The sequence below is a fragment of the Amblyomma americanum genome, chromosome 6 (genome assembly GCF_052857255.1).
Source record: "Amblyomma americanum isolate KBUSLIRL-KWMA chromosome 6, ASM5285725v1, whole genome shotgun sequence".
NCBI classification, from domain to species: Eukaryota; Metazoa; Arthropoda; class Arachnida; order Ixodida; family Ixodidae; genus Amblyomma; species Amblyomma americanum.
Genome location: NC_135502.1, coordinates 3,751,386 through 3,823,474, shown reverse-complemented (window position 1 = coordinate 3,823,474; position 72,089 = coordinate 3,751,386). Strand labels below are relative to the sequence as shown.

At 47.4% G+C, this 72,089-nt stretch overlaps 1 non-coding gene across 1 annotated transcript; it reads right to left on the bottom strand.

The window, feature by feature from the left end:
* Window positions 1–62,477: 62,477 nt before the first annotated feature.
* On the bottom strand, window positions 62,478–62,551 carry TRNAT-GGU (transfer RNA threonine (anticodon GGU)). The gene has a single exon. It is a non-coding gene; the product is annotated as a tRNA-Thr (tRNA).
* Window positions 62,552–72,089: the final 9,538 nt, after the last annotated feature.

Sequence of the window (72,089 nt, the reverse complement as noted above, 5' to 3'; positions counted from 1 at the left end):
GGAGGCCAGCTCGTAAAGGACGCTAATGCACTTTCTGCTGCGCCATCCGAGCGCCCTAGACATGTGTGCGGGCCACTGTCCATGTCCCTCAGAAGCTGTCAGATTTTAAGTCGATTGCAAGCTAGGAGGTGTACAAGACTATCGCAGCTTCAGGTTCCAGAATACTTTCCCCATATATTCAGAATATCATGAAGTCATATTTACTGCGTTTTCCTAAATTTTAAAATACGCTGTCTATCCAGATATCTAATTGAGAATCTTGCCCAAGCTGTGTTAAATACTGCGCATAAGTGAGTTTAATATAGTACAGAAGCAAGTATTAGTGAGCGAGATTTAACTTGCGCTATAACGCCCTTTTCTGTACCATGCCTAGTGCTTTTAGCGGCTTGTTTTCAAAAGCACCTGTCTTCTTTACCAGCTTTCAAAATCGAAATCTGGCGGCACATTGAGGCTGCTTTGAGGCCTCAAGCTCTACAAAAACTGTACTTTCTGTGAGAGCTTACCGCTGTGAACGGGGACATTTATACTCGTGTCTTCCCGCAGTGGCTTGATCTTACTTTTCTCAACGCATCTATTGAGACGCGAACGCACTTCTCTTCTCGTAGGAAAAGATGTTGGTAGCTGTGCTTCGCTATATCGCCATCTCCGGGCACTGCGTTTAGAAAGCCTGGCAAATATTTCCGGTTGCACGGTACTCATACGTTTCTTCTTATTAATAACAGCTGAAGCTCGAAAGCTAGCTAGCTTCCTGGCTTTTCTCGTTACTGAAACGCACTACTCGTGTAATGTCCGCGGGTAACGGGAGTAATGTTTGCTCAGGAGATTCGAAAGACAAGCTTGCCGTGATTACAAATCTCATAATTCACTGCTAGGAAGAGAAAATGTGCGTCCTTGCTTGAGTCAACTCTTTTAATGATGCCCGTCAGAGACAGCGTCCCCCGTACGGCCATTGCAGCAAACAGGAGTGGAGAGCCCCCGACAAAATTCTTTACTCCAGGTAGCCTTGACGTGTGGTAATAGCTCAGTAAGCGTATAATTTCATATTTGGTGTACAGCCCAAATGCGGCCACCGCGGCTGGAAATCGAAAGCCCAACGTCGTGGCCGAGTGTAAATAAGACGTCGTCCTTAATAATAATAGTAATTGGTTTTTGGGAAAAAGAAATGGCGCAGTATCTGTCTCATATAACGTTGGACACGTGAACCGCGCCGTAAGGGAAGGGATAAAGGATGGAGTGAAAGAAGAAAGGAAGAAAGAGGTGCCGTAGTGGAGGGCTCCGGAATAATTTGGATCACCTGGGGATCTTTAACGTGCACTGACATCACACGGGCGCCTTAGCGTTTTGCCTGCATAAAAACGCAGCCGTCGTGGTCGGGTTCGAACCAGCGAACTCCGGATCGGTAGCCGAGCGCCCTAACCACTGAGCCACCGCGGCGGGTACGTCGTCCTCCTCGATTCGAGATTTTGAAAGAAAAAAATGCTACACCAGGGCAGAATAGGCAGAGCACACAAAAAGCACCTAGTTGTGCTGTGTGCAAACAGTGGTTCGAACGTTCCACGTGCTCAGCGAAAAGAAACAGAATAATAAAGATTCTACTCGTGGCAAATTACTGTGTTTTCGTTATGTTCTTTTTTTTCAAAATGGCGGCTCAGTGCCGGCGAAAACTAAAGTTGAGCGCGTCTATTTCCAAGACCTAATATTAAACAGCCCCCTTATTTTATATAGCTCAACACTGTAAGTTCAAGTGACGGGCCATTTCTATCATGGTGTTTATTACTGCAACGACACCTAACCAGCAAGTGCAACCGTTGATGCCACCGGATATTCCCTGCAGACTCCTTCACTAGAACCGAGGTAATGATGAATAAGCGTTCATATCGGAGAGCATATCGGTCCCATTTTCGTACCGTATGTTCTATATTGTCCTGAAAGACTAATTTTATTAAAGGGAGATTTTCAGGAAACATAAAATGTACAATATATAGCATATATAACACATATCAAAATATAACATATGTTCGGTATAATGTCTGCGTTAAATGATGTTCAATAAAAGCTGTCATCCTATATTTTGTTCATTCCAGGGAGTCAGTTTAGCAACTGTTTTGCTGAACCGAACGCTTTCTTCAAATTTTTTCTAATCAAATAAAATAAAATCTTTATTTATGTTCTGCATGAACATGGGGAATGAAAAAAAACTGCTGTTTTAAGCAGCTGTACCAGTTCCATTTCCCGTCAAACACAAGGACAAAAGCGGAATACACAATGGAAATAACTAGACACAAAAACAGCCTTTCAATTACATGGTCACAGGTCTTGGGCCATTTACTGAAGTATGGCGTTCACATTGCTGTTTTCTCATGGTGCGCTTTATTTTTAAAGCGAAAGCTTTATTAGTTCAGCCCTCCCACTCCCCCTCCCCCCGCGTAGCTTCTGCGTCATGTGCGCCATGTGCGCGCGTTTGACCTTGAGCCGACCTTGAGCCACGTGACAACTATGACGTCACTCAGCCGCCACAGCTGCCGCCGCGTAAACCGAGCGCTCGCCTCTGTTTCTATATAGGGTACCTCGATGGCCTAGCGCCGCTTTCAGGGTGAAGACACCGCTCCCGGCGGGGTCATGTTGGGTCTCACTCTCCCGTTCAGTTGCATTGAGCGCAACGCGGCGGCGCGCCGTTTCGAAGAGAAAACTGCAGATGCCGCGAAAAATTCAGAAAATTTGGTGTTCTACCTTGACAGAGTGGTACCAGAGATAGTTTAAACAGTGAATCAGAGGTAGTTACTCTAAAGTAGACTATCTTTCGCAGATAACCTGCCGATAAAGTCGGCACCTTATGAACAGTCGGTGCACTCATGCGTGTTGGTTCTCTTCTTTAGCGCTTATTCTGCGCAGTGTTCCTTCATTGCAGCTTTATTACAACTTCCGTAGCATATTCCAGTGCAAACTTTTGACCCGAATACTCTCCATTTCAATTACATTTCCAACAATCAGGATCACTTATTTTGAGCTGCAGTTGCATATTGGCCAAAGACTGCCATTCAGGCAGCTTTTCGTTCGCCATGAAATCAATGCGAGAAGGTGCGTTTCATGGCTGCTAATTTAAATAATTATGAGGATGCAAAGATAAGTAGTGCATTATCCCTCCGTCCCAAGCAGGAATTGTTCTGGAAAACAAGCGTTTCGCGTGCCTTACCTCTCATACTTTGAGGTTTACTGTTGTTCACGCAGTCTGGTTTGACCTGCTATTTGCAATTTTTTCGGCGCGCGCTGTCACGAGCAAAGCCAAATAGCCGGTGCATTTCAATAGTGCGGGCAGAACACCCGGGAACACAACAGACCCTCATTACTTGGTCTCTGACTGCTGCATCACACGCACACTACGAGCTCACTTGAAGCAAAGGGGCGTGGCCCGTTTCCGCCTCGGTTTTGCAAGTTCTGTGCGTTCTCCGCCGCCTTTCTTCTTCCGATTAGCAGCACGTCGTCGTCGTCGTTACGCGTCGCGGCCTTTCTTCTCCCGATTACAGCCGCCTCGGTACATATCGCACGTTCTGCACCACGCTGTCAAAAGTCGCATGTTTTGACCACCAGACCACAAGCGCTTGCACTGATGACGTAGGCCAAGAAAGCTGAAAGCCGAGCGCTAAAACCTGCCAGGCCACATCAAAAGTTGCCGAGCGGCTTTGGCTTCACAACCTGATCACAAAAGCGTTTCGCAATAAGGCAGCCGTATCATTTATGCGCTCTTGCGGGTAAGCGAGTATGTGAAGCACTCGTCGCAGCTTTTTGTTCAGTTTATTATTTGTTTTATCTTAATGCCACGAATGCAGGAAGGCTCTCCTCTCCCCTTCTTCGCGCCAGCTCACTACGAATATCCTGGCGCCAAACGTATCTCCTGTGCGTCAGTAAGCAAAGAAGCCGTGGCTGCGTGACCCGAACGCAAGGCTGCTTTTTTTCTCCAGTAACGGTTTATTTTCCTTCCTTTTCGTATCACTTTTAAAGAAACCACAACTGGGGAAAAAACGGCTCTTTTCATTGCCCTCACGCAGCCGTCAGTAAAATTCGTCACGCGTGTTCCTGGGCAACCATATCCTATAGATTACTTTTTTTTGCCTTTTTTGATGACAGCAGCAGCAGGGATGGGCGAAACCAAAAGGCGTCCGTGCGCTGTGCGATGTCAGTGAATGTTAAACGTCCCCAAGTGGTCGAAATTATTGGGGAGGCCTCCGCTACGGCACCTCTTTCTCTGTTCTTTTACTCCCACCTTCCTCCCTTCGCTTACGGCAGATATGTGAGACAATTACTGCGCCATTGCCTTTCCTCAAAAACCAATTTTCAATTCTTTCCTTTGTTGCTCCGGCTCCTCTTAGTTTACCCTGGCAGGGACAATGGCATTGAAAATAAATAGTTATCAGGGGCTGATTTTGTGAGGCCTCTTTCTGAATCAGTCGCTTTTGATGATTTTTCTTCATGTTTTGAAAGGAAGCAGAAATTGTTTAGCAAAATTTGTCCTAGAATAAAGCGACTTAATCACTACGAATTAGGAAGATGTCATCGCATCACATCGTCAGTCTACGTGTAGTCAACACCATCCAAAGGGAAACGCAACCATTTGCATTGCTTTGTTGCGGTACAAGCCACTAAGGAAAGCACCAGAAAATATGACCATTTGGCTTCAGACGTGTCCTCAGCTTTCTACTCCGGAGCAGTGAGGTGACAGATTACTTGGGAGAAAAATTTGACATTGTTACGTGTAATTTTTCACATACGGTGCAGCAAAAAGACAAAGGCACTTCAGAAAATGTTGGAAAGTGGATGTTGACTACGCAAAAATATTATATTTGGAAGAACATGCATGCTCCGCGCTGCTTGTATACAAGGGAAACTTGGGGCCTTGGGAACAGTCTTTACGCTCAAAGCAACAAAGGCAGCATAATTATATGGAATTCGGTGACCCTTATATAGTCCATATTATCTTATCAAGGAAAACCAAATAACTTCTGTCCTTTTAAAGTGCAGCCGTTGACTTAAGAACACAGCAGTCCATAACTTTTCGTTTGTCGTGTAGTCAGAGCAAATGCATCATGCATAAAATACACTCAAAACCGCAAAAACACTGCTACCACGACTGAAACAAATATATACTGTCTATTTCCAGATCAGTAGCATTATTAGTCGCCACGCGACCGCACAGAAACCATGCCAAACGCATAGCGCACTGCACGCAACTGACGCGTGAGACCCAACATGCCTCTGCGAGGGGGAAACGGCGGCGCGGGGCAGTACAAAGCAACGTTGGTACAAAGGGTGTCCTCACCATGAAAGCGGAGACGAGCGGGCATCCAGGCACCCTATTTCTATAGGCCGTCGGCGTTCATTGTGTTCTTTGGCGTCGGCGTTGACAACGTTCTAGGCTCTGAAGATTTTGAGGAAAAGTAGGGCTGAACTGGCTCCCTGGGTCAGTGGACGCCTCAGTCGCGCTTTGAGGTGTTGTGAGAGAGATGTGGGCTGGGCACGGCAGCATCCTAAGTATGCGACGCACTATTTTGTTCATCTACCTTGTGCAGTGCCACATATATTGTTTTTGCGTGCTCACATTTAGGCAGTCTTAATTAAATGTATTTGCCTAACAATTAGATGATTTATGGAGTACTTCACAGAAGTATGTTCATTAAATTTCATACTGGGCGATACATTTCTGCACGTCACTCCCGTGAAGCACTCTTCTACGCGTCATTCCATACAAGACGGCACACTTCAGCAGAAGAGTGGCTTACTGCCTGTAAGATGGGAGCAGAGCGCTCGGATGAGCGAGTTTTGGTGGCGTAAAGTGCACAGAATGTGTGTCGAAGACGAAAAAAAAAAAACAATGGGTACCGCTAAGATGAGTGGTTTAGCGCATTATTCTGCAACAGCTGGTTGGCATATTAGCGGTCAAGAGGTCCGGAATTGTACGAAGCCCCGGTACGGCCGCTTGCTCAGGCTCGCGGCCACTTACAGCGCTCGTGTTGCCATGTATCCTTTATTGGACGTCGGCCCTTTGCTTGGCCCAAGCGGCGATAATATTCGCGTTCAACTGCAAGCGTCTTCTCTGTGCCGATGCTCTCTCTCTCATGATCGCGACGAGCACGTGCCCCTTCCTCCTTTTCAACTGCTGCGTCTGATTCATACTAAATGATGACTCAGACTGCTGCACCGATGGTGGCGTTATACCAAAACCCCCAAAAATGCATCTCTTGATTTCTTTCTTTCTTCTTTGCGCTTTGTTGCTGTAGAGAATATACGCAGCCACTTTTTGGACCTGTAGCCAGGGGCAAGTAAGGCTTACAAAGGAAAAGGTACATGAATGTGCTTTGCTATCTTCTCCGCATGCCGTCATCGAGGAACAGAGCTCGCAGCAACGACGCAGCGCACTCCATAAAAAAGTAAGCGTTCGCAGCGCGCACGGCTGTACAGGTGAATGCTATTACGGGCTCGGTCGACGAATTCGAAGGCCTTCAGCACGAGTGCAGTCGATGACGGAGTCCAAGTCTAAGATAACGTCATGACAGCACGATGAAAGGACGATACATGCCGCCCTGAACAATTATTGTGGTCGTAAGTGCAGCAATATAGGATCGATGAGTTGTGAGTTAGCGGCACATAGCGACGTTGCCACTTTTCGTGTTTACAGCACAATTTCTCAATCAAGACGGGCGCAGCAGCGCCGGTATCAGCAAGGGAGCTATCATCGGTACCCTCCATAGAAACCTCGATCGCATTCGGCGGAGAAGGGCCAGGCCTTGAACTGGTGGTACATCGGGAAAACCGAGCGGCGACGCGGAGAAGGGGAACGGCGGTGAACAGAGGGGCGAAGATTGTAGAAGTCTTTATAATGTCTCCGGAGGTGAATTAGCAGTGAAAGTGCTGGGTAAGATGTAGGCTCCAAGGTCCGCATCGTCAGCAGGGGGCAGGCCGAAGCGGCGGCAGTGACGCATACGTGGCCTGCAATGCCGCCGGCATAGCAAGTAGTGAGGCTGCTCTGTTTCCTCCATGGGTGGAAGCGTTTGAGTCGGGCAGGAGGATAAGAGGATCGACTGCGGGAGTGGTCTAAATTGAGCAAACATTTGTTGTCGGGGCTGACTGGCGGCTGCAGCATTGCTAAGCAACGGGAGGCGGGGAGCTGCCAGAGGGCAGGGCGCAGACGCTTGCTGCCCGATCACATGCCAGGGGGTCGGAGCCAGGTTAGGTGAAGTACATTGGAGAGAGGGAAAGAGCGACAGCTGCCCAGCAACCTCAGGAACAAACTGCTTGACCTGCAGCATGAGTGCGTTGTCCTCTTTTGTCACGATGAGGCTGGTAAGCGTCTCGATCTGCTCAGAGAGTTGCCTATTGAAAACGCGCTCTTAGCGCTGCTCGTCGTAGCCCTAACAGAGACACAGCTTTTTAGATGACGTTTTCTGTATAACCGGTGAAGGCCTCACCAGTCTGTTTAGCGCGACCACGAAGACGCTACTCGGCGCGTAGTTTGCGCACGGCAGGACGGCCGAAGACGTCTGTCAAGCTGGTCTTGAAGACGTACCAGGTGGTTCTTTCTACCAGAGGCTCTCAAAACCGCATAAGTAGACGATCGCATTCGTGAGCTTCGTCCTGTCGTCCCACCAGTTTTGAGCGCCCAACCATTCTTGCGAGTACACCCAGTCATCGTCGTGGTCGTCCGTGCCGCTGAAAATGGCAGGGTCGCCTCGGCGGGCTCACCAGGGCAGGCAAGGGGCGCCAGCGAAGAGCCGACTGGCCCGGTGGTGACGTACAATCAGATGGTGGCTCTCTACCGCAAAGAAACTAGATGTATTGGCAGGAGAAGTTCGACTAATAAGGCTGGTTTGAGCAGGAAATCACAGGTCCTGGCTTGAATTGTTTGCGTTCTCGTCTCGCACTCTGCTCTGGCGCTGCGGCTATACAGGTGCTGATCATCTACACTTGCTTACTCCCAGAACTCGTGCAGAAGGCCACACCATCAGAGATAAAACTAATTCGGAGGCACGAAATGTGAGCTTGGCACAAAGGCAGGATGCCTGCCAATTTTCGCCGGTTTTCACAGACGCACATCACAGTACATGGGTCCCGCTATCAGCTCAACAAGTGTGTCTAGCCACTGCCTAAAAAAAAAGATATCGGCTCCGGTTTCCACTCACGTCCTGGAGACTTTTGTGCATCATTATGTTTTGTTTAATGGCTGGCTAGTAAACATCTAATTACACTGCCTCGTAATAGCACTGCGCCAATGCCTGCGCCATTCTACGAAACGACACAGGGTAGAACATATCGGAACATATGAGAATAATAAAGGAAGAAATCCTCACTCGTGACATCCAGGACTTTTAAGGAAGTCGCAAATAAATAATAACCTCCTTCACGGACCAACACGGCTCATGCCATATGTTGCAATGCGATCAATCAGGAAGAATTACACCAAAGTCTAGACCACACTGCTGTGTGCTTCATTGTTAATATCTACAATACGGAAATTAATGCATTCAGTATTACATATTTCAGTGCGTCTGTAGATTGGTGCGTGACCGAACTAATAGAGATCTGTTGCTAGGAATGTGCTGGTAATGATTCGCCTTTGTTCTAAAGAGAAAGTGGTTTTTGTGTGGGATGGCCCTAGAATGGTTGGAAGGTTGGACGGTCTTCTTCGTTGTGGTCCTGGTATCACCCATGTCGGAGAAGCCACGCGGAGTCCTTTGATGGTGGACACGTTGACGTGCCAGAACTCTGGGTCGGTTAGCTCCTGCCCGGATGCATCACAGGGGCTTTCTTCGCCAGGTTGCCGTCCACTTAGAGGGAAGCTGCCCGAGAGGCGACGATCGCCTGATTTCCGTAGTGACCAGAGCTCGACATGCCACGAGAACTTCAGCCAGATATTTGCTCTCTCCTCATCCAGCCAGACTCTTCTCTCTTATCTTCCATACCGGCGCCCAACATTCCCCTTCTTTGCCTGCGGAGGTGGCCGCACACCTGAGGCGTCGCTTCCCCTCGCCTTCAAAATGGCCTGCTCATCGAGGGGCTTGCCGCTGCCTGCTTCATCAGAAGTGGCCCCCACTCGGGACGCCGTTTCTTTTTCTGAGTGACCAGCGGCTGTTCGCGGACGACGGAAGGTAGCCAAAAAAATTGAGGATGGCCTAGCTCTGTTAGGCCAGGATATACGTAGCGAATGCGCGGTGACATCTGGTTCGGAAGAGTTAATACATGAAAGGCGCGCATCCACTACATGCGGCTTTATTCATGATTAAACCTTCAACCGTCGTGGCGGCGTGTTTTATTCTGTGCATTGATGCTATATTCTTCAGGGACATTTTACAACGAACAATTAAGAAGGACATTGACATCACACCCTACAGTATTCATTTTTTTTCCTGTGGAGAAAACTGTGTTATGCCATGTGACCTATTTATGTTGCTGAGACTATTTAGTCTCTGGAAGAGCCGCATGATGTTCCGCCACGCCGAATCACCACGGTCGTCACGCCGCCTAGCTGGCTCCCCTATCTGGATGCATGTGTGTGCCTCCCAGACTTGATGTTTTGGAAGGAGGGGTCATGCAGGGTTAAGGTCGCCTGGTGTTTTCTGGCGTAAGCGTGCTTAGACTTTTCTTTTCGGCACTATTTCCAGGCAATAAAGAAGAGAGCCGCCGTGGTAGAGTGGCAGCGTCTCCACTTCAAACGCCAAAGGCCTTGGTTCGATTCCCATCCTCGACGCAGGCTTTTTTTTTATTCAGTAAGTGTGCGTGGGTTTCAGTGGCTTCAGCCACCGACCACGTGGTTGCTCACATGGTCGGTCACGTGGTGCGGATCAGCTGACGGCGGTGCTGCGCAGTGGCTGGTCACGTGGTTAGTCACGTGGTTGGTCACGTGGTGCGGTCGACCACGGTGGGGATGCGAGCACGGCGAAACTGCGAGTTCGTGGCCAATGTAGCTTTCACTACGAAACATGACAAGCGCACAGGCCGTCTCCCATCAGTAACCATATGGGCCATCACGTATGCGAAAGCAGCTGATTGCGCGCTTTCAAAATGGGGCTTGTAGGCGTCCACGGCTCAACTTTTGCGTCCAGTTTAAATGAATAACTCAGGAAGGTTATTTGTGCATGCGTCGCAGTATCGGTGCAGAACTGTAAGCCCTCAACATGACACTCTCAATCATTCGCTCAAACAATGAAGATGCGCAATGAACTGCCTCCGAGAGGAAGAGGAATTGAGTTTTTTTTTTCATCAATTATCTGCGAATGTTATGAGGTTCCAATAAAATACATGAAAGTCCTGTGCAGCTGTTGAATGCGCTTGCCTGAGCTGTTCTCGAGTTTCTGCTACTTTTAATTTCTCTGGTCCTCTCAGAGAACTCGGGAGCCATTGGCCAACAACCCGGCGTTTCAAGTGTTCCCGTAGCCACGTGGCCAGAGTGCGGGGCCTTTGCGTCGTTCCGGGCACCAGTAAAGGTGAAAGAAAGGGCTTCGAAGTACAAAGCGACTGAGTGGACTGCTAATTGCTTTCTTAATGGAGCGCCGTACCTAACCTCAGCTGGCGATCAGGATGAAGTAAAGAGAAAACTTGGAGCCTAAATGGTCTTCTCGTCAGTCAGGTTAGCGGGAAGCGGTGGATTTTTCTTCTGAAACGCAATGAAAAATAATTCATTATTAAAAACGAGCTAAAAAGATCAGGTGCTGGGAGTCCATCCCGTGCTAGCAGAAGCTTGACCGAGAGCTCCCATTAGCGTTGTTGGATTTTCGGTTCCATTATGAATAAGCTTGCTGTCGAATTCCCATGCACTAGTCCTTGCCTTCAATGCATAAAGAGAAAGGGATTCTGCTTTGCGAGGTTTTCATGGTTCTCGGCATAAAATACCGTCGTTAAGTATGGCGAACATCTAGTTCTGACCGGAATTATGGCTGCCGCGAGAGAGTTTTTCAACAAAGTGCTCTTGATCCTTCCTCTCAGCTGGAAGGTGCATTAGTGCAGGTGGGTTAGTGAACACACTGTCAAAAGGTGACATAGCCGACGTTCTTTGCGTCCGTGAGCTGAAATAGCACTTGGCGCCAATGAGAATCATTACGCCAACCATGGTTAGAAGTCTATGGGTCATCATTAGAACCCCATTGTTAGGAGATGAGCAATGTCGAACCAGCTTGCCTAACAGCACGCTCTATGCGAGTCTTACCTCTATGCATACCTCTATGCAGACCTCCTTGCACAAGAGGAGAGCTCTCAAGAGTGGATAGTTTATTCATATACTCGAAATACCCCTATGATCCTTCAGACTAGGGTATTATATGGCGGGAGAGAGGCTAAAAAAGCAAAATAATAGAATTCAAAACAAAAAAATACATTGACAACAAAAAGCCACTAACAGATTACAGAGCACAATGAATAATGATAGAAAGCACAAGCAGTAAAGATGATATCAGCTATAGCTTGTATGTTCTGGTTAGGCTGGTATACTACGAGACAATTTAGGTCATGCTACATGGCGATGACGAAAATTAGGTGATGCGACACGGGGCTTGAACAAGGTTCTTAACAGGCCCGAGTCAAGTAGCCGTGTCTATTCAGTGTGTAAGGTTGAAGTTGAAGTTTATTTCTCACTCTTAGTGGTACAGGTATCACAGGGAGAGAGAGGACGCAGGAAAAAAAGCTGCTTGAATTCAGCTTGAGAGGCACCGCACGCCCACATTACTGAGGCAACGCATTGCCTCAGTTGTTCACAAGACAGCTACAGGTGAGGCAGTCGAAAAAAAAGCAACTAAAGTATCATCGTGAATGAAATATTTACAGTACCATTTCAGTGTTTAGCATCACAATCACAACAAAAAGCGATATAAATACTCAGAACAAAAACATCACAACATCCAAGTGTACAACATAAAAAGAATTCACCCGCGTTATAGTTTTATTCACAGAATCCGGACCATCTTTGTAGGGTCTTCCGTTCACGATAGTTAAAGGGTTGCTCAATTTTGTTTAAGAGCACTGAAAGGTAAAATTACACAATGCCGTCCTTGTACCTTATTCCGTCTCTGTAACAAAACCTTGACAGTTTTGCGGAGTTGTGTCTAACACTCACGTTGTGTCTAGGACATACTTGGCGCGAGTAACAATCCCTTAAAAAAATGTTTTGTAGGCAATCATTGAAGTTTCGTTGGTGAATCTCGAGAAATTGTGCTGAAATTTTGTTATAATGCGGTTGTGATTATGTCGTGGCCGTTTTGAAATTCCCGGAAAATTTGCCCACGCTTTATCATTGAAATTCTTTTGATTGTTGTTGAGTTCATATTTTGTTTCTTTATCATAAATAATTTTTTGAGAATCCGTGACAACTAATGCTGAAATATCATTGAAATGCGGCTAAGCTACTGTTGTGCTGTTGATATATTGAAAGGTCGTGTAATTGCACTTGCGCTAAAACAACTTATTACTCGCATTGCAGTAATGTTCACAGCATGCAATTTATTTCTACCAATCCAATGACTTAAATACCAACCGACGAATGCTGCCTAATGTTTTTGTGAAAAATACCTTGATGCAAACCACATTTCTGCTGAAAATAGTAGTGTCTTAAAAAAAAAAAACCAGAGGCTACCACTTCTATCTCTTCCCAGTCTTTCCAAATTAAGGAAGCCAACAGTCACCGAAAACAAAATCATAGGAACATGTTTTTTAATTTGTGTTGTTAACGAGAAATCAATAGTATAATTTATTTATGCTTCAATATAGACATGAAAAAAGGACTTCCAACAACATCATGCTATGAAAATGCTTCCACAAAATCAAAACATACGAGATATATTATACTTGAATATGTGTTGAAGGCAGGATTGCTGGATATGTTTTTTAGCACAAATGTGGTATGTATCAAGTTGTTTGTGACAGACATTAGGAAGCATTCGCGCTATGATGTTCATGTCTTTATTTTGCTAGAAATAAAAAGAGATGCTAAATACAGCTGCAATGCGAGTAATAAAACTGGTTTCAGCACAATGGCAGTTCGAAATTTCAGTATTTGTGCCGCTCAATAGCAGCTAAATAACATTTCGACGATGTTTAAAATATCAATTACAAACCTGGCACACGAAAGCACCCAGTTTGCGATCGGGGCGGTATGAACAGTTTCCAGCTGAACTAAGAAATATAGTTCAACCCCACAACGATGTGCCTCCGCTCGAAGAAACGTCAACCAGATTAAACTAAAAAATAGTCAGAGCCAGTGGGCCCAGCTTTCTGCGGGGAACAGCGTTGGCTGCAACCATTGCGAGACCTCTTCTTCGGGCAGCGGACGAGCTGTTGCCAATCTACCCCCCCCCCCCCCCCCCCCCTTTCTTTAGTGTTCCCGCCACAGCAATTAAGCCAGTCGCAAAGGCAGTGCGGGGTTTTGCTACAGTGGTGCTTCTCCGAGTGCGCGCTCCCATGCGACCACCTGAAAAGAAAAGCGGCGCCCGAGCCGACTGCTTTCTGCAGTAACGACCCTGCGACCATGCACAACCGCTAGGGAGGCGCCGCTCCACGCCTGGGAGCACGCACGGAGACGAGAGGCTGTCAGTCTTCCGCGCTTCGCTCTTTGGTCGACGGCGCGGGTTCCGCCGTTGCAGGTGTTCACCTTCGGGCGGCCCTTGAACCAAGGCACGGGACCCCTTGGCCGGCTTCCTGTAGAGCCATGTGCTCTTGATTTACCTGAAAACCAGCTGCGTGTGGTTATCGACGCGCGCACTTGTCGGCGAGGAGGTGACCTGCGGAAAGGATACATTCGGGAGAGATATCCGTGTGACTCGCTTGGGGAAGAAGATGGAGAGAGGTGCGCTGTTATTGAATAATCTACTTGGGAAAGGCAGCCAATGAGCGTCATTGACTCCATCCAAAGGTGGCGTCCAAAACAAAGTTCCTGTGATTTGACAGAAAAGGCGGGGAAACGACGGGAGAGGCTATTCAAAGCGCTCGACACGTTCATCGAGCAGCGATTCCTCTGACCCAGGGAGCCAGTTATGTGCCTTTCTTAGGCATAGTAGCAGCGCAAAAAAAAGCACACACACACACACACACAAGAGAAGAATAGACACCGAGAGACACGCACAGACGCTGCACTCACAACTGAGTGCAGCGTCTGTGCGTGTCTCTCGGTGTCTATTCTTCTCTTGTGTGTGTGTGTTTTTTTTTTTTGCTCTGCTACTATGCCTAAGACAAGAAACCAACTCGCCCAAGAGCTCGTTTTATGTGCCTTTCCTTTCCTCAAAATCATCGGCGTCTAGAACGTTGTCAACGCCAGTGCCAATGAACACAATGAACGCCGACAGATTTCACTTTGTATATCCCTGAATAGCTGAGCTAATCCACATTCATTTTCTTTAAAACTTTGCGCTATCGCCTGTCCGGATCATGAAACGCTGTTCATTTGAGAGGTCGGCATCGCTCGTTACGTGTAGTCGCTCGCTCGGCGCGTGTCATGGGCAACGACGTTTGTTCAGATATGTTTTGAAATGCTGTAGAATGAAGCATGGGACGTTTGCCAAAGTTGCAGTCATGCGGTGTTGGAGAAATGCTAATTCTGGCGCATTTATATTGTGGAATTTTTAATTTAACTTATTTTTGTATATAGGACGCTAAGAGGGTTCATTGGAGCCGTTACGAAGCAGCAAGAGTATTTTACTTTGAGCAGGTCATCTTCGAGTGAGCTCAAACATGAGGTCCTCTAGACTCCGCTAAAGCTTAAGATACAGTGGAAGTGATCATCGTTACGTGTTCATGTCCAGGGCGAATGTGCGGAACTCTGCTCGCGCAGGCAGAATTAATTAGGAACTCCCACTGGTCGAGCAGACTCGCTCCCTGCCTGTGCTCCTGCAGGCCACTCGGGATCGCGAAACTGTCGCCAACTTGCGAAACGCGCGCCGCGTGGCAGCACGTACGAGTTCTCGCACTGGGCGAGTACCGGCTAAATGAGCGAGCACGCCCACGACATGCGCCCACCGCGGAGGCGCTGCGCTGTTCGGGCCATCTGCAGCGAGCTTGCCCGCTTTGCCCCGTCTCGAGAACAACTCAAGTGCCAACGCAGGAGGGAAGAAAAGAGGTGGGAAATCGGTGAAGGACTTTGGAGGGCGTTTGCGCTCGGAGCATAAGTCAGAAGATGAAAGGCAGCGCTGCTCTGGTCGGGACGTATGTACTTGTGGTCGAAGAACTAATTTCCGACTAGCCTTATTAAAATGTGCACCGTGGCTGCTGATGACGTACACTTACTGAAAGTTTCAGGGATACATTATTTGTAAGGGGATGCACTGTATTTTGCCCTTTAGATCGGTGCTTCAATGTGTTTTTCGATTCTTCTGTAGGGAAGCAAGAAGTCGGAGTTCGTGGTAATATCATTTACTCAATTCACTGGAACAAACGGTAGGACTTTCCACGTGCTTGCATTGAGCGCGGAGCTGTAGGCGTGGTTTCCGCCGTGTAATTTATGCACTTCAAGAATGACGCTCGCAATCCGCGTCATTTATCCTCCCGAAAGCGAACGTAGCCAATGTTTACAATGTTTTCTCGTTCAAATTTTGAGCTAGCAAAACGCTATGTCATTGGTTGACGAGTGCTTGTCATTTTTGGAACTTTTATTATTCTGAATGAATCTAAAATGAGCGGTCCATTTTTGTTGTAGCTGTCAAATACCATCCAACTTGCATTTATTCCCTCCGTGGTCAATAGTAAAGGCACAGTCACAGCTGAGTGCAGGAGCTTTGTGTCGTTATTGGCGCTTTAAAATATTGACCTCCATCCTGGCATGCAGGGCTTACGTAGCCGCAACGGGACAACTAACTAGGTCTTGTGCGCCAAGCTATGGGCGTCGCCATGCTTAAAGGGCAAATTTGGTTGGGGATGTTCCTAAATCTTTCTTTCTCTCTTTCTTCCTTTCTTTCCTTCTTTCTTTCTTTCTTTATTTCTTTCTTTCTTTCTTTTTTCTTTCTTTCTTTCCTTCTTTCTTTCTTGCTTTCTTTTTCCTTATTTCTTCCTTTCTCTCTTCCTTTCTTTATCTCTTTCTTTCTTTCTCTCTCTCTTTATTCTTTTCTCTCTTCCTTTCTTTCTTTCGCGGCCTGAACGCCATCGACGCCCTTCTAAATAGCAGCAGCTCAGAGGAGCGCCACAGAGTCACATGGTTACGAGTAGAAACGCGAAATCAAGTCAAAACGCAGGCAATACCAAAGTCGCCAGCCGTGCGACGTAAACATTTAAAAAACACATTACGTGAGAATGTCATTCCTGCACCGATGACAGTCTGCAAGATTTTTCAGGGCATGAACATTATTGGGCACTCGGGCATGGTATTGGGATTAGATTGAGCGCTGTGGAGAGTGTTAAGCAAACTTGGCACTTTACTTTCGAACATATCTTATCCACAGGCGGTCCGGGATCGAGATGGGCGCCAAAATTCCGTTCTACTGTGGCCCAAAGAAACGTTTTGCTCAAGATTGGCTAAATACTTCAGAGTAGTCATATTTTCCTTAATTCGCATGTTGCATTTATGTAGAAGACTGCGGGTGTATATATTCTGTTCCTTGAATATATTATATTTTCTAAATAAGTTAGTGTGTGCTCAGTATGCGGGACATTGGCTATTAGGCGTACTACCGTTCTCTGCATAAGAAATACCTTATTCAGGTTCGGGACCGTTGTTGTGCCCCAACGAAAGTATAAACAAAGTTTATGCTCAAAATTTTGTAAGCGGTATCCTTTATGATATATTACGTATATATAGAATTGCTAGCTCTGCAGATTTATTTTTCAGCAAATCATATCGTCAACTACTTATGAGCTGAAATATAGAGCAAAAAGAGGAAATTTAGTCTAAGGTAATCTTCTCAGGGCCCTTTGAAAATATGCGTTGGAGAGAGATGGGTGTATAGTTGTTTTGGTCAAGCTTACCTTTTTTTTATGAACAGCTATTACCTATGCTACTCCGTTCTGTCAGGATAAATGCCTGCGGAAGGAGCCGAGTTGTAAGTATCGGTCAGAACTGGAGCTATTTCATGTATGAAGTATTTAACCGTAGCAATCTGCATTCCATCTGCGTCAGGACTACGTGAATTTTTCAGACTTTGGAACTCTGAACAAGCCTCAGGTGCATCCGTTGGCCGAAAAAACATCGTGTTCCGATGTAATGCAAGAGATAATTTGTATTCGCTAGAGCTTGCGTAAGCATCCCTGCAGACAAGATGCTCATTAAACGCATTTTCCAAGTCCAGCCCAGTCAATAACTCTCCACTGGAACAAATTTTCTCAAGTTAAAGGGAAGAAGTGCGCACCATCAAGTAACGAGAACAGCAGGAGAGCACACACACGCACAAGCGCAACTTTCAACTTTAATGTTTGGCTGCCACTGCGCCAGACTTGTACAAACCGACACGCTCTTCAAAATAAAGAAAACCAAAACAGTCTCGGACTTGGGCGCGATGTGCGAAACAACAAAACATGATAACGCTCATGGGAAAGCCCATGACGACCACACTAAGCAGAACAGCAGCACGTGGAACATCCCTATCGCAGGTGACAAACTGGACAAAACAAGAGGTAAAAGACGGGAAGAAAACAGGCTAAAACCTAAGCGAATCACGAGCATATCGAATAAAACTTGATGGAAGGCCGCGTTGCACAAAACAACGGAATGACGTATAAGGACTAAAAGCGCTAAAAAAGAAACATGAGAACGATGCATAGAACACCAACAGAACACGGCTAGAGTGACCTAAAAATTCACAGGATAACAGGACGCATAAAAAAAACCCCACAAAGCCGACACTAACACGGCTAAAATTTGATGACCATTTGATACGTTCATCGACACGTTCATCGAGCAGCGATTTCTTTTACCCAGGGAGCCAGTTATGCGCCTTCTTTTCCTCAAAATCATGGGCGTTTAGAACGTTGTCAACGCCAACGCCAATGAACACAATGAACGCCGACTGCTATTTTAAAATCGAGCTATTTTAAACAAGCAAAAACTGCAAACTGATACCTAAGCTCAGTTTCTGGCTAGAGACGATTCTCCGGTTGGTGCAGCGATGACGTCACAGACGTTATTTGAAAAGTACTTGTAAGGGCAGTGAACCGCTGAAATGACTCCTTGAAATGACGACTCCGTTAAATAAAAGCCCAAGACCTAGTACAGGCCTCAGAATTTGTGCTACACGTTGAGAGAGGTGTATAACTTGCGATTAATGTTTGTGGTGTACGCAAACGCAGCAGAAAGCACCTGAACAGAGGCCATGGTACAGCTAACATTGAAGTGGGTTTGGGCAGGAATGAATACCCCTAAGGCTGCCAATTTCGGTCGACGTGATTAGAATGGAGGCGAAAACCCACATCAAAAGTTGTGATTAGAATAATTGAATCTGGAAAGACCCCCGGAGTATCCCTTCAATATGCAACCGAAACATTATTTCCTGCCAAAACGACAGCGCAGTAGAAACCTTTTCCTAAAGAAAGACGGTGGTCAATAAATTTACCTGCAGAAGTTATTGAAAGGGCGATCGAATCCGGCTTTCGCTGTTTTCTTCATTTGTTTAATGCCGATTCACAACTGATTGCAGAGCAGTTTCCATAACATAACATTGTTTGGTAACCCCATATTTCCTACAGTTGTTTGCACATTGAGTGAATGTTACATGCCTGCTCACTTCTTCCTAGCAAAATATTTTTTTACGTTTCTGGCGATCGTTAACTTGATCACAAGTTCTTCAGTCATGTCTAATTTTCGGTACCATAAACCGAACACGAGTGATTAGTCGCAGATTCGCGTGCCTGCACTAATTATGAAGCCCATCGATAAAGCAATCATGGGGTGTTGTTGCGCCATCGGGCAGCACACAGCCAGTAGCCGCAACTTGACCCCCTGCCCGGTTTTCTTTGTAGCTTTTTCTCAGGTTCCTCGAGCAGCCACCCCACCTTCGCCGTTTGAATTGGTTTGTTTTAAAACAAACGTAGCAATGTCTGCCGACTGCACCATGGCTGGCTGCGCGAAGACGAGGCCTTGTAAGGTCGATTTCTAGCCGCAAAACGGAGCCGACGCGTGGACCCCTGGGATTTCCGGGAGGGTTGCGCGTAAGTTACGGCTTTCGACAACACACCGATTGACGGACCAGGTGTCCAGAGACGAGGGGAGGGAGTGCGACTAGGGCGGTTCGTATGCTGCCGACTGTGTTCGCTTCCCCTCTGTTTTCGCTGGCGTTTTTGTATGCTTTTGTCTGTGTGCCCCAACTAAACGGAAATGGGCAACGCATTCATGGAATTCACGCGGTGCTCGCGAGTCAACCAACCTGTGAGTACCGGCGTGCTACTGGCTCCTTCAGTTTTAACAAAGTTGTCCTGATTGGCTCTGGCAAACAGATTTCCTATTGGTTACAAGAAAGGTTCCCCAGAAAGCTGGGCAAAGCGAATTAAGGGCGGCTTTTCGGCGCGATCGGGAGTAGGGGGGGGTGAAGGTAAGCGGAGATCGGGCAGAGACCGGAGGAGGGACTGAGAGAGGTCGGAGAGATTGGACGCAGGTCACTGGTGATCATCCGTGCTGTAAAGAACATATAGTGTGCCGAAGAAGTGGTTCACTCTGTTCCGCAACGTGTCTCAGAATCACCGATCTATCAGAAGACATCACGATAACTCCATCGATCTTCGATCATCAAAATCGATCACCAACAATCCGTGATCAAAAGTAACTCAGCGAAGGCCTATAATGGTTAAGCATCCGCCTCGCATGCGGGAGGTGCGGGGTTCGATCCCTAGTGCCGCTGGGTACCTACCGGTGATAAAGTAGGTACAAGCTTCCCCCTGCCTGTTGCTCGGCTTCTTCAAGGTGAAATGCTTGAGGAATTGGTCTTAGACCCAACCTTGAGTATAGAAGAATACCTTGTGCCATGACGGTCTTTGGCCTCAGATGCCCTTGCGCCATAAATATTCATCATCATTCATCGTCATCAAAAGTTACTTCCGAAATTAAGAGGTGCTGGTTTCAAAGCTTGTCACTGTTTCTATTGACGCTTGACAGACTTGGTTCGGGAAAAAAGAGGAAAGAGTTTCGTGGGAAAAAAGCTCCGAAGAATTCGCAAGCATGCAGCGTCGCTATACTGTCTAAGCCCAATAGGGCATTCAATATTGGATGAGCAGAGAGCAAGCGCGAACCTGAATCCAAGAAACGCGTTCCTTCTTTTATGCGCAGTCGGTGGAGAATCAAAGGCGAGCGCTCGGCGCGAGTACTCATTTGGGCTGGCATTAAGCTTAACGAAGGATGACGAAACAGCGCGGTACAAAGAGTACAGAGATTAGAGGACAGCCAAAAAAGAAAAAGAAAGGACCAAATACCTTCTCGCGGATTTAATCCGACCCGCCAACGCTATTTCAAAGGCAGTTCTGCCGGGTGGGTTCCCTTCTCGCTTTTCCGCTTCCATCGAAGTAATTCTTGCTAGTGTGTTACGTCGCTTGCTCTTCATATCGAAGTTGTGTTGTCCCCTTTTGTATTATTTTTTTCTCGCCTCCGCTTTGTTCCGCACGCGTGGAAGAGACGTGAAAAGTAATCCTTGATCGCTAATGCCGCTTTTGATTTCTCGCCGGAGGTGATCACAGGAACCGGCAGCTTTTGTTTAAGATGTGCTCGGAGCGAGGTTGTTTGCGGAAAGAAGGCACGTGAAAATGTTCACCGGAAGGATGACACAAAGTCAACACCAGAAGAAGTTGGTTACTGACGGCGAAAAATCAAAGCATACACAAAATATTATTCCATCTTTATATGCTGATTGCGGTGAAAATAGGAAAAATGTTTTCTCCAGGAATCGCTATAGCAGGAATCAACATGTTTTCGAGCGGGCGAAATTAAAACGCTAATTTATAAAAAAGTTACAACGGTCTCAAGCCTCTCACTGCATCTATAGGTAAAAAGGAAAGAATATAAACGCAGTGAAAAGATAGATATATTTTCTAGAGAAATACGATTAATATCGTAATACTGCTTTGTGCACTAAAACGTTCAATGTATGCTGTTTCAAGCGCGATTGTTTACTTGATAAAAATATTGTGTTTGTTTTTGTTTATGCTGGGATTTATGAGCTCGCCCTAAAACGCGGCTGCATTGCCCGTCCGGGTGGAAAATTTTTAACCCCGCACATTTTTTTTTGGTGGATAGAACTAGACCCCCTTTCACTGCTTTCTACAATAATTGCCAGAGCCCTTCTTTACCTTGAAAATAGATTAAAATAGAACACCTTATGACCGAGATTGGGTTTCGAAGACGGGGCGGCAAGAACACACCAGCTTCTCAGGCCGTCGCATTTGTGGAGAATCAGCCCCGCAGTTCCCCTTGTGGTTTGCTTTCCCGCGATGCATAGTGCAGCAGCCTTGCCTCGAAGAGGGGCACATTCCCTGGTTAGTTGCCTTAACTAACAAGAGAGGGCGCCAGCGGCGCCGCGCGAGAGACGGCTTGTAGCTTGCGCGCGGGAGAGAGCATGAGGGCTCTTCGGCTGGGATCATCGGCGCTAGCGGACGCGTCGCTCGTGGCTCCGCTCTTCGCCAGCTGGGCGAGGAAGTGGCGGGGAGACTCGCTCCCGTATCTCGTCCCGTACGGCCCCGGAGTATCCCTTGCCCTAGTGCGGGCGAACATTCGCTCGTAACTTTGCTGGTGAGTCGGACGACCTCGATTCCTCAGCGTAATTTCTTGCTAGCTGGCGTTATTGTTGTTGTAACAATAAATGCCTCTCTGTATCAGTCAATGTGTCGTTCCTTTGCTCCGTCAGAGCAAGGCCCGCCATGGTTGGCGAGCGCTCGGTAGCGCACGCGATCACGGGGTGGGGTCCGGGCGGCTTTGAACAGTCTCAGCCGCGATTAAGTGGGGAGAAAGTATTTATCTCCCTCAATTCAACCCCACATCTGGCGCCCAACGTGGGGCCTGCTCTTGGAACACTGGGCGACTCTCTGTTCGGTTCGAGGAATGCTCTTTGTCCGGACATGACAAGCGCTAGGCCTAGAGTGAATTTTAATCGCTAGGACTTGCGGCATGCTTTCTTGAGTTTCTAGGTGTATTGCGCTGCAGTATGTTCGAACTTTTCGACATCCTCAGCACATTTTTCGTCAAGTTTTCCCCGGAATTACTTCACGAGAACTACTTAGTCCGAATCGAGGGAGCGCGCGGCCTAGCGCCCGCGGAGTTGCCGAGCCTGAAGCGATTGAGTCGGAAGCTGCGTGGGTGGTCCGAGTTTTCTGTATATTTTCTCTGCTGTCTCATTTTCGACGCTGGGAGTCGCGGCTCCGGGAGCCGGGTGGCCTGGGGCCACGGGTGCCGCTACGGGCTCGCTGGTATTGCAGCTTGGCACCGGGAGCTCCGACACCATCCGATACGGTGGGCGCCGACCGCCCACAAGCTGCTTCGTGCGGTGAGCCGGATAGGACCACCCCAAAAAGCTGATGTCTCCTCGCGGCTGCGCGCACGTAACCCGTCTCGGGTGTTTGTTTTGTTCATGGTCGTTGTCAGTGGTAGTTAGACCTAATGCTTTTCGGAGCTGCCTGCACCACATCCGAAGAGGCACGTCCACCGGACCATGGTGTTGGGAGGGACGCACATTGCTGCCCACTCGGTTTTTTTAGCCTCGCATGAACTTAGCAGTCTCGTTCAACTCAAGAAAGGGCTTTGTTCACTCGTACTTTGCGCTTGCACAGCTGCCCAACACGTTTTGCTAGCGAGTTAGACATTGTGCCACGAGGCCCTTGCGGGTGCCGTTTTCCCTCCCGTGACCTGCGCTAAAAGCACGCCGAGAGCGTTTCGGCAGTTTTGCCGATCTGGTGGAGACACCCAGGCTTGCTGTCCGGTGCACATCGTCTCGCTGCACCTGCTGCGACGGAATGGCCTGTTTCCTGTTCGCCGCATCCATCCGGGGTAGCTGTGGCGAGACCAGTCAGCAGTCACCTCCGGCTGCTGTTGCCCTGGCGGCTACTGCAGAAACCTGGCCTGCAGTTTTCAACCGGCCTTGTCTTCGCGGGCATGTGGACAGGGAGAACACGGGCTATGCGAGTCGTCCCAGCGGAGACCTTCACGCCACCTTCGGAAAACCGCGGAAGTCTGCATGGACGCTGTCGGCGTGACCTCCGCTGCAAGACCTGCCTCAAGTGCATGAAGACCAGGAGACTCCTCCATAGCATGTACTTTCAGGCGCGAGGGTCTATTTAAGGTTGGGGAATGTGGGGAATCAGCCCCGCAGTTTCCCCTTGTGGTTTGCTTTCCCTCGATGCATAGTGCAGCAGCCTCGCCTCGAGGAAGGGCATATTCCCTGGTTAGTTGGCTTAACTAACAAGAGAGGGCGCCAGCGTCGCAGCGCTAGAGATGGCTTCAGCTCGCGCGCGGGAGAGAGCATGAGGGCTCTTCGGCTGGGATCGTCGGCGCGAGCGGACGTGTCGCTCGAGGCTCCGCTCTTCGCCAGCTGGGCCAGAAAGTGGCGGGGAAACTCGCTTCCGTATCTGGTCCCGTCCGGCCGCGGAGTATCCCTAGTGCGGGCGAACATTCGCTCGTAACTTGACGGTGAGTTGGACGACCTCGATTCCTGAGCGTATTTTGTTGCTAGCTGGCGTTATTGTTGTTGTAACAGAAATGCCTGTTTGTGTCAGTCAATGTGTTGTTCCTTTGTTTCATCAGAGCAAGGCCCGCCGTGGTCGGCGAGCGCTCGGTAGCGCACGCGATCACGGGGTGGGGTCCGGGCGGCTTTGAACAGTGTCAGCTGCGATTAAGTGGGGAGAAAGCATTTATCTCCCCAATTCAACCACACACACTAGACCACTAGGCCATCACCGCATATTTCTTTCTTGAACACGGTATTTATTATAAATAATTACACCGATACAATGTTCTATGTATACGAACGGTTTTATTCGTTTATTTACAGAATGCTGCAGAGCCTAAAATGGGTCCAAGCAAGAGGGGAAAAAATATATGAAAAGAAATGCAGCAAGTTCCATTGTAGAAAACTAATATAAGGGACATAGTAAACAACAAGAACTCAGCACGATCTCAATAAGTGCTTTTGTCAATGGCACTGATGCCGTCTAGTACCTTAGGCGGGAGCTCATACCATTGAATTATTGTGCGAGGAAAACATGAACGCATTGATTCAAGGGCGGTACGGTTTTAGCCACTCCGTGTGGCAATTTCTTGTTAGTCGCGTTCTGATCGGCTTAATAAATGATTATACTCATGGAGACTTCGTTATTTTTGTGTAAGAAAAGAAACTTCAATCTTTGAATTCTTCATCGTGTTTGCAATGTCTGTATGTTGCGAAGTGTCTTGAGAGTGGTTGGAGAGTCAGCAGAATAGCGTACATTTTCGCTGGATCATTTCCAACGCCTCGATGTTATGTTTTGTGTAAGGGTCCCGGGCGGTTCATGCGTACTCCAGTTTCGGTCTGATGATGGATGCGTCGGCGTAGCACTAAAAGGGGTCGCTTGAAATTTATGCCCAAGGAAGCAAAGTTTCCGAACGAATGACGTACATATGTTTGTGACGTACACATGCCATTCTTAAGGTTCATCTCCGATCGACTGCACCAGGAATTATTGTTCCGAAGGCTAACATTATGAATGACTCGATCTTCGCAGTTTCTGATTTCATGAAACAAAACAGTCTTTAGCAAAAAGCCGAATTTGCACTGGTTCACTAATTACATCAAGAATGTCATTTATGTAGACCAAAAAGAGTAATGGCCCCTTGTGCTACGCCAGAAATGACGGAAAGGCAGTCTGAAGAATGAGCATCAATATTGACGAACTGTGCACGGTTAAAAAGCTAAGCAGAGACCCAGTAAATTATAAAAAAGAATCCCGATAGATCCAAGTTTATGCATTAGTTTGGCATGACCAAAAGCTTTATTGATATCTAGAAAAGTAGCGTCCCCCTGCCTTGAATTTTTTAGAATATCAGCAATGCTTCGAACTACGGATGTTAATTCAGTGACAGTCGAAAATCCCATTCTAATTCCATGTTGATGTGGGGATGGAATATCTCTGTCATTTAGAAACGTAGTTATATAAGTTGCTACAATGCGATCGATGAGTTTACGAGAAGATGTAAGTGACATTGGACGAAAATTTTTGACAGGTGAGGCTGTACCTTTTTGAGCATTGGCACAATTCGCGCAACTCCCTGATCTCAAGCAACCCTGTCATTTTATAGGCTTGCGCAAAAAGTTATGACAAGAAATTTGGATACTATTTCACTATAAGGGCGCAAGAACATATTGGGAATCCCGTCAGGACCAGGAGGCACTTCTGTGTTCATAATCAACAATATGGAAAACTCAACTGCATAAGATATAATGCTTGGGTCGGGAGGACATGATACAGCACCACTAAGTACAAACCATTCTGAAAACAGCGTCAAATCAACACGATGCACATCACGACACATCTAAGTAACCAAGCACTAGAAAGAGGTAGCGCAACGCACATCCATAGGAGTGAGTGCCACTCCTTCTCGAACTCGATCTAGGCATACACTTCCTTTAGATGAAATATCATTCTACTGAAGTGGCCTTTTGCAAAAGCAAGCGATTCACAATGTCGGGCCATCATGCGTGTTTTCCATAGGCTGTGTAGTCCAATTAGAAAGAACGTGTGTTAGGGCTCATCAACATATAGCTGCTCAGTGGGATATCCTACAGAGCGCAGTGTAAAATTAAGGCTTTTTTTAGATACCCGTTGCATGATATCCCAGTAGGGTACTGCATCTCTTCAACTGGGGTAGCTAAACTCAATTGTTTCTGAAGCATTGCAAAGGGGGCAAGTTACCGTGGACGCAGAAACCTATTTATTCCTCTAACCATGTTTTAACGTGCATTGTTTCAGTGTGTAGAGTATAGAAAAATACCTTTATACATGTCGAGAGGTTGATTTTGTTTACTCTTTCCAGCACATCAACTACCGGTTAATCAAATTAATGAGAGTGATTAGAGCATCCAGACTGTATACTTGTACAACAGTTTCCTCGACAGCGAAAACAGGATTTCTGGGAAAAAATAATAACAAGTAGGAAATGAACAACAAAAAATATCGCAAGCATTAAAGCCCACAAACGTGGACGGTCAGAAACGGGACAAGAAACAATGAAAAATCGAATTAAATTCACTTGCAAGATTGCACTCACTGTTGGATGTAAAGTTTCACGGAAAACATGACACGTGAAACTATATTTCGTACATACAGGAGTACTGAACTCTAATCGCGCCAACGCTTACGTGTCTGAAAAGGTTATCAGCCGCGTACACTCCAAAGACGAACCCCACACATAATTAGCTGACTATAAAGTCATGTGCAATGACCACTTTCGAGCGCATAATAAATTTTAGCGGCTAGAAAGAGATTACAGGCTGCCACCATGCCAGGAAATGGAGAGCCCACGGGAAACAAAAGTCGGAGCGTAGCGCTGATGGATGGGGGCTCGGGGTCGCTGCTGCTTGAAGGAACCGCGGTAAAGTCGAAACCCGCTCCTATCGCCAGGACAAGAGTGCCGTCAAGTGAAGGAGTTGGGTGATGGACGAAAGAAGACTGTTTTTTTTTACATTTTTACAACCGTGAAGATCAAAAGTGAGAGTCTCTCAGCCACACTCACTGCCGATTTCTGTAAGGCTCTCATTCACTGAAGTCCGTACGTGGGGGATGGCATTGCCGGAGTGGGAGTGGCCTGAAACGCTCACTTGTGCGCATTAACGCCAACCCCCGCACTTATGGACTCGTCCCCGTCTCGTGCTGAGCTTGAGAGAGGGGAGGATGCCGTGGAGGTAACTTCAACTGCTTAGGTGATGTTCTCTGGCCAGCTAGTGACTCACACGTACTGCCGACACCTGTGCTTCATCAGATGACACCAGACGCGCAAGGCCTGAACGCGGTCATGAGAAAATGGGCGGAAAGCGGTCCTTTGTCTTTAGAGATGTTCGCGATGGTTGGGCATGGTGCGCGACAGCTCCCACGAGCCCTCGGAACGCCGAAGAGCCACCGGAAACGAGGCAATTGTCTGCCAACATGGCCGCGGATAATGGGGGGGGGGGGGGGGGGGGGGATAACGCCCTCCTGCTCGCCGCGGCGACATTCGACACGTGTGAAGACACCGGAAATTATGCCCTGTTGCGCTGGAACTTCAGCTCGTCGTTCTTTTCGGTCACGCGCTTCGACACGGCAAGGCAGGGTAAATGTAGCCAGATGACGACCGGGCCCTCTCCGGGTGTTCCATGACTGCAAGCCTCGAGCAATCGTCATGTAGCAGACCCGGGGGGGGGGGGGGGGGGGGGGTGTTCTCGTAATCACCCAGCAGAAACAGGTGCGCTTGCTGATTCCAAGCGAGACCTGCTGACGCAGTTCTCAACAACTCCTCCGTAGCCCGCAAAATCTCCAACAGCAGCTTTCCTGACCGCTGGGCATGACGAGTTCGCGTTGAGTTCATGCTGATAGTCTGGCTTGCAACGTTAACTCCCCATGCAAGAACTAAAGCACCAAACTACCAACAAAGGAAAACATTCGTGGGACGTTCCAAACACGAAAGCAGTGCTCCACGCGCAAGAGCTCGGAATTCCCTCAATACCCACTAGGCTTCCTTATAAAACAAATATTAACCTCCTTAATGCTAATTCCAAGATTTTATCCTAATTTAGTTGAAAGCGTCACATGGGAGGTCGCCTAAGAAAGTCGGCCACGTTGTACGGTAAGCGGTGCTGTGTCAGTGAACCAATTTTGAATAGAAAATTAATTCCTTGTCAATCAAAGCTCTGATACCGCGGAATATCGGTCTGCTTACAAATTGGCCCACGCTCAGATGGTCATTTCAGCCAACGCCGATGAAGCTGTGCTTTTCGAAACTGAGATGCGCCCTCAACTTGCACGCTTTCTTGTCAAGGGTCGCGCAAAGTAAACAGGAAAACAAAATTCTTCGGCTTCCCTCCTCAATCGGTCTGCCCTTGAAGGCAACGGTCGGCAAACGAGTCACGTAACCAACGTGAATAGTCGCACCTCATACGTACGTGCCCTTTCCTGAAAAAAGCTATTCTAGGCGAAACGCAAAAGGCGCCCTTGTGCTGTGTGATGTCAGTGCACGTTAAAGATCCCCAGGTGGTCGAAATTATCCCGGAGCCCTCCACTACGGCCCCTCTTTCTCTGTCTCTTCTTTCATTCCCACCTTTATCCCTTCTCTTACGGCGCTGTTATGGTGTCCATCGAGATATTTGATACAGTTACTGCGCCATTTCCTTTCCCGCAAAACCAATCTTCATTTTCCTTCAAATACTTCATATTTTGCCTTCTCACGGCATCTGGTATACTGCCGCGACGGCGACAAACCTTTGGTACCTAAACCAAATTTCACACTCTGGAATGTACTAAAAATACAAAAAAACCTGTGCAAAAATTCAAAGACAAAAATATATCTACCGGGAACGGTTCCAGTTAAGTTATCAACGGCTCGTCTACGCGAATCTTTGCTGCACGGTTGCGAGTGCCCCTATCACTTGGTAGTATAGAAAACTGACACCTGTCGTACAATAACATCTGATCACAATAACACCCAACAGAACAACATCAGATCAGCTCCAAATGCTTAACTCAAAACAAAGTAAGCTTTTCCTCCACGGTTTCATACACACAGAAAAGTGGAATAAACAGCTACTTCGAATGGCTACACGGGGGTGAAAGCTGACTCACCTCAGCAGCGTTGACAGAAATAGTCCTTAAGACGCGTCCGCTTGGGTCGCGCTCTGACTGATGGTACTGCTGGCAAGTCGTGATAAAAGGCAACTGAAAAAAAAGCCATCCCTGAGCCCCATCGTCGTCCCCGCGCCTCCTCGATGTGCTGAGGAACCGTTGGCTGTACGTATGCATAATCGACGCCGGACGACGAGCAGCGACCGCTGAGAAGTTTGTTCTCGCCACACGCACGAAGCTCGGCTACCCTTTCGTCCTGAGCGCTTCCTATAATGCAGTGACGAAACTGAAGGGCAAGTCTTTCCTCTCAAGTGCGCGCGCCGAACACGCCTGCATGCGTGGTCACTATCGCTCAATTCCTGCGCTGAGTGTCACGCAACCTAGCGCCTTTTTATCTCTCAGGCCTCTTAGTTATTTTTTTATTACCGCTTTTTTTGTCAGGATGGCGGGGACTGGGTCTTCATGCAGGCCAATGTCATTTGAAAAAATTCGCCCCTGTTCGGCTTGGAAGATGCGCTCTTCCCTTTCTGTTACTACTGTCAGCATCAAGTAGAGTGGAGAGCTGGGCGAGTCGGTACATGATTGAAGAAGGAAACCAGCGCAAAAGACGAAGACACAGGAACAAGGAACACAGGACGACGCTGGACTATCGACTGTATTTATTTGAGAAACGATCACATTTATACCCTTCAGTTATTAACCAAGCTTGCGCACACATGACAGATTAACAAGACAAAGTAAATAACAGCCTCACATACTACCGCGTGAGTTCATAAATCTAATTTCTTTATCAAATAGACTAACCGTCGTGTCACTTACACATAGATGTCTTTGATTAACGATATGGTATGCCTCTAGGATTTCACGTTGGCTCTTAGTTTTACCGCGTCCAAGAATCGTAGTCTTCTTGAAGAGCGGAATGCATTTGTGCTTTCTGCAATGTTTTGGCAAATTCGCCCCGTCATCTGTGGAAAGCAATCGTTCATGTTCTCTGAGCCGGGTGTTAAGACAGCGGCCAGTCTGCCCGATGTACACATTCCCGCAGGATAAAGGTAAGCAGTACACTACCTGGGTAGCACAGGTGACATATTTGAATTCGTGCTTGATCGTGCACTGTGAAGTTGTACTTTTCCTATCGTCAATCCTTCTGCACAAACTGGCCAGTTTTCGCGGGGCTGAGAAGACTACATCGACACCGTGCCTACTTGCGACCTTCTTTATATTGTGTGAAAGTGCGTGCAAGTAAGGCATCACTTCACTCTTGCTTTTGTCCTTCCTTCCTTCCGCCAACTTAGGTTTGGATTTCATTTTTTTGAGAAGCTTTTCAGAGACACCTTTCATAACATGTGTAGGAAAGCCTGCTTCTATTAGTCTCTTCTGTTGTTGCAGAAAGCTTTCTTGAACAGTATGAAAGCAGCTTTTCTCCAGCGCGTTACTGAGGCATAAGGTTACAATAGCCCTCTTGGTAAGTTTGGAGTGGCAGGAGCTGTAAGGGAGTAAGATTTTCTTAGTTCGTGGGGCATAGGTCCAGCAAAGGTGGTTATTGCACTTAAAAGTTAAAACAAGGTCTAAAATTCTAATACGATTGTCGTCCGGTAACTCATGGGTAAACGTCAATGAACTAGAGCACGAAATAAAGCGATCTAAAACACTAGCCACCACATCCTGCAGATTGGCATTAGGTGAAACTTTCAAAAGTACTAAAAAATCATCAACATAGCGGGACACCTTTGCCACATGGTTCATGTCCCATTTTTCTTTCAGTGAGGAGTCAAACTTAGACAGGTAGATGTGGGTTAAGATTGGCGCCACACAACACCCAATACCAACTCCATTTTTCTGGACGTACACTCCACCATTAAAATCAATCATTGTAGAGGACAGGTAGGTCATGAGAAGTTCTAAAAAACCTTCGACTGAGCAACCACAGCAGTTCTGGAACTGAACCGTGCCGGATTCTTCTATTAGGTCGCACACTGCCTGCAGCATCTGTTCATGGGGCACAGAGTAGTACAGCTCCTGGATGTCTATGGACACACCTGCATTGGCTCCGTGATCACCTCCCTTGAGCGCCGCTGTCAAATCATGGGAACTCCCGACAGAGAATGGGTCACGGGGCTCCAGAGTGGAAAGCTTGGATTTAAGGAACTGTCCGGTCACTTTTTGCCAAGATCCTCGTTCTGTGATTACAGTCCTCAGCGGGCAATCAATTTTGTGGGTTTTAGCAGTGAAAAAGACGTGCAGTCTATCACCTTTGCTCGAATTCACGGCTTTTTCAAGCCTGTCAAAGTTGAGAACGTGGAGAAGCTTCAGGGCATCGGATTTGGCTCTTGTCGGTCTTTTCTTGGACTTCATGAAATTTTTGTTGATCGCATCCAAAGCTTTTTCATTGAAGGCATCTTTTGATAAAACAACGAAACTTCCTTCCTTGTTGGACTGAAGTAAAGTCAAACCTTCAGCCCGAAAGTGGTCCACAATAGGCTGCAAAATGTTTCTTTTCGGTCCTTCTTTCTTGTTATTGTGCGTGGCCCAATCAACTCCTTCGGAGATGCATCTTGTCCTCTCCTGCGATGGTGCTTTGTCAGCGATGTGGCGTATGGTGTCTAAGAGCTCTAGGCCAGCCACACGTGGTTCTATGCAGTACTTCGGTCCTTTTTGGAGAATTTCGTCATAGGCACGTGGAATTGTCTTTCCTTGTAAGTATGTGACAGCGCTCTTATGCATTGGAGGCCTGTTCCTTCTCGGTAGATGCGGCCGTACTTGATTCCACCACCATTCTGTGACTTGGGCGGCTAATTGTTGGTGTTCCTTCAGGCGTTTGAGGTTCATCTGCCCACTATTTCTGCATGTGCAGCATAACACCATCCAGTCTTGTAAAAGACGAACCTGTCTCCAATACACGCGCACGCACGCACGCACACACACACACACACACACACACACACACACACACACACACACACACACACACACACACACACACACACACACACACACACACACACACACACACACACACACACACACACACACACACACACACACACACACACACATATATATATATATATATATATATATATATATATATATATATATATATATATATTGTAACGGGGGGTTTGTTACGAGGTACTGGGGCGACGGGAACGGCAACGGCAGCAGTCTGGGATCAGATCGGCAAAAGACACACAAGCGTAGCGCTGGCAAAAACTCTCGAGAGCACTGTCACCTCGTCTTCGTCTTTTCAAATCATCAGACGCATCTTCTTCTTTAGCCTTACAATCACCCCGGGGACAAGAGGAGCCATCCTGGCGACTTAGGATGATGGCAAGACGGCGGGGTCGTAGTAGGGCTTTTGGCGCTGGACATGAACGGTCTCCCGTCCTCGGCGGCGGAGATCAGGAGACGGCGTGAGGGGTTCCACGATATAATTAACCGGAGAGGTGCGCTCCAGCACACGGTAGGGACCATGGTACTTCGCAAGAAATTTTGAGGAGAGACCGGGAGTTCCTGAAGGGATCCAGAGCCACACAAGTGCACCAGAAGTGTAGTTCGGTGGGGTTTGGTCTTGGTCGAGGCGGGAGCGCTGGCGATGCTGGGTGTCAGTGGTGAGTGACCGGGCAATTTGGCGGCAGGCTTCGGCGTGTTGCGCGGCGTCGGAAACAGGCCGATATTCGGATTCATCAGGGCGGTAAGGGAGGATAGTGTCGATAGTAGCAGAGGGTTGGCGGCCGTAAAGTAGGAAGAAAGGAGAGAATCCGGTGGTAGACTGCGTAGCGGTATTGTACGCATAAGTAACGTACGGAAGGACGAGATCCCAATTCGTGTGGTCAGAAGCGACGTACTTGGAGAGCATGTCTCCGAGTGTGCGGTTAAATCGCTCAGTGAGGCCATTGGTCTGCGGATGATAGGCGGTGGTAGTTCGGTGAATCGTGTTGCACTCTTTGAGAAGCGCCTTCACCACCTCAGATAAGAACACGCGGCCTCGGTCACTGAGCAGTTCACGAGGTGCACCGTGGCGAAGGATGAATCGGTGCAAAATGAAGGAGGCGACGTCCGTCGCTGTGGCAGCCGGAAGGGCAGCAGTTTCGGCATATCGTGTAAGGTGATCCACCGCTACTATAGCCCAACGGTTGCCGTCTGCAGTGTATGGAAACGGACCGTATAAATCAATGCCAACGCGGTCGAACGGGCGTGGAGGGCATGGTAACGGCTGCAGCTCAGCAGCAGAACGATGGGGAGGTGTCTTGCGACGATGGCAGGGAATGCATGCGCGCACGTACTTCATGATAAAGGTGTACAATCGCCCAATTTTTTAACCTGAACGCGCGAGCGTCGACCGGCCAGTCGATAAGCGCCGTACAACGGAGCATAGCGGCGAAGTGTGCGAGAATACGCGCGTGCGCACAATGCCCAGTCCAGTGCAGCTGCCCTCTGCCAGGCTCTTCCGGGAACCGGACCCCACCCCCTTTCGAGCACCGTTATCGTCTTCGTCTTTTCTTTTCTGAACGCTGCCATCACGCTATAAATAAAGGGTCAAGTGGCACCGCTTGGGCTCGATGGAATGCGACATACACCGGCTGATTGCACTACGTGAGAATCAGCACTTCTTTTTATTTTTATTTTCCCTACGGCTCACGCGGCAATTTCCTGCGGCAGAAAGATATCTGCCGCTGGAAGTCCTGCTGATTAGAAACTTCGATGTTGCAAAGAATAGCGTGCCTTGCCTATGTCTGACCAGAAATAAATTTATTGCTTTTCTCGAGAGCGAAACCAGAAGAAAAACAACGCCTCAATAAGGATACCTTTGCTCGCACTGGTTACCAAGGGGTAATAGAGATTTTGGTAATTCCAGCTGCTTGAGAAATTGTGGGGTCCCGGGTGTCGCAACTCGCTTGTTGCCCTTCAGTATTTGGAGAAGGCTCCACCAGACTGAACAACCGTTGCGATGCGTCGCGGAAGAGAGTCGTACAGCGCTGGTACGAGGTCGTGGTCGATTTTCAACAGCTCCCATTCGGCTTCAACTTTGCGCCACAGTTCATCGCAGCTCACGTTGTGAAGACCCATTTTTGATAAGTTCTTTTTCATTAGGCCCCACACGTTTTCAATTACATTCATGTCCGCTCCTTGTGGCGGCCAGTCAATCGTCATGATTCCGAGTTCTTCCAGGCGGCCTTTGGCAGCGCGAGACGTGTGCACGGGGGACAAGTCCTGCTGTAGGATGAAGCAGCCGTCATTGAAAGGACCGTCGAGCACATGAGGCAGGAGCACCTGTTCGACGATATTAATGTAGGAGGCGGTACAAAATCGGCCCTGTATTCTGTATAGTGGTCCAAGGCCCTCTTTGGTTACAATCCCCCAAACGTTGATGCTTTTGCGTCCACTGGCTCTCACTTGGTGGACGTATCGGGGGTCATACCTACAAGAGAGGAGAACAATAAGTCAATTTAAAATTGCGGCAATTTACACCACAAACGTATCTTAAATTAACAATAACAAGAAAAGGCTCACAGGAATAAATTTGTGAAAATAGAAACAGGCACAAACTAACTAAATATTCGTAATAGGAAGAAACGAACCTCGTTAGGTCTGGTCTGTATACTTGGCGTTTTTGGTCCCACTGCGTGCACAATGTGGACTCGTCGGTAAAGACGACATTGTGCCAGTCATCTGCTGTCCAGTGCAGATGGGCCTGTGCAAAATCCAGTCTTTTTGCTTTCGCTGTGTCGGAAAGAAGCGGCTTTTAGGCAGCACTTCGATTCTTCAGGCCTTCTTCCAAAAGCCGTTTTCTCACCAATTCTTCGCTGACATCGAGGCCAACCGCATCTCTAACCTGGCCAGCCGTCATGAAGGGATTAGTCTCGGCGGCGAGAACCAAGGCGGCATCCTCTTCTGCTGTCGTCTTCCGAACGCAGTTCCTTGCTGCATCACCTATGCGCCCTTCGTCTCTAAACGCGCAAATTATCCTGTTCACTGTCGCTACATTTAAATCCAAAGCCATCGCGATCTGTCTTTGGGATGTGCCGCTCAAAGACATGCGTACTGCAGCTACTCTCTTTTCCTCTGGCACCCGAGGAGGCATTGTTGATGCTGCGTGAAGCAAACACTCCAGAAAGCGGATGCAAGGCCTTATATACTGTGAAGCGCGATAGCAATGACATCTGATCGGATTATTTCACTTATCAATTCACACTTCCCTCTCCTACAGAAAAGAAGGCGGTACCACGTTGCCTTTTCTAATCCTTTGTCAGTGGCGTGCAGAAAACAGAAGGAAAGGCGATAACGGACAAAAAAGCAGGTGGGGTGGGGTCCGGTTGCCGGAACAGCCTGGCAGAGGGAAGCTGCATTGGACTGTGCATTGCGCGCACGCGCGTATTCTCGCACACTTCGCCGCTGTGCTCCGTTATACGGCGCTTATCGACTGGCCGGTCGATGCTCGCGCGTTCAGGTTAAAAAATTGGGCGATTGTACATTCCGCGCCAGTAGTAGCGCAGCCGTATGCGGGTGTAGGTCTTGAAAACGCCCGCGTGACCGCTGTGGGGGGCAGCATGGAAGTATGCGCATATCTCCGAGCGTAAGTGACGTGGAATAACGAGCAGCCACTTGCGACCTTCGGAGTTCTAGTTACGGCGATAAAGTAGGGTGTCACGGATCGCAAAATAGGCAGCTTGGCGGCGGAGCGCACGTGACGGTGAAGCAGCCGTCGGGTTGGCGAGAAAGTCGAGAAGGGAAGCGATCCAGGGATCCATGCGTTGCGCTGAAGGCATGTCGCTGAGGCGAAGCAAGGGCAGAGAAGCGTCGGAGGTGGAAAGGCTGGCGATCTCGGCTGGAAGGGGGCAGCGTGACAGTGCATCGGCGTCTTGATGCTTGCGGCCGGTGCGATACACGACGCGGATATCATATTCTTGCAAGCGAAGGGCCCACCTAGCGAGGCGGCCGGAGGGGTCTTTCAGGTTGCAAAGCCAACAGAGCGCATGGTGGTCGGTCACAACGTCAAAAGGGCGCCCATAAATGTACGGTCGAAACTTCGCGAGGGCCCATACAATCGCCAAACACTCTTTTTCAGTTACGGAGTAGTTGCGTTCTGCTGGTGTGAGTGTGCGGCTAGCATAAGCAACGACGTATTCGTCAAAGCCAGGTTTTCGTTGGGCGAGGACAGCGCCGAGGCCAACACCGCTGGCGTCCATGTGAACTTCGGTAGGAGCGGCCGAGTCGAAATGGCGCAGAATGGGCGGCGCCGTGAGGAGACGGCGCAAGGTGGTGTATGCGTCGTCGCACGCTGGAGACCACAGTGATAAATCCGCACTTCCAGACAGCAGTTGAGTCAAAGGCGCAGCAATGGACGCAAAGTTGCGAATAAACCGGCGGAAATATGAGCACAAACCCAGGAAGCTGCGCAGGTCTTTGATGGAGGTAGGTTTGGGAAAGTCAACCACAGCACGAAGTTTCGCTGGGTCGGAACTGACGCCCTGCTTAGAGACAACATGACCTAAGATGGTTAATTGACGAGCGGCAAAACGTCATTTTTTTAAGTTCAGCTGCAGGCCGGCGTCAGAGAGGCAGGTCAAGACGTGCTTCAAACGGGAGAGGTGGGTGTCAAAGTCCGGGGAAAAGACCACAATGTCGTCGAGGTAGCAAAGGCATGTCTTCCACTTAAGTCCGCGCAAAATGGTGTCCATCATCCTCTCAAAAGTCGCGGGGGCGTTACAAAGCCCGAAGGGCATCACCGTAAATTCATACAAGCCATCCGGTGTCACAAAGGCGGTTTTGGGGCGATCGGCTTCTTTCATAGGAACTTGCCAGTACCCGGAACGCAAATCAAGAGATGAAAAGAGTTCGGCCCCTTGCAAAGAGTCCAGAGCGTCGTCTATGCGCGGGAGGGGATAGACATCTTTGCGCGTAATCTTATTAAGGCGGCGGTAATCTACACAGAAGCGTATGGAGCCATCCTTCTTTTTGACGAGCACCACAGGCGACGTCCATGGGCTGCTTGAGGGCTGAATGACGCCGCTCTGGAGCATCTTGTCGACTTGGTCTTCAATAACTTGGCGCTCGGCGACAGACACACGATAGGGACGTTGTCGCAGCGGTGCGTGGTCACCTGTGTCGATGGCATGGGTGACAGTGGAAGTTTGGCCCAAGGAACTTTGATGTGAGTCAAATGATGAGCGAAACTGATTAAGTAAAGTGAGAAGCTGTGCCCTTTGCGGCGCTGGAAGGTTGTCGTCGATGGAGCGAAGGAATGCTTCGGTATATATATATATATATATATATATATATATATATATATATATATATATATATATATATATATATATATATATATATATATATATATATATATATATATATATATATATATATATATATATATATATATATATATATATATATATATATATATGGTCCCTTATATAAAAATATATAGCATTGTGCCGAGAAACGCACAACTGCACAGTCGCACGGTGGAACTACGGCCTAGCTACAATTTATAACTTCGAAATTCTGGCGGCTGTTGGATTGTTCACTTTCGAAAGACATAGTGAAGGTGCCACTTTGTCACCGAGATATATCTGCGGTTTTATGCTTACTGAGGCCACACGTGAGCGAAAATTGGCATTCGGCCACATTGCCGCATTTCTTATAGTTCTACTCTTAGTGCGCACAAGGCCATCGCATCCCCGGTCTTGTGCATATGCTCATGACTGTCCAGTTCGCAGAGAACTCAACAGCCTTTCCAATATGCTCAACATGCTTATGGGTGTCAGCCTACGGGCTAACTAAAGTGATTAAACAATACAACCATGCAATGCTTGAGCATCAACTTTGCAAAGAGAGCGGGATAGTGAACAGTTGTTTCAATTACCTCTGCTCTGTGCTAACTGAACGAAAAAAACGGCTTTAATTCTTTTTGTAAGAATAGCTTGAAAGTGCGGCTTGTACGCCAGTTCTGGCGCGGCGTCAAGCCCGAAGAATAACTGCGACCAAAATATTGTTTAACTCAGCGGGGGGCTCGAAGCTCGTCAAGTGGAAACTTCCACTTTTTCTTCGAACCCTCCTCTTCTTCTTGTTTCTCTTCTGAAAGAAATAAAGATGTTTATTGATTGATTGCTTGATTGCTTGATTGAGTCATTGATTGACTGACTGACTTAAGCTTGATTTGGAGTGCAAAGATTTTCATTGGAATCACAGAAACGTGATCACTGAGCGAAGGTATTGCTAGAACGACGCACAGGGGTCTTGGTTGGCGTCTCCCGTATGTTATTTTATTCCCTCCCCATGATTTCAGCCCCACAGACCTCACAACTCAACAAGCTCAGTCTTATGCTATTCGCGCCTGATAATATAATAGGAGTATCGCAGCCTATGAACGTTGAGTGAGCCTTCTGACTTGACATTTGCTTTGTGTTCTTGAGACTGCCGTTTTTGAAATGCGTGCGGCTTCCTGAAGCATCACAGCGTTCTTGCCGTGGCAGGAAGGTATTTCGCATATATTCGTTGCTTCGCCATGTTCAAACTCATGGTGGTGCGTTAAAAGTCGAAGGTTTCCATTCTTTGTGTTTAGACTTATGCGTATGAATTTAATTCCTCGCCGCAGTTTCGCTGCTAAGAAGGAACACGCGCAGACATGCAAAATTAGTGCTGCACCGCTTTGCAGTTTTTGAATAGAAATAGACTGACAGTGTCTTCGAGGCCCGCATTTAAGAGAAGAAGCGTGCTGTCTGCCTCTTCCTGCACTTTTAATAAGACGTTGCACAGGCTCAGAGAAGCGAAAACGCAGCCGACGACGCCTTGGGTTCCTTTGAAGCAAAAACGCCTTCAGTAAAGCTGCACGCCAAGGTTAGGAAGCACGCACGTGAGAGTTTCGCATAATTCTTTAAGTTCAGTGCAAACAAACCTGGCACACGAAAGCACCGAGTTTGCGATCGGGACAGTATGAACAGTTTCCAGCTGAACTAAGGAATAAAGTTGAAGCACACAGCGCTGCGCCTCCACTCGAAGAAACTTCTCTAGATTAAACTAAAAAATGGTCAGTTATAGCGCACAAATAAATAAAGCATGATTTGAAAGCAGGGGAGTATAGAGAATCGCATATTTTCTATTTTCCGTAGCAACTACGCCCCTGGCGCTAACGACACCCGATGGACGCGCGGATGGAATTTCGCTTTTCGCCTCGTGGCTTCTCTCAGGCTGCGGAAGAGAGAGCTCGCGCACTCGGCGTCTTTGTCGAGTATGCAAATAGGCTGGTATGCAAATACCACCGTTCTCACGCCGTGTCGTATTTAGAAAGAAATAAGTCTGCACTGTCGACGAAGACCGGACGTATAGGACGTATAGGTATATCGACATTTGTCCTTGAACTTGAAGCTCTGCGTTCGCACGTCTTTAGCGGTATGTGTCCTGGCTTGCAGGGAGAGAAAACCGGTTCGGGTATTAAGTGTGAAATGATTTAGTTATCCTTGTCGGCGTCTTCCTTCGGACTCCAGGCTGTGGCTCAGTGAGGCTGCCGTACTGCATCTAAAAAAATTAATTACTTTGCGATCTGACATTTCTTGCGGAAATTCTGCGAAAGCATTTGGATTTACACTAGATGATCACTTTGATGGTGCGTTTACTGTACTGAGAGCTTTTCCTCTACGCCGAGGCTTCGCACACGCGATATATGGAGGGTGAAAGTGGGCGCTGGTGGGTTGGTAGGTGGGCAGCCTGCTAGCTCCGGGGCTTAGGGTGCTTTCCCACTCCTTCTTTTAATTAGATTTTTCTGTCGCTTTTTTGTTCCGCTGCTGCCTGCGCTTGTGGAGAGTGGAGGCCTTGTGGAAGGTGGAGGCAGGTCGGCTGGTGGGTGTCTAGGAGGGGTGGGGAAGGTGGCTGGTGGGTACGCTTCTAGATAATGAAGGGTGCAGGTGGAGGATGCAGGCTGTTCGTTTTTGCTGATGGCTTCCCTTAACAGATTCCTGATTTCCAGTGGTGTACCGTACAGTAACTCTGCTTCCGCAATAAAAATGCGGACAGCTTTTGTCAGTAGCTTTGGTAAACCAAATCAACACTCGCAGAATCATTGTATGAAAATCTTTCAAGCTACCTCATTTATTTATTTAGATGCACGAAATAATACAACCCAGCTTCAGAGACAACACGGAAGAATGCCAACAGAGCAGGTGCAGAACTCCTGTGTCACTCTCGCCAAGATGCCTTAGTAAGTTTATTTCTAAGCAGCAGTAATTCAAGACAAGTACCAGAACATGCTGAATATATTAAAAAAAATTGAAGTGGACATCATAATGGTGCCGAAGAAAGATTAAGCTGTAAGATTTCAAGTAGCCTAATCTACGGGTTCATCATACGTATTAGGCAGCACAGAAAATTTCGCCAATGCTGAACGAGGTAGGGTAGGAACTTTCGCCATTGAAGTCCCGCACTAAGGACACCACCCTATCCTCCCCCGCCCATGTATTTTAATAAACATTTTGATCATCTCAGATGTTACATCTACTCTCAGTAACAAGATAGGGGGCATATTTTTTAGCTAGCACAACCCGCTGGAACCAGTCATCTAAAAAGCGGACGAACGTCACCGTGAAGATTAGGAAAAAAAATCTCGGTACAAAGGGCTGGGATTCTTGGTAAAACAAGACACGTCTTTTTGTAGACAGACGTCGTTGCGCGGCATAGAGCCCGGCTTTCACATGTATTTGGACCCGTGGGCTGGAACCGCGACGCAAAAAGAGTGAAGAAGGAAGGGGCTCACCGGAACGAGACGCCGGTCGTCGTCGGTGAAAGAGCGTTGGCTGCGACCTGGCGCGGAAGCATCTTCTTCCGAGGCCGGAATTCAATTTGCACCAAAGTTCGAATAAGGCCGCTCCACAATGAAAAGCACAGCTAGGAGCAGGCTGCCCTTGACTATTGGCTCAGCCCAGCCACGCCACGTGGGGCAGACTCGCCTGGCTTTAACGCTGAAAGGATGAGACGCGAATCGCCTTTCCATCAGAAAAGTCTCTTACCCTCCCTTAGGTCAATCGGACCTGTTTAACCTATGTTTCCCTTTTGTTGTTTTTTTGCCTAAGAGACCGGGCTTTTATTTTGCAAGAAATTCTTCAGTACGCCTGTTACCATAGCAGAAGCTTGACGGCGTCCCCGTGCTTTCTTTCAGGATTCTGACTTCGTAAGGACACAGAGTCGCGAAAAAGTAGAATTCTCGGTGCGCGAAAGGTATCGGCAGAACTCTATTCCTTACTTGCACCGATGTGCTGGCTGCTCTTGCATTTCTCTTCACAGTAGCAGGCGTCGTGGCTGGGTGCGAAATCCGCGGGACAGCTGACATTTCCAAATGAAATTTCCTTGCACAACGCCCTCGTGTGCATGCTCCACGAATGTCTGACATTTCAACATCTGAGTTGGTTGCAGTTTTTGAAAGCATGCAGGCTTTATTAAAATGTCTCGGCTTTAACCTTTCGGAACACGCCACTATTTCTCGTCCCGCGAAGAAAATTAGAGAGGCTGTTGTGACCTCATTTTCGAAGCGAGCTTGAAAGTGCATTTCGTCTCATAGTTGCACCTTGTTGGCACATGCATGCCTGGTGTGCAGCGCCTCTCAGCTTCCCATCAGTAATGTATACTTCAATTCAAAGCACTCTACCCGCTTGGCTAATTGATTTATTATGTCTATTCATTTTGCTTCACAAGATCCAAGCTCGAGACCATTATGTGAGGGGGATACATAAATTAGGGGTAACGACAGCAGCATCACAGCTGTATCAAGGACATTCACAGTGTGTTCCGGAAGTCCATTCCATTGAATAATATCCCGCAGCAAAGCGGATGTACTAAATCCAACGGTTCTACCTAAAAGGCGTTTAAATCTTAGACAGCTGTTTAAACGGCGTGAAGTGCGGTAAGGTTGCGCAAGACGCAGAGTTGAATGATTGGTACTGTAGAATATCTTGTGAAGTAAGCAGACTAGGGGGTAAATCTCCGTACTTAAATGCAGAAAGAGAGCGATAATTTAATATTTGTTATGCTGGAATGACGGCGGTAGTTTCTGGCGATTAAAAACGCAGCACGGGTTTGAACTAATTGAAAGAAATTAATTAAATAAGCCTGATGAGGTCACCAAATGGATGATGCATACTCGAGTTTTGGCCGAACAAATGTTTGATAGGCGAGCTTGTACGTAGTAGCAGGAGCTCCATGGAGGTTGCGTTTTAAGTACACCTTTAAAGGCAGTTGGTTTCCACTCACGATTTTATTGCAATTAACTCTACACCTATAAAAATAGTCGGTCATTGTAAATGCCTTAGAGTATTCTTGTCTTCAACTGGGAACATCATGTAGCCTATGTTGTCAAACAATTGTCTAGAGTAGCTGGCATGAAAGTATGTACACGATGAATTCTTCCCAAGTCACTTAAATTATGCTTTTTTATTCTCACATAAGTTATTCCCAACTTGTGTGGAGAAAAGAAATGCATTTGTATCTTCGTAAAATTCATACGTTGCAAAAAAAAAAAGGTTCGCTGCGCCTCTAATGTTAGCCATGTGTCACCCAGCAAAGATGTCTTGAAGCCGTGGTGATCCCAATCTTTGAGTTATATCGATACCGGTTAAGCAATTGTTCCAGAACAGAAATAGAAAGCGACATAAATTATATTGGAGGCTTGGCAAATTTGCAGGAGAAAACGATAAGTTACCATCTCAGACAACCTGAAAACTGGATGGTGCTAACAGCACGCCTAAGCTCTGGGAAAGAGCGCTTGAAATGCACACTGCCTTCCCTCCTGAGTGCATTCATATCAGTAAATTTTACTTCTGCAACTGCACCCATCGGACAATGGTTGGTTGATTGTTTAATGGGGTTGAAAGCGTATGGCAGGTTCACTCATGTCGGGAAGGGCAGTTTACGAATATCCATCAAGATGAAAGAACACAACAGCTGTATCTTACCGGTACTAACTTCTGGGGCGGAAACGCGGAAGCTAACGAAGAGGGTTCAGCTTATGTTAAGAACAATACAGCGAGCTACGGAAAGCAAAATGATAGGTGTAATCTTAAGCCCTGGAAGCGGGCAGAGTGAGTGAGGAAACAAAAACGGGTTATTGACATCCTAGTCGAAATGAAGAGGAAGAAATGGGCTTGGGCAGGGCAGGTAATGCCAAAGCAAAATAACCGCTGCTCATTAAGGGTAACAGAGTGGATTCTAAAAGAAGGCAAGCCTAGCAGGGGGCGGCAGAAAGTTAGGAGGGCGGATGAGATTAAGAAGTTTGCGAGGATGAGATGACCACAGCTGGCAAAGGACACGGTTAATTTGAGAGACATGGGATAGGTCTTTGCCGTGGAGTGGGCGTAGTGAGGCTGATGATGATGATGACCAAGGAGCAATGCTGATGAACAAACGCGTTTCGCAGAGTTCGATGCAGCACATACCGCCCATTAAAAATGGCTCCTTCGGCCACGAGAATTCTATAACCGATCGAGCCCTTAGTACACATTTCATAAGAGGCACATCTGAAATTTCTCCCGTAAACAGCCTAATAACGGCGAAATAAGAAATGTTTTTTTTGGTAGCTTCACTGTCTCCATTAATGCGGCGACAGCCCAGGCAGTTCGAGAAGGCGAATGCCTACTTGATCCTGCGCTTCGGCTGGAATTGAGCGGAAGGCGTGATCACTGCGCGCACCGCCAGCCCGCACTGCGAAAGAGCGGAGCCAGAATCGGCGAGGCGAGGCTGAGAAATGGTACGGCGATACCGATGTGGCAGAGATCCAACCTTGAGACGATCTTCTCCTGCCGCATAAGCTAACTGGAGAAATTAGCTTTTTTTTGTGCAGCGGGCTTTAACATTCGGAAAGCTAAAAAGGAACCAACATGCGCGGGAAAGGAACAACGCGCACGCTTCAAGCTAAATTTCATGAGTGAAACGAATTTGAAAATATGCGAGATGTTTAGTGCTGACCCCACACAAATTAAGTGCACCTAGCCTTCGAGCTCCTTTGCGAACAAATTCGTTTCCGGCGCATTATAGCAATTTGTACAATTTCAACAGAGAGCCACTAAATTGGAAAGGAAAACACCAGGAAGATGGCAATGGTGCCTTGTAACGGACTGACGCCGGCTCTCTTGCATGTTCCTCGGAGCATCGCGAGCGGTTGATGCCTTTCGCACTGCCCCTGGCTTTTCTCGCACGGACCAAGCATTCGTCCGTGTTTCCCCTGAGTCTTGTTCCTCCTGCTTTATTTTCACATCCCTATGCCGCACGAGCTAGCCCGAACCGCCAACTTAATGCGCAAATTCGATCAGATGTACGTCGTACCATTCGTGAATGGGCTGCACACTCGGGGGTGGAGGCATTTTTAAGCGAAAACGAGGAAATTCACCTAGCATGGCACCGAAAAGGGCACAGAGACGTCCATCGCTTGGTTGATCATGGTATGCTGTGAGCGTGTGCTTTACGCGTTTTAACGCGATGGGCTGCGACCACCGTGCTCTGAGCTCATGAAGAAGCTTGCTGTGCTCTTGAAGTAGCCGTTAGTGACTGCGACATTGCAACTAGCGTGGAAAGCACAAGGACAGAGGCAAAAAGGAACAGACGAGACAGCACGCTAGACTTCAACTGACGTTTAATGCACACGTAACAGATTTTAACACTTGCTTTCGGCGCATGCTCAGGAGACTGTGCCCCCGCCCCCCTCCACTTTATCAAGAAGCAGGTTGTCAAAACAAGGAATAAACATTTAAACCAAATTGATGCGCAAGTTTTTCAACAGATAGATTATCTCCTTTTTTGAGAGAGCTACTGAGGGTGTGCTCACGCACTTGTCCCCTGCCTTGTCAATGCAAAATGCCTCAAATATTTCCCTGTCACCCTGCCTATGAAGCCGCCTAAGCACTATGGTGTGGCTAAAGAGTGGAACACATTTTTCTTCATTACCTCCTGCTGTTTTTATTTTGCATTTGCGGCAATGTGCGGCCAAATGGCCTCCGGCCATCAGAGCTGCGACTGTAGACCGGTGTTTTCGTAGCCTTTCATTAAGGCACTGGCCTGTTTGGCGAATATAACACTTACCACAGGTCAGTGGGATCAGGTACACTACACCGATGGTGCAGTTCACAAACCGCGTGGCGTGTTTTGTTGCGCAGGATTTTGCCTGGTAAGCATTGTTCACCATTCGGCACATCCTAGACAGCTTTTGTGGGGCTGTCAAAACGACACGGATGCCGCACTTTCCCGCAGCCTTTTTGATGCGATGGGACAAGTTGTGCATGTAAGCGACTTGTTTTTAGCGTCTATTGACAAAGAAATTTTTTCGCGTGTGGACAAGACTTTTGTTGCAAAAATTTTTAGATACGTTGATGATTATCTTGTTGTTTTAAAAAGTGTGTCGCCTGATGGAAGAGATGACGTGGTCAAGAGAGTTTTTAGTGTTTTCCAAGAATGGGGTAAGGGTCTGAGTTTTACTCGTGAGGTTCCTGATGAGGGTTGCTTACGTTACCTTGACCTCAGCATTAGCTTTAGTAGTAGATCACTATGCTGGACATACTTCCCTCGTTCAAAAAAGCCTGTTCTTAGCTATAATTCGGCCCATTCGAGAACCGTAAAAAGAGGGATAGCACTGAACTGCCTAAGAGCCGCTCTTCAGAAGTCTTGTGAACACAAAGTGAACGTGAGTGTTGAACAGCAGGTCCTCCGTCTGCGTAGCGCTGGCTTCCCTGACAGCATACTCGCGTCCGTCGCTGAGAGCCTTATTAAAGAGCTCCGACAGGGACGCAAGACAGCAGGCTGCTGCAATGACGGCCCGGGGGGACGTCCGGTGCCGGTGCCCTACATGCACAACTTGTCCCATCGCCTCAAAAAGGCTGCGGGAAAGTGCGGCATCCGTGTCGTTTTGACAGCCCCACAAAAGCTGTCTAGGATGTGCCGAATGGTGAACAATGCTTACCAGGCAAAAACCTGCGCAACAAAACACGCCACGCGGTTTGTGAACTGCACCATCGGTGTAGCGTACCTGATCCCACTGACCTGTGGTAAGTGTTATATTCGCCAAACAGGCCAGTGCCTTAATGAAAGGCTACGAAAACACCGGTCTACAGTCGCAGCTCTGATGGCCGGAGGCCATTTGGCCGCACATTGCCGCAAATGCAAAATAAAAACAGCAGGCGGTAATGAAGAAAAATGTGTTCCACTCTTTAGCCACACCAGAGTGCTGAGGCGGCTTCACAGGCAGGGTGACAGGGAAACATTTGAGGCATTTTGCATTGACAAGGCAGGGGACAAGTGCGTGAGCACACCCTCAGTAGCCCTCACAAAAAAGGAGATAATCTATCTGTTGAAAAACTTGCGCATCAATTTGGTTTAAATGTTTATTCCTTGTTTTGACAACCTGCTTCTTGATAAAGTGGAGGGGGGCGGGGGCACAGTCTCCTGAGCATGCGCCGAAAGCAAGTGTTAAAATCTGTTACGTGTGCATTAAACGTCAGTTGAAGTCTAGCGTGCTGTCTCGTCTGTTCCTTTTTGCCTCTGCCCTTGTGCTTTCCACGCTAGTTGCAATGTCGCAGTCACTAACGAATACACACCAACTAGCCCAACTGTCTTCCATGATCATACTCCTTCAAGTAGCCGAGCCGGACGCTGCTTTTCGCTGCCGAGTTGTGCTCTGCGAGCCAAATGCCCGGACAGTAATGCGAGCTTCCTCCGACTTTCGCTCCCAACGGCGGCTTAATAGGACATCTTGAGAAGCAGGCAGTAAGCCAATAACGGAAACATTAATGAGGCATGAGAGTCACTCGCAGTAGTGGGATTTGAAGGCGCATGCTCTTCTACCAAGCCATGCATCTAGGAAAGCCGAGCGCCAGGCCGGGACATGGCTTGTATCTATTTAAAGAAGCCAGTGGGCTCCAGCACCGCAGGAGCGCAGGATCGATGGCCTAGTTGACATACCATGCGCCTCGCCTTCGGGAGGTGCTGGGTTCGATCGCCAATGGGTTTCCGCCGCGTGGAACTGTGCTTTTTTGTTGTGAAATGGTTGGAAAAAAGGTAATTGGCCAACGCGCATTTAGTGAAAAAACTCTAATAATGTTACCCTCCATGCAACAGAAGCACCACCGTGAGTTCCTTGTGCCTAATTAGTTTTGAAAAGTATTCTCTAATTGCTGCGATTAACGTTAGTTCCGCATGTTTAGGGTAACAATGACTGAAAAGGGTATGCACCTAGGAAGTGGATTAAAATTTTTGTTTCTTGCAACTTGTTATCTCAGGGCAATTTCACTCTGTCGGTAGAAATATGCTTGTTTTCCGGAAGGCCTTTTCCTTCCTCCTTTCTTTTGGCTTCATTGTTAAGCATTTTTATAATAAAAAAATTAAAGTTCAAGATTGGAAAACAAGAAAAGGCACACAGCGCCGTGTTTGTGTCTTGTATGTGCCAATTCCATGTCTTTCTTGCGCTGTTGTTCTTTAAGTAGTATATAAGACCACGTGGTCAACATACGTCTCCTTCAAATACTACGAAACACATTTGCAGAAGCACTGGTACGCTTTACGCGCCTTCTTCAACTATACCTGCCCCTTCGTGCTGTGTGTGGAAGCCATCGAGTTCGGTGTAGTGGGAGGTAGTGTTCCTCTAAATGCTCCCGCAGGGAGTGAGAATTGCGTTGCTACCTTCCCGCGCCGCTAGTAAAGCTATTCGCGGAAACGCGATCACATGATCTCGCTAACGTCAAGTGTTCCCATACGTTGCCGCTCAGCGGACTTCGAAGGTGCAGTGCTGCTTTACCGCATGTGCCTTATTTCCCTGAAGTCCCACTTGCAGGTACCTGACGCCATCTGCCCTTGCGATCTCGTACTGCCACTGCCACTGGAGGCAAATAGTGCTTTGATATAGGCCGTTTACAGCGCGCAGTTCTTCCGTTTGAGACTAGATGGCGCTACAGGCTTGCTCGCAACACAGCGCCATTACGGGCCTCGTAAGTCGCCGGCCGTGTACGCCTCGACGCAACGGTGAAAATATCGCGGGTGGCTGCCGAATGTATCCTTTCTACGCAGATCTAGAAAAACAGAGGAAATACATGCTGTGTTGAGGTTTGCAAGAATTGAGACAGAGAGCTAAAGGTGAGGAATGCGATCGTTTCCGAGCTTCACGGAACCGAACCGCACAAGGACGTATTGCCCCTGCTCGCGCCCTTTCGCCGTGCCCCCTTTCTGAACGGGCGAAGGCAACAAACACGTTCGCCAGCGCCAGATAGCCAATATAGAAAGAAAGGTTTTGATTTTGAAAAATTTGCGAGGGTTGAGTGCATAACGTAGCCGCATGAACAGCTGTTCCGCCACCGAAACCGCCCCTTCGTGCTTTCACTTGCTTTGCAGTTTCGGCTGCGTGTGTAGCGAGACCCCATTGCTTGTAAGTTAAGGTGTGCGGCCATTAGTAACAGGAGCGTTCGAGGCCGAATTAGGAACGGAAAAGGACCACACAAGCTCCTACAAACCGCTACTGGAGGTTGTGGAGTGCACAGGCGTGCGAACGGACAACGCTTGCAGTCAGACCGTGTATTACATGCCGTTTTGGTGCTACTGTTAAAGTTCGCTCCAAGTAGCGCGGTTTTCGTGGACCATATTCGGAATAAAGCATTTGCGTTACGGCTGCTTTCCTGGCTGGTTGTCCCTTCTTCGCGGTCCATGCGAGACAGCCCCTAAAAGTGACTTCACAGGACAGCGCTCAGAGCGAAGCTGTTTACCTATCACCGACGACACCTTGAGCATTTTCACGTCCGCATATCGAGCGTGCAGCGTGCCACAATTTTACATGCGAGGCTGACATAATTGTGAACTTCGTATAGGATGAACGCCTTGCCATGCGTGCGTTATAACAATCATATCGCGGAATCCTTGGAAACGATTCCATGCCAGCTCGTGAAGGCTCCTTGGTGCATGGTACTAGTGTACATGATAGTCAACATTTATGTGTCTATTTATTTTTGTCGCCTTTCTGTGCTTGGTTACCAGCAGAAAATATTAGAGGTCCACACGCTCCCGATATTTGTGAACATGTGGGGTGGCGAAACGACGTTGTGGTCACATTTGCGAAGCCCTTACGTGGTGTACTGCTGAATTAAAACAGCTTTGCCAAGACTATCCAAAAGCTTAATCTTTTAAAATTATGTACAGGGTACAGTTTGGGAAACCAGGCGCTGTGCTTCGTTCTCCGCACGATATTAAGCACGGGCAAAGGGTTTGCTTCTGTCTGCATTTCATTCACAAAATGCGCTGTTGCGTAAGCTTGTTGTTGGCGCAAGTATTTTCTGTTCGCCAACTACGTCCACTACCAATGCAACTCAGGGCCGGCGGGAAAGCGGTGAAGAAACAGACATCGCAAACACGCTGAGACCTTCCCATAGCAGGGTGTGTGTACATGCTTGCGGCTTTTTTTTTTTACTTCCGTCGACTATTTTCGGAACCGGAAATAAAACATTGATGTCTAGATGACGTTGGCTTTGCGTAAAATATTGCAGCTTTTGTTGCACAGACGCAAACACGCGCTTGACCGTTGGCTAACCAGCCGAACGTTGCTCTGCGCGCCGGATTATCAGTCCAGGGGAGGATGGCTACAGTGAAGTGTCGCGCAGCGCACGTGCTTGAGAGTATTTCTCCCTCTTCTGCCCGCTGCTCGTAAAATGGTGTATACGCTGCTCGCTCGCAAGGAGGTGCCACGTTGGCTTGGCGGAGCTTCTTATAGATTTTATGTGCATCCACATGCATCCTCCACATGCAGAAGAGTTTTAACACTTATACCCAGCCGCACCTCCTCCTGAAACCGGCTAACCACTGAATAATAAGCCGCACAGGCGCAGCAGCGAGTTCGCTGAGAAGGCCGTCAGGAATTCCTTTCAGCAGGTTTGCACGCTGTCATAACAGGGCACTGTTTCAGTGTCCCCGTGGTAGTTAAATACTGCACATAATAATGCGTCGGCATCCGGCATACTTCTCTTGAAATTGCTTCTTTCACTAGTCTCACTTTAGTTTACTCCTCCCCAAGGCTTAGTAGGCAACAGCAGCAAGTGTGGCAGTGTTCGAGTTGCGCAGAATAACAAAATGGCATGAACACGGAAAACCGAGATATAGGAGACGTGCTGCACAACTCACAAACATGTTTTAAGCTTCCTCTAAAGTGGAGCTTACATCACATGGAAAACAACCGCACACACCAACAAGGTTATTAACATATGTAATTAACATATATATCGGCGGTTATGTGCCAAAATAGTCTTTACACCGCCTCTGGAGCTGCGCTTCATGCCTTATGCCTTTACTTGGCGTTGACGTAATGCTCGGAGTTCAGACTCTAAGCAGAGTTTAGCGATCCCTGTCTTCACAATTTTTTAATGGGATGAATTATAAGGCAATAGCTCTTTTTGTGCTTTTTTTGTGCCCAGAGCAAAAAAAAGAGCTATTTCGAAGAGCTTTTTGAAGAGCGAAAAAAGAGCTATTGTCTTATAATTCATCCCATTCAAAAATTGTGAAGAGAGGGATCGCTAAACTCTGCTTAGAGTCTGCACTTCAAAAACCTTATGTGCATGATATGTAAGATAGTTTTGAGAATCAATTTACTAGGCTTGAGGCCGCCGGTTACCCTGGGTCGGTTGTTGTCGCTGTTGCAGAAGCTTTCTTGAAGAAGTCGAAGCCCGGAACTCGTAAGGAGGCAATAACCCCTCCGCAGGCTAAAGTAAGGCCTGAAGTGATGCCCTACGTGCACAAAGTATCCCATGGCCTCAAAAAGGTGGCAAACCGGCACAATGTGCCGTTGGTCTTTTCAGCCCTTCGGAAACTTGGCCAGTTGGCCCGACGCACCACAGGTGAAACCAAAAAACCTGGGTGCAAAAAGAGGCACGGGAACCGCTTTGCGGAATGCGTCACAGGCGTTGTGTACGGAATTCCCTTGACGTGTGGCAGGTCGTACATAGGGCAAACGGGACGCTGCGTCAGCGACCGGCTCAGGGAGCACGCAAGAGACCTAAGGAATAGGGAAGGTGCTAACCTTGTCGAGCACTGCGCAACTTGCAAGGCTTGCAGACCGGTGTTTTCGGGAGAGAGGATTCAGAGCAAAAGCAAGCTAAAACAACCTGTGAAACGATAGAGGCATACTTTATTCAAAGAGCTGGGTCATAATGTGTCAGCGATATTTCGGTCATTTTGCATAATGCAGAAAAGGCGTTGCTTTCAAAGTTTTTTTCGATAAAGATGTGATGAGATTCTTTTTTCCTATTTTTCTTTTCTTCCATTTCACGGTGTGCGCCTGCGCTGGTCTGAGAGTATTTAAGCTGCGTGCGCGTCTCTGAATAAACAGTTGTCAGTCAGCGCTGTGTTCGTCCTTCTTCTCTTCCTTCTCCCTTTCTTTGGCTGTGTGCCGTTGCGCTGAAAAACTATGAGCTTGAATCAGGAATACCAACTAGACCAAGAACTAACTCTGCTGAAACCTACGTTTTATCTGGAGCAGATCTCTGCTTATACTAGGGCTCCCTCGACCAATCTCCTTTTCAGCTTTTCTGGGATAAAGTATTCTAAGCAGCGGTGACACCAAGATATGAACTTAGTCCATAATACGTCAACGTCATCGTCAGTGAAGAAGAAAAGGCAATCCTTTAAAACTGTGTAATTTGAACATAGAGCGCAGGTATACAATGACCGGCTCTGGTGAGAGCATTGAGGATGAAGATCTGTTGGGCCAGGGAGAAGTGAAACAAATTATGTAGCGATTAAAAAAAAGAAACAAAGAAACGTGTCCCAGTCCGCACCACCAAGTATAACGGGCCTACGGAAAAGTGACACAAGGAAAGCAGAATTACGCTTCAACATGCACGCCATGACGCAACACAGGGCTGAAAACGGTCACGCGGTGCAATTTGGGCGTCTGCTACGGCCGCAATGGCAGTCATCTGTGCTTGGATTAACACAAGCGTTTTAGCGACAGATCGGGGAAAAATTAGACCTCCGTAGTAAGCGCCCGGGTGACTGAAAGACTCTCAAATATTATAAGCATGGAACCCGTGCAGTGGATTTATCTTCTGGAAAAGGGGTTTTCTCATCAGCAGCCGGGCTCTTAAATTTCGGCTGCATCCTTGGGGGACCGTGCGAGGGACTACGGCTAGGCTCATTTGTCAAAAGAAATCCCCGCGCATTCCGGGGCTCTGCCAGCGGGGCACTGCCAGAGGAAAGCGAAACAAACAGCGCATCGCGGGAGTAACGAAACCTCTCCGCGTTTAAAGAACAAGGTTTGGATTTAAAAAGGCATTGTGCGTGAGAGTTATTTTTCTTTACTGGTTAGGTGAGTTAGCATGCTTTCATTGCGCGTTTGGGTCTTGTCCGTCGCGCCCCGCCTTTTATTGATGACGGGAATCGAGGCATAGGTAGGCATTCCGGTTATTCAAATTACTCACGCCCTCGGTCTTCTCACGATACTTTTCCTTGTACAGTTTGCTTTTAGATGATGGTGAGTGCAGAACCTCTGGCCGAGGTTTTCTTTATCTTTGTTTTGATTTGTTTTCAACAATGCATATTTCAGGCGCCCAGATTACGGTCCAGAAAAATTCGCAAATAAGAAAACACCAATCTTTTCGGATGGAAAATATGAGTGTTTGCGGCACGTAGTCTCGAAAGGAGGGTTGTTTTTTTATTAAGGCTTCGTTTTATTTGTGCAAACCGTTGCGTGTTTTTCTTTGCGAGGAATATCATGAAATTGCGCACCGCTAAGCGCCCCAACAATTTAACTTACTCTTTAGACTTTAGAAGCGAGTGTATGTTCCTTTGTTCCGTGGTTTTCAATGATCGTGTTGTGAATTACTCATTAGGCTAAATAATATTGAAAGAGCAAATATATTTGTAGTGAAAACAAACTTGGTGAGAAGTTCTTGTTAGTTTAGTGGCAGGTGGTAAAATCTAGGCAGCATAATAATGGTACACACCTGCAGCTATATCATACAGCCCATGATTTCCAGGTCATATTGCATATTGTCATTGGGATTGTCGTTAATGCTATATTGATGATCATGTTGTTTGAGAAACTGTTTGAAAGCAAAGTGCAGACGATGCAGTCTTTCTGTGCATCGACTGAGTTCTTTATGCGCTCATGAACTTATACCGACCACCACTTTTGTTTTCCCGCACAGACGTTTCTTTTTTTTTCGTTTTGCTTTCTCTGGACCCTGGACAGCTTTATTTTAGTTGCCGAGGTCGTAACTTTGCTTTCTGCGAGGTGTATTAGCATTTTGGATTGTGTATTTTTCCTGGGCTCGTGTATTACGAAACAAAATATATCACAGGAAATGGTCTTCAAAAAATGATGGTCAATTTGCGTAGTTAGGCTAAACCCGAATTAGGCGCGCTGGCAGTTCGGTTTTCCCTTCGGTTCCGGTGTTCAGATCCAGTGTTCACGGATGGCAGTTGTTCGGATAGCGATAATGGGTTAATGTCCACATATGCGGATTTGGTGATTCACTGCATTCATAGATCCCCGGTGACCTTCCTACCAATGCGGGTGCAGTGGTGCAGCGGTCAAGCGATGCGCCACTGCCCGTCTGTGGTAGGCGCTGTGATGACTGGGGCTTGCGCTGCTTGTGTTCGGTTGCGATCCAGGTTGCCCTTCACGAGCAGCCTCTCAGGATTAATTGAGCTGCCGCCTGACGCGGTGAGCAGCCTGTCACAAAACCGGCTTCAGGCACACAGACAGAGAAATACACAGCGGCTAAGTGCCGAGAAAGGCCACTATAAGTACTAGCGCACTAAAAAGTGACAGAAAGGGAACTCTGCATCTTAAGCGGCACAAAAAGAGTAGCTTGCGCTTTGCGCTTTCCATTCAGTCTTAACGAGTGCACCACAAGTGCAAACAGCTTCCCGCAAGGTACTGAATAGGGAATCGTAGCGCGCGAATGATTTGAGAGACGCCAAAGAGCGCAGCAGAGGCCCAAAAGACATTCGGCGGAAGCTGGTGCGAGGACCGCGCCGTGTTTACGCGGGGAGCGCTGATCCGCACTTCTCGTGGCGGAAATGAATGGTCTGGTCACCGCGGCCCGTGATTACTTGCTCCCCTGGCGAGCGTCCACGCTGAGCGGAGATTGATAGAGCCGAGCCTCTGCTTGTTTTGTCGCCCTCCGATTTGGCACGTTTCTTGACGCTGCGACGGCTGCCGCCCGAGGTTTTGTCGCCGGATCGCTCTCTGAGGGGAGCTGGGTAACAAAATTACAAGCAGGAACGAAGGGATAAGGCAGTCTGAGCTGGCACCGCTGTGTTTCCCATCGCGTTGTAAATACTAGAGCTTTTTTGGCATATGTCTTCTCGGGGTAACCATCTTATGCTCTGGCTTCAGTGAAGCCTCTTCGAAATTAGCAAGCTTCAGATTTCCTGATTTAGGTTTCCCCAGAATGTTAAAGAAGATTAGCGCATTAAATGTTATTACACGGTAACATAAACAGGCTGCTATGGCCGCGTGTTTCCGACCCAACCAATCACAAGAAATTCAAGTTTTGTGCTCTTTTCTATTTTAATAATTAACCAGATATCAGTGTTTGCGTCAATATGCCTATGTGGCTTTTAATGAGATTCGGCCACATTTTGTGACAGCTATTCTAATTGTTAGATGAAACATTGTTTTTTTTTTTGCACAAACCGTTTTTTCTGCTTTGAGCTAATCATGAGTTATGAAGCTTTGAACGCTTACCTTGATTGGTGCTTCCGACTCCATTACGTGGTCTGCAGGTACGTCGTTTGAAACGTCGATGTGGCGGGCATGACAAGTAGCTTCATATTTCGTGCCATGTCACCATTTGATGCGTAGTAACTGAGTTCTTATTTTTACAACGGGATCTACAATGAACGCATTCCCTTCCACCCCAATTTACTTTTAGCAGATAATCCACTCACAGGTAATTAATCTGTTTTTAGTTTCCTGAAAGAAGCGCCGATCTTACACAGAACCATTAATTATAAAACTTCTTACCCTGTGCTTTGACTAATTTTGTGATAAGCCTCATCCATTTTCTCAGGCCTGAGAAGAAGGCTGAGGTCTACATTTGATTTGTTGGGCTCCTCGGAGTCCTTGTCCGGACAAGGACTTTCGCTGAGGACACCCAATTTTTTAAATAAATTATACCATGTGTTTGGCGCATGATAGCCTGAGTTACTTCTGCGCCATAAAACCAAGTACAATACAATACAATGCAATAAAATGAAATAAATACAATACAATACAGCACAATTTACGACGGACTCATGTTGGTATCTTGAAGAAATTGGGGGCCCATGTACACCTGTACAGCATTATCATTTCTTGGCTAAATATTCCCCTTGCCAGATGTTTCTGGTTGCAGCTCTATTTCAACAGATTCCTAGCCTTTGTAGAGATCAGAATCAGATTTAACTTACGCAGCGCGTGAAGAATACTTAACGCAGTGTATACGTTTCGATAGACCTGGCTTTTAGCGCGTTCAAGGCCCCGTTCACCTTAAAATACGGTGGCGGCGTTATGCTGTGTGAGCGAAAAATCACGAGCATTGCTCTGGCAGGTGGTCACCAGAGAGCAGCCTAGGAAGCAGCGGGGCCACCTAGGTCACGTGAACTTGGGGCGTCATTACAAGCTGCGCACCGGATAATGAGCAAACTGGCCACCGTGGCAGGCGGTACTTGTATTTAGGATTGGTCGCTCGGGAAGAGCAACCTGGATTGCACAAGGCTCACCGCAGGGCAGCGATGCTTGGCTTAACCGCTGTGCCACTGTGGCAGGATGGGTATCGGGACTGCCAGTGATCTATACATGTAAAGTATAGCGAATCACCTTCTGCATATCTAAGAATTAACTCATTAAGTTATGACGTCATACCATTAAGGTGGAGCTTAAGTGTGCTGTCGCATTTTTTAAATCTGAAAATATCTAGGACAACATGTAACCTAACTAATGTATGTTTTAACAAAAATCTAGCTCAAGATGCACCCGAGATTTTAATGAGAGGAAGTTCAAGACGTCTGATTTTTGTCCATGTGCTTCACTACTAAGAATTATGCCCGGAAATGTCAAAGATTAGATCAGAAGTCCCTTTGGAGCAGCGCTGTGAAACTGGTTTACGAAAAGAACACCTTGGTGCACACTAACATTAAGCATTTTCATTAAATGTCTATGAACTACTCATTACTTTCCGGTACTGCCCCAGGAAGTGAATAAAAAATAAACTACATATCCGGGACCATGCTTTCATACAAGTGTCCGTTAACACTGCGAGAGAAAATTCAGCAGGGAATGTGAGTGGTTTGGCTAAACCAGAAGTGTGCCTTTTGAAAGTTCAATCGACCATTTGAGCAATAGCTGGAGGACATGGCAGGTTACCTTAAGAAGGAACACGTTCTACCTTAATCGTGATATGGCGCCACAGCCGCTTTGGGACGTCATCTAGGAACCGCTTTCTGCGAATGGCCCTTAAGGGACCACGTTCCGCAATCCTCTTAGCTTCCCTCTGTTACACGGTGCCGACAACATGCCAAAGGCGGTGCGCCGTTGAGCCTGGATGCCATTTCGAAAAAAGTAAACAGAGAAACGAGAAAAAAATGCTTCGAAACGAACAAACATTCCGCGTCGGCGAAAACAAGCACCGTTGTGAAACGTGTAGCCATGGTTGTTTTGCTGATGGAACGTACTGGCGTACTATGTCTGGCTAGCAAAATGACGATCCCTGCAATGATGTCGTCGACGTTCCTGCGAAGTTTCCGCCTCATCTCCAGCAGAATGCCCGGCCAACTTGTTGTGCTCCTGCTGGTGCCCTTTCTCCTCCCAGCCCCACGACTTCCACTGCCGGTCTTGGTATGGGGCCTTCCTTATCGCCTGCCCTCCCCCGCTGCTTTCTGTTGCTCGTCCGGCCGCTTGTACCAATCGCGAAGCGAATTGCTGCTGGGCGCCACTTTAGCCCCTTCGATGCTCTCGCGAGCGTATAGTGCAGCCGACCTCCGGAGCGTCGTCTACATTCTTCTTGTTCCCACGTGTACTTCCTTCCTGTGTATTTGAATGCAGACTTCCTGGGACTTTGCATCTTTCCTTTTGTTCAGCACCGCAAATCTAGCTTCCTTTCGCGATGCACGAAAACCTTAAGAGGTTCACGGTCGGGCTCCCTCTTCGGGAGAGAGCCTGAACATGGCTGCGGCCATTATGTCTCGGATTTGTTTTATCTTTGGATCACTCTTTTACTCATGCAATTCTTCGCTTCCTTTTTTGTGCGCTCACAGGTTACTTTACACATGTCATCTATGGCCAGCTTTCTTCTTTTGTACAGTGTGCTTTTTTGTATTTGTTTCCGTTACTAAACAGCCTGCTTGCCTGTCCAGGAGGCATAGGCTTTTAATGCATTCTTTTATATATGTTGCTCTTCCATCAATCTTAAATTGTTTTAATCCCGATAAGCCTCTCTATGGTGCTCGGGTCTTCCTAATGGCTCCTAAATTTCGTTTTACAACGCGCTCCTGCTTTGCTAGGCTTCCAATTTTTCCCCTTTGACATTTGCTTTTCTGCAATGTAAAGGTTGAGGAGAGACCCCCTATTGGGACAAATAAAAACCAAGCGCAATTCTTTTTTTGCCATTAGTGTCAAGAATAAATTATGTGGGTAATTTAGCTCGAAGTCGTTTATTTATACACATATGACGTAAAAAGAAGCATTTTCCCGTCGGCTGGAACAAATTTCTAATCCCAGTTTCGTATGGTACGAGACCCGATAACAGCGTAGTCCTGTGCACGTTTAGAGCGCGAAAGGAGCAGTCTTGCATACGTTATTTGCAATAACTTCTAACGCATTATCGACCAAGGTAATAAGGGCCAAGTTTAGCCCTAAGTTACTAGTTTATTTGTTCTTTCTTTCTTGTCTCATGCATCGCTACTAATAACTATGTTTCAGAGCAAGGCCCTTCAAGCCTCTTAAATAAGCCCTGGATTGCTTTCATATATGAATTAAATATATTGTACAGTATATCAGGCCAATAAATCTATATGTACTGAAACAGCCACCGCGGTGGCTGAGTGGTAATGGCGCTCGGCTGCCGGCCCGAAAGACGCGGGCTCGATCCCGGCCGCGGCGGTCGAATTTCGATGGAGGCGAAATTCTAGAGGCCCGTGTGCAGTGCGATGTCAGTGCACGTAAAAGAACCCCAGGTGGTCGAAATTTCCGGAGCCCTTCACTACGGCGTCCCTCATAGCCTGAGTCGCTTTGGGACGTTAAATTCCCCAAAAACCATAAACCATATGTACTGAAATGAAACCTCTCTTAATATGCTTCAGTTTACTTTATCTATCTTTATCTGAAATGGAAAACATGGGGCTTACGACATTTTAATTCAAAGTGCTCCGTGAAATTTGAATAAAAATTTATACCCGCGGCCAGGCCAGGCCTTTATGCATGAGGTATGGGATATTACGCATAACAATTTCAGCTCAAAGGTAATGAAAACAGAGAGCTTCAATCGCATAAGCTTGTAATGTCCGTGTACGTGTTTCGCATGGGGGTAATAACTCGAACTTGTTGCACAACCTTTACGTTGTTTTTTTTACTTGATTTAGTATTTTTTTGAAAACAGCTGTGTTCTCTAGTATCTAAAGCTTCTGACGAAAAAAGATCGGAGAATTTAATTTAAATGGACGGCACACCACACTGAGAAATGGCAAATCCAGAAATAGTAATGGAATTCATAAGCGTGTAGTTGCTGATATGTTAACGTACTTTAACAATAACTAGGATGGTATGGAGAGGACATGAGGGGTAGATTTCTAGACAAAGCAAAACAAAATGAACCATGGCAGAGGTAGAGCCTCGGTCCTCTAGGCAATGTTTTGACAGGAGTTCTTGACCAGCCTAAAACAGGTGCTGAAACTTTTGCTACCCGAATGCGGCTCCTCCTTAATCACGAAAACGACGCACTCAGCGGAACGAAGATTACTTGAGAACAGTGCTTAACGCGATGTCGATTTCTTCTAAGCATCTTCCATATGCGGCAAGCAATGAACGGAGGTGCAAACGATAACTTTGATCCTTTTCTCATCTGGGCGAAATACTTTCTCGCCGGCATGACGCAAGTTAGCGCCACGACTCATTTTGTGTTGCGGACAGGGCAGCTACCGCGAGCGCTTCCTCCTGAGTCGTTCTTCGTCACCCTGTAATGTGAGCGTGGTCACGACCTCAGTCAAGACCGGTGATTTGCTGCGGGTGCGTTCTAGTGACTGCGGCAAGATTTACCATGACCGCCTTCTCTGCTTCGGGACAAAAGCCTGAGCCGACCAACACCACAGGCTGTAGGGTTTTCCACATGAGTGCATTTCACCCGCTTCCCCAGTGTTGCGCTTGTCTTAGCGTGAATGGCAAGCTATTGCTGGCTGCTCGTGCGGTCGCGGCTTTCGCGCATCCAAGCGACTGTTGTACTGAGAGTTTCTGTCTAAAAACATTTCTCCATCGGCTCGCTCGCTCCCTCCCCCTCTCCCTCCCTTCCTTCCTCTCTCCCTCCCTCCCTCCCTCCCTCCCTCATTCACTCACTCACTCACTCACTCAATCACTCACTCACTCACTCACTCACTCTGGCACTCACTCACTAAAGCCACTTCCGCACTCCCTGACTCTCTCTCTCTCTCTCTCTCTCTCTCTCTCTCTCTCTCTCCCTCTCACTCACTCGCTGACTCACTCACTCTGTCCCGCACTCACTGTAGTCACTTCCGCACTTACTGACTCACTGACTCGCCCCGCTCCATTACCACACTCTCACTCTTCCCTCGTCGACTCCACTCACACATTAACTGACTCCCCTTCTTCGCTAACTTCACTCACTCACTCGTTCAAAGGCACACAACGTTTTCATGGCAGGCGCACTGAGGGGCGTAACCCGAAGCCGACATAAGAAGACGACTTAAGTCGGGAAAGATTCCAGTAACATTCCGCGATCTATGCAGACGGAGGGCGCGCAGTACGCATTCATCATCGTTGTCGCTTTTCCCCTGGGCCGAAGCTTTTTCTTCCGTTCATCCGCTTTACAGTGCAGCCACAATCCTGAGGAGGCTGTTGACACGAACCGCCCCCATCCCTAACATTCGTATCAACACGTCCTATACGCCCTCATAATTCAGCGACGTACACGCTGTTTTAAAAACGATAAAATAAATTGACCGGTTACTTTCTTCAGAAAATTAGGAGCAAGCCTGTTGCGAAAAGAAGAGAACTAATTTTGTTACGTAGTGATGACTGCAGTCCGGAGAGAACGAAGACAGCGAAAATGGCTTCTAAACGGAACTCTTTATTTGGGCATATACTTGCGCCCGCAAAGAACTGAATCACTCGGCGGCCGTCGAACAGAATGCCCGCCGTTCTCGGCCGTGCTCAATTTAAAGCTGAAAGCGAACTTTCGAGATACGGCGTGCAAAGTTACCACAACATTCTGGAACAACGTAGAATTCCTTCTGCCTGTATAAGGTCAATCGAGATAAATCTGGTCGCATGGTGCGTCACGCACAAAGCGCTAGAGCCGCGTACCGGCTGCTTTGAAGAATGAAATACAAAATGAGTACAAATATTCGCGGCAATATTATACGTAGAATTAGTGGTGTCTTTTTGTACTACACAATAGGCAAAGCGTTCAGGCGAAACTAATCTGCGCCAATTACGGTGTTATGATGCGCATTCTCTGCCGTTGACGCGAGAACAAACAGTGGACAAAACTTTTAACATTTCTCCTAAAATCACCACGTTCCGGTCATACCAATGCAAGCGTTAACGACAAATTATTTTGCTAGCCCTAATACAACTTACAGCAGCACTCCCTCAAGGACGCACAACTGTAGCCATAGTTAACAGACTTTCATGCTCAAGTGCCGAACGATGACGAGGCCACTACGGGAGAAATATAATGATTGTTGCCGTTGGCGCGAACAAAAACTTCTTTACCAAAGCTAACGCGGCTTGCAGCAGCTTTAGAAGCATGTACATGTATAGCCACAGGTAAGAGAGTAGTGTGCTCAAATACGGAATGATGATAACATGGCTACGTCAGAAAGATTTGTCTTTATGTTCGCTTTTCAAGAGACACTCAGTTTAAGAGACACATGGCTTTCAGTAAATTTTTGTTTCTTGAGTTATTTGCACGAAAAATTTTTAGCGTTTGAAAAACAGTTTATGACTACTCTTAAAAGTTTCACTTTTGCATAAAAAAAGATTGTCTTCTAATCTTGGGAAAAGGCTCCAGAGTTTAGAAAATGTGGCAGTAGGTTGGTCCAACATTTTTTGCGCTCCTACTGGCAAGCCACATGTCAAGACATTCTTAGATTTTTTTTTTTCGCAAAGCACAAATTCCGGTTTCGAATTTTCACGGTGCAGTGTTAGCCGGCATCCATTTGATTTGCTGCGGCAGCCATTGACGGCCGCGGCGTCCCCTTTGATAGGGTTAAACATATCACACTTAAACGGCACTAAGAAAGTTACGCATACAGCACAGAAACGCATATAGAAAACTTTTCAGGCTGCTGTTGGAGACAGGGCACGTCCGCGAAGGACATAACGGGATCTACGGAGCGTCCCTCGGTAATGCACGCCATGAACAAACCGGTCGCCAGAACCTGGGAGCGCCTGTACCCCTCCGGAGGTGGGTGGGTTTCCAACCTGCACCTCCGGCAACCGAGGCGGGCGACCAAACCACTAGGTCATGGGTGCAGTTACAGTGACAAAAAATTTCACTAATGAAATTTCAAATTCACAAGTTCGACCGACAAAAAATGCCGCAACGTTCATTATAGACTCAGGAGTGAAAGAAAATAATTAAGGTCAGAACGAACAAAACAGTTGTGAGTACAACCGCCCCACACGGTGAGGAGTATCTCGGCAGCAAACCATAACGGAGAAAAGCGCCCGCTGTTCAAGCGTTTCCTCGCAATGCACAGCCGCCGCGGCTCACGAAATAATTTTTTTAGATTACTGCTCGGTTGATTTCAACTCGAGACAGCATAAAAAACGAAGCAGACAGGCGGATGCAACAATTATAAAAAAAAGTTAATTTTGGGGTTACTTTATAAGATTTCAAATCTGCGTCCCCTCTTATTATTTATTTCAGAATACTGCAGACCACTGCATGGCCCAAGCAGGAATCCCCTTATGTCAGATATTTGTTCTACCAGGACGCAAGGGATCGTTATGAGGGGGAGTGGGGCGGTGGGGTGGAGGAGGGTTAGAGCCAAAATTATTTTGCTTTCAGCCGAGCGTAATAGTTCAGGAGGGGAAGCAAAAATGCAGTACTCTGCTATCTAACTACTGTATAAGAGAAACAGGAGGCCAGTATATTGATTACTATTTGTAAGTGGAAGGATGGTTATGCGACAGTTACTATTCTGATCAATAAACCTTGCATTTGTAATAAGGGATTAATTATTCATTAGCATCCACCCAAGCGCAACCATACGGCTACAGAGGAAAGCAGCTTTCTCAGAAACTTCGCAGTTAAAAAAAAAGTCTTCCTGCTCCGGCGTTCGAATCCGTGACCACCGGTTCAGCGGAGCAGTCGCTCTATCAACTGCGTTAACCGGTACGGCAAGTTTATGGTAGGGCGAGAGTGAATTGATCAATAACTCGAAGTGGGAACGGTGTTGGTCAAATGTTAAGGGGAATCCCCCAAGGTGGAGCAGATTTGTAATAAGGGAGTAATTACTCAATGGCATCCACCCAAGCGCAGCCATACGGCTACAAAGGAAAGCTATACAGCTTTCCCAGAAACTTCGCAGTTAAAGGAAAATTCGTCCTGGTCCGGGGTTCGAACCCGGGACCACCGCTTCACCGGAGCAGTCGCTCTACCAACTGAGCTAACCGGGACGGCAAGCTTATGGTAGGGCGAGAGCGAATTGATCAATAACTCGAAGTGGGAACGGTGTGGGACGAATTTTTTTTGAACTGCGAAGTTTCTGAAAAAGCTGTATAGCTTTCCTTTGTAGCCGTATGGCTGCACTTTAGTGGATGCCAATGAGTAATTACTCCCTTATTACAAATCTACTCCATCTGGAGGTTCCTCTAAACATTTCACCAATCTTACATATCACCCGGCTGTGGCCTGTGTTATTGTTCTTCCTTTCTTGCGCATTTTTTTCCGAGGAAAAATTGAAATTATAATTGTTTCAAAAATTCAGAACGATTTCATGCAAAAACATCTACATTGAGCGTCTCCTTATTTCGCCGCCATTTCTGGCGTAGCTCTAAAGAAAAGGCTTAACTCGATACGAAACACCCGATAAAAATGACGGCCTGAAAAAACGTTTCGGAGTTCTTGGTGAAATTGGCCGTAATTCGAGACTTAATAGAGCAATAGAGAGCAGATAACTGCCAAAAAAACTGCACAAAACTGCAGATGTGTGAGTCCCTGACAGGTCTGCTGAATTCTAGCAGCTGACGGAATAGAACTCTCCATAAACTTGGCGGCCAGCTTGAGAGGATAAGCGGCTAAGATAACAAAAAGAAATCTCCGAGTCCCTTAATGAGCGCTGCACTTCACTTGTGCGAGCAAAAGAAAAAAAAAGAAGAGAGGAAATAAGCAGGATACACTTTGATGAGGCCTTTACAGCTCCGAAAATGGCGATCACTGCTATGCCCGCATAACGACCTTCGGAACAAGCTTGTTCCATTATACCGCTCGAAGATGCCTCCAACGCATGGAAGAGCCTCGAGGTCGCTCCTGCATAGCGTTGCGGAAAGTGGGAAGGTGCCAGCAGCATACAGGAGGATGTATTCGCGTAGTAAGTGAAGTGATGCCCGGCATCACCCAGGCCAGGCATTACCTGCGCTTGTCAGGGGACAGCTTGGCAGGGCCCCTGCGCCCTTGAAGATTGCTGGCATACAGGGCAGCAAAGAAACCTGCCGAAGTCATGTACTTAAACAATATGACATTATTGTCACAATCAAAAAGAAATGAGGTACACAAAAGAAAATAAACTGCTACAAAGTTTAAGCAATTTCGATCTGGAGCAGTGATCGGTTGTACATACATTTATTCAATGTTCAGCAGATACGCCTTAAGTTTTTCTTTATTGGCAGATACGCCTTAAGTTCGCCTAGTATCATGCTGTGCAGGTTTACATCTTTTGAGCAGAATTCATTTAGAACCCTGCTTATACGATTTTCAATGCTGTTCCATCCATGGCCCGTCCTAGAAACGGAACTATACGACTCCTGGTTGCGTGGGGAGTATTGTCCGTCAAGCAGTCGTTTTGGATTAAAGAGCTATAAAAACGCCTTTTTATTGAACTTCAGGCGTGTCTTATACCTGGTTATCAACCGGTGGCTGTATAATTTTACAGACGCTAAAACCTTCCATATTTGAAAAAGAGGCATTGTGGGTGCATCCAAAGAAACTCCTGCAACATGAGGGAGCCCTTTTTTTAGGGAGGCTTTTATTAATATTGTCACGTGGTGCGATGTCATTCCGGCGTGCACGAAGACAGCGATAAGGCCTTTCGAATAAAACTTTATTAGGCTGACTTGCGCCCGGCGTAGCAACAAGTGTGCTCGGCGGTCATCGAACAGAATGCCCGCCGCTGTCGGCCGTGCTCAATTTAAAGCCGCCAGCGAACTTTCTACACTTCTACATCGCCTTTCTACATCTTTCTTTCTACGACGGATCTAAAACTTGTAGATCCGGCGTGCAAAGTTACCACAACTGTCTGAAACACCTTAGAATAGGCTCCGCCTGGATGCGATCAATGGAAATAAAAGTGGTCGCGTCTCGAATCACAAAAAAAAACGATAAAGCTGCGTGCTGGCAGCTTTGAACAACGAACAAACACTCTAAAGATTCCCGTCATTACTCCCCTCTCAAAGAAGCATCGACCCGATGCTTTAAAACAAATAAGGTGGCTAGAAACAAATAAAACGGACTGTGCACAATAAATACCGAGAGTGGAAACACAGCGTTCTTTATAGTGCATAATGGGGCTTGAGACGGACTACATGGACAATTTCTGGTCGTAGTTGTCGTGGCTGGGATGCAGTCATTTTTTTCGGGACGACTTAATAGTCCAGTTCACCCAGCCGACGAAGAATGTTGTACGGGCCGAAATACAACCGCAAAAGCTTTTCGCTCAGTCCGCGGCGGCGAATGGGCGTCCAAACACACTCTGTTTGCTGGCTTGTGTTCCGAGTTGCATATTCGTAGGTTGTAGCGTCTGACGTCGGTCCGCGGCTGGTCGTAGATCAGTAATCGGGCAAGCGTTCGGGTTTCTTCTGCGTGCAGAAGGTTGTTGTTGTTGTTATTAGCCTATCAAAAGATGGCACATACCCACACGGGGGGATCGGCCAAGAATCGGGTGGCTATTCACCTGAACGCAGTTAATAAAAAGGAAAAGCACGTGGGAGCGTAACACCGGTGAATTCTTCCTCATGAACAGAAAAGGAATGAGAGTTTTGATTTCAAAATTATAAGAATAATTATAAAGAGAGGGATTAAATAATAATCATTAAGACAAAATGTAATAATTGATAGAAAATAAAAGTTTGGAACACTTAGCAAGGCAGTCGGTGAGATTCAGAAGGTAGGCGGCGACGTCGACGTTTTCTTCTTCGGTAACGTTGGGTAGCAGGCGCTTAGCGTGGTCGTGGTCTCCCTGCCATGGACGAGCCTAAAAGGCGTCATCTGTGTAGCCTCCTGCAGCGCGGTGTTGTATTGGGAAACGATGGAGGAAAGATGACACCCCAGGTCTTCAGTTCGGCATCGACATACATAGAGAGCATGCCAGAAATGATTTTGTTAAGGCGTTCTTTCAGTCCGTTGTCCTGCGGATGGTAAGCAGTTGTCCTCTGGTGGCTTGTTTGGCTGTAGCGCAGGATTGCTTGCGTCAGTTCTGCCGTGAATGCTGTTCCTCTGTCCGCGATGAGTACATCGGGGGCGCCGTGTAGCAGAAGAATGCGCTCCACGAAAAATTTGCCGACTTCTGATGCTGTTCAGTTCAGTGCGGCTTTTGCCTCGGCGTAGCCGAACAGGTAGTTGGTCGCTATGATGGCCAACTTATTTCCAGACGTTGACTGCGGGAATGGACCTAGCAAGTCCATGCCGATCTGCTGGATGGGTTTTAAAGAGGGGTCAATAGGGTTTAGAAATCCTGCTGGTCGGTTGGGAGAAGTCTTTCATCGCTGACAGTTTGGGCAGGTTCTCATATAATATGCGTCATCGGCAGCAAGTCGGGGCCATTATAATTGTATTCAATGCGGTGGGGGTTGGGGGGAGCGAGAAAACCTGAGACGTGCAGCTGTCGGCTCGTCGTGTGAAGCCTGTAGAACCTCTTCCTCGAAGACATCGCGAAGAGGTACAGCGAGGAGGTAGGCTGTTTTTAAGGCGAAAGCCTTTAATGGCTCATATTCGTGGCGTCCGACCGTCCGTCCATCCGTGCCCCGGAACGGTGCCAGCTGTGGTCTCTCTCCCTCACACTCTCTCAGTAATCACGTGATGGCACAGCGGCGCATAGCAACAGCTGTGGCCTCTCCCCCTTACACTCTCTCAGCTATCACGTGATGGCACAGTGGCGCGCGCGGCAACTCTCCTGCGTCAGACGCCTGTCTGCAGCCGTCGGATGGCTCCCAAGCGGCCCGGTAATGCTTCCACGCCAAGCGGTTCGGAGAAGCGCCCCAAGAATGTGGATTCCCCCGATACCAAACGCCAGAAGAAGAATGAGTGAATGCGCATGGCATTGTCAGTCGAATGGGCACAGGCTTTCGCCGAACATACTTTGGAATTTACAAAGTGTCCTTCAATTTTTTTCTTTGCTTTCAGGGTTAGACCGGATGACTTGATTGCCTCCAGTACTGTTCAAAGTCGTTTTAGGGGCTCTTCAAAGTTCGTGGCGAAGACAACAACGTCATCTAAATGAACTAGACAAATTTGACACTTGAAGCCTGCCAGCATCGTATCCATTACTCGCTGAAACGTCGCTGGCGCTGAACAAAGACCAAATGGCATCACCTTGAACTCTAAGAGGCCATCCGGAGTAATGAATGCGGTCTTCTTACTATATCTTTCATCTACCTCAAGTTGCCAGTTGCCGCCCTTGAGGTCCATCAATGAGAAATACTTGGCGTTGCCGAGTCGGTCTAGTGTGCCGTCGATGCTGCGTAGGGGATAGAAGTCCTTCTTCGTTATGTTATTGAAGCGGCGGTAATCGAAGCAGAATTGAAGTGCACCGTCTTTCTCCCTCACTAGAACGACCGGTGCCGACCATGTGATCTTCAATGGCTGGATGACGTCGTCAAGAAGCAGTTCTTGCACTTGGTCCAGGGTGGCTTGTAGTTCTCGCGGCGACACGCGGTAGGTGCTTTGGCGGAGAGGTCAGGCGGGCTGGTCGGCTGTAATGCTATGCTTGGCAATCGGCGTATGTCGGACCTACGGCGATAACGCGAAAAACTCACTGTAGCTTCGAAGCAGATTGCGGATATAGCATTGTCTGTTCAGTTGAAGTGCTGGGTTTATGTCGAATACGTGCTTGTGATCTTCCTTAGGTGAATCTTTTGGGACTCTATCGGAGAGGGCGAAAGCGTCGCGAACGTTGGATAGTTCGTAGAAGAAAGGAATCGTCGTTCCTTTCTTAACGTGCCTGTATTATTCGTTGAAGTTCGGCAGCAGCACTTCAGCTCAGCCATTGCGGAAATGTGCAATGCCTCTTGCGATGCCGATTCCTCGCTCTACAAGGAATTCTGTATTTCCCTCGGTGAGGGTTCCCATGTTCTTGGCATCCATGGCACCTACCGTGACCATTACGCTTGATCGGGATGGGACGCTGACTTGTTCATCCAGTACACTCAAGCCAACATTCTGTTGCATGGTTGTCATCGAACAGACGGCTTCGTCCGTCGAAAGCGTGATGAGCTTGGCACGCAGGTCGATGATCACCTGTTGCTCATTAAGGAAATAGATGCCCACTATCACGTCGCGGGAACATTGCTGTGGTGCTACGAAGGTCGCAGGAGAGCTATGTCCCTTGAAAGTCACTTGCGCAGTGCGTCACCCCGGTGGCGTAATGAGGTGGCCTCCTGCGGTGCGAATTTGTGGGCCGTCCGAAGCGGTTGGGACTTTGTTCTATTGCGCGATGAATTTTCCGTTCATCACCAAATAATCGGCTTCTGCGTCGACTAGAGAGGTAAAGTTCCGGCTGTCAATAGCCACTTCCACGTCAGATGTCTTTGGTCTTGCGTTGCACGTGGTCCTCGGCGTCGGGTCACGGCTCTGTTGAGCATGTGAGTTATTGGTATGACATGTCGTCGAGGCTTTTCTGGTGGGTGCTACATTCCGAAGTCGGATCATGTCGTGGTCGAGCTGGTGGTTGTGTGTGGCTTCGGCGTTTCGGGTACGGCGTATTCGTACGGCGTGGTCGTTGGAGGATCTTCGTCGTTTCGCTAGTGAGCAACCTCACTTCCAAAGCTTGCTGTCTTTAGTTTCCCTGCGGGGCTGGGGCGGAGCTTTGGCTTTGTGATCTACTTCTTCGGGACGGCTCGAGCTGCTTTGGCTGCTCCCGGGGGGCGAGGGCGAGAAGGACATCTGTTAGCACGTGCTGGTGACGGCGCGCAGGAAGGCAGCGAAAGGGGCTTCCAAACGAAACTCTTTATTAGGCTGACTTGCGCCGACAAAGAACTAACTCGGCGGCGTAGCAACAAGCATGTTCGGTGGTCGTCGAACAGAATGCCCGGTGCTCTCGGCCGTGCTCAATTTAAAGCTGATAGCGAACTTTCCAAACACCGCGTGCAAAGTTACCGCAACAGTCTGGAACAGCATAGAATCGGCTACGACTGGATGCGATCAATGAAGGTAAATATTGTCGCACCTTTCATCACAAGCAAATCGATAAAGCCGCGTGGCGGCAGTTTTGAAGAATGAACAAGCAAAGATTGAAAAGACTCCCGGCAATATGTACCTTTGCTGCTATACTCCTAAACTAAAGAATAGCAATTTAATTGGGAACAAAAAAGGCGATTATATATTTGAAGTTTAAGATTTTGAGGTAAGAGATGCCGGCCGTTACATAGTCACTCAACTATTTTCGAGTATTTTGCAAGAACATAATTCTCATGCGAGTTCCATATCAAATGTCCTTTAAATATGACACGTAGCACCTCAGTCTCTGGCACAAGTGCAGTGTCTCTAGTGCACAAGTGTCTCTACCGATTTACAGGTCAAATCTACAGATTATGCGGTTTCGGTTCGCAGTGTAAAGGATAGATTTAGTCTTTTCAGTATTAAAATTCAGTGAGTTCGCTTGGCTCAATTGGTGTAACTTCTCATGAGAGGCGTTGGCTGCATAGTAAAGATTACCAAGGCCATCAAGTTATTCAAAGAGGCACGGTCTGTGATGTTAACATATCATTTATATATAAATTGAACAATCCTAAGACACTAACTGTGTGGAACACCAGCTTCAGGTATTTAGGTATAGAGCAGTTCTTATTTCTTACGACAAGGCACGCAAGTACGAAGGGACAGCCGTACGTCTAACACCACTGGCATCCATGGCCCCGAATATTCATCCTTTGCTCCTTCGCAGTGAACACCGCTGGTTATCTCACTGCTGGACGGAAGAAAACAATATGTTCACACACTGAGCGAAGGCTTCCTGCACTCGCCTGCCGCGCGTGGTTCTGACTGGTTCCATACCTTCTTTCCTGCAGGTACCGTTACCGCAGCTGCCGAAGACGAGGAGCATGCGAGAATTCCCGAACATTTTTAGAACTGCACAATCTGAGCTGCTGAGACAAAGAAACATGAATATGATGGTGATTACAAGTGCATATCAGCGTAGAAACAAACCAGACCTAACGCTATTAAGCTTGTGCGCATGAAGGGAAGTTTTTCCGGCAAAGAGTGGCCCGTTGTGACATACATGACGGAAGCCAGCGTTCGCCGAGACCAAGGAGCATAGGGTATGTTTTTTATTCTTAATTTTGCGGTGTTCGTCAATGGGCGATTAATATGGTACTTTCAAATATAACTGTTTTTAAAGAAGAAAAAACAATCACTTGCCGCCGGTGGGATCCGAACCCACGACCTCTGAATTTCGCGTCCGGTGCTCTACCAACTGAGCTATGGTGATGGTTGTCCAATCTTCTGCTTTCGGGGCTATTTGTGTGTACAGTAACCGAACCTTGAGAATGTTCACTAGCGCCACGCTGATGGCCAAGCTTCGTTTAGCTGGGCCGGCCACAAACGGCTGTCCGCAAGATCGCTTGAAATATTTTCAAAATGTTATTCTAATAAACAGAATCCCTCTCCCTATCATCTTTTTAAATGAAAAAAAACCGGCGATGATGATAATGATTTCCTCAGGCTTAATGACACACATGTCCTTGTATTTCTCGTCGTTTTCGTAAATGTGCCTTTATTGCGCTATTATTTCTTCCAGAAAAATGTTATGCAATATCTAGCCAGCATACAATTTTGCTAAAGAACAAAATTTACGAATAAATGTTGTGTGTTCTTCCTAAACGTGAGATTAGTGCAAGCTTTAAAAAAAAAAAAACCTCACTTGAAGATTCCTGTTAAAGCTGTCAGTTTCTTAGCTTATCCAGCCAGTATATCAGTGAAAAAGCATCGATTGAACAGAACAAAGCTGACTAATAGTATATGCAACAGCCTTGAGCAGTGCTGCCTAATATTACTTGACATTAAATTCTTACATGTGCCTAGCTTTCTTGTGGCAGGACTGTGGTTTGCCTGCGCCTTCTCTTGACGGAAAGATAATGAGTGCATGCAGCCATACCCGTAAGAAGTGCAAAAAGAGAAGGAAAAAGCGGTATTCAGCGAAGGAAAAAGGAAGCTCTTCAGGTGCTGGCGTAATCACGCCGGTCCTGAGCGTTAATTGCTGCTCGAGAGAGCGTTCCCCGCCTTTCGAGAGAGCTTTCCTCGCCTTCGCCGCTCCGCAGTCATGAGCTCCCATCTGACTAAGGCACCATGGAAACTTATTGTCGACGTGTTTGCCATACGAGGCCGCGTCGCCCCGGAGTCTTTCTGACAGTTTCCACCCCTGAGGAAGCACGCGCTCAATTAAGGCGCCCCCTGTGGCAGCGGGCAGCAACGGGCTACCATTCGTTGCCAGCGAAGACACTTTCCACAGCAGTCTGTCATTTTCTTGTCCTTTTTCAGTACTCGTGCCCCTGCGCGGTTCTCCGGGTGACCACCGAATTATGTGGCGGGCTGAAAAGGCCCCCAGAAACATTTCCGTTTTTTTTTTCTCCTGGCTTCTGCCTGCGTAGTGGGATCTGCGTGGCTTGAGTAGAATTTTTCATAATGTGACGTGTCGCCATGCCTTCACCAAGGCAGCACTGGCAAAACAAATTGGCGGAGAAGAACGACATGGATTAATCAAAATCCAGATGAATTTTTTTTATTACTCGGATTAAATTATATACTATAGGCATAGCCTTAAATAGAATAAGGTCCCATAGTCAGAGTCTCCGCTCAGACTTCCTATATTAGTTACGAAAAAAAGATACCTTTACGAGCACAGCAGCTATAATAGAAACTCAAGAAAAAATTTTATGTTTTGTGTGTCGGTAGCGGTATAGGAAATAGAAACGTGCACACACGTACACAAAATCTTACACCAGTGTAAGTCCAAGGCGCTTCGTTTTCGAGTAGAACCCGTGTTTACTCCATTCATGCACCATGACCGCATTTCTTAGCAATAGGGTTAAACTTATCTTCTACTCGAAAATGCGCCTTCTAGGCGACGTTGTTTTCAACGCACGAGTCAGGGGAGATGACACGTAAATTTGCAGTCGTCATACTTTTTCTACAGCGGTGTCTTCAGGAAATGATGATATTAAACCGATTTCAGCACTTGTTCTCTATTGCGGCCTTAAGGATAACTGTGGGAAGTGCCTTTTAAAAGCGTCAAGACATAACGCAGGTACTAACTAGACGCCTTTTTGGTGCCATTGTACCACGAAAAACACATTAATGCCATCTTGCTCGAAGCTTATTGTGTATTTAAAGGTTGCTGGAATGTTGAACGAATGTTTTCACTCTGTGCTAAGGAAGGCAGTTATTCTAAGTACCCAGATGTGTTGTGCTGGAGATTTAAATGTAACGTACGCGACAAAATAGTTGTAAAAAAGAAATATCAGATTTGGTAATGTTTTTCCGTGCACCTTTCGTTGCTAAAGTTTATAAACTTTATGACCAAAAATAGAGCATCTTATGACCAGCACGAAAAGAATCGCGAGAAAAGCGCGTGTTCTGCCGCAAAAAAAAAGACCCGAAAACACGAATTATTGAACTATTAATAACCTGGTTTATTCCCCAGTTTTATCTACAAAATTGTTTACCTTTTTTTTCTCTTCGAATGTAGGAAAAAATAGAGCCCGAAAACAAAGGCTCCTAGGTATG